This window comes from Numida meleagris, chromosome 22 (genome assembly GCF_002078875.1).
Source record: "Numida meleagris isolate 19003 breed g44 Domestic line chromosome 22, NumMel1.0, whole genome shotgun sequence".
Lineage (NCBI taxonomy): Eukaryota > Metazoa > Chordata > Aves > Galliformes > Numididae > Numida > Numida meleagris.
This window is the reverse complement of record NC_034430.1, coordinates 1,704,797-1,774,086: the sequence shown is the minus strand read 5'-3', so window position 1 is coordinate 1,774,086 and position 69,290 is coordinate 1,704,797. Positions and strand designations below refer to the sequence as shown.

The window sequence follows — 69,290 nt, the reverse complement described above, 5'->3', positions numbered from 1 at the left end:
GACATGACATGAGAGAACAGCATGGAGCTGTGACAGGGGAGGGTCTAGTTGGATTCTTCAGTATGAGATGTTTGGGCACTGGAACAGGCTCCCAGGACAGCGGGCACAGCCTCAAGCTGCTGGAGCTCAAGGAGTGTTGGGACACCGCTCTCAAATGTATGAACTGATTTTTGGGTTGTCTTGTCTGGAGCCAGGGCTGGGACTCAATGATCCTTTGGGTCCCTTCCAACTAGGGATATTCTATGATTCTGTGCTCTGACCTCTAAACTAGGTAGTGCGACTCCTCCACAGAATGCACTAAATGTGAGATGGATCCCCTCACTTAAAAAGTGGAAGAGAAAAATAACTTAAAATATTGTAGGCTATGCTGATGGACTCGGGCATGTAACACTCAGAAGTCTGAATGCATTCTGAGTCTATTGGATGCTGTTGTTACAAAGATCTTTCAGAAAACAGCTCTGGAATGTGTGTACTTCTCAAAAGAAAATAACGCTTGTGGCTGTCTGATTTTTTTTTATTTTTTTTTTCAACAGGCAGAAGAAGCAGGACTTGCTGTATCTGTTCTTTTGTGTGTGAGAGCCCTTCAGATCAGATCGAATGGCAGCGATGAAATGAAGACATCGGTGTGTAAAACAATAGCATGCCTTTTACCGGAAGACCTTGAAGTTCGAAGAGCTTGTCAGCTCACTGAATTCTTACTGGAGCCAACTTTGAGTGGATTTAATATGTTGGAGGAGCTCTATATGCAACCAGATCAAAAATTTGATGAAGAAAATGCACTGGTTCCAAACTCGCTCCGTTGTGAGCTGCTGTTAGCTTTAAAAGCATATTGGCCATTTGATCCTGAATTTTGGGACTGGAAGACTTTAAAGCGACATTGCCTTAAACTTTTAGGGAAAGCAGGTTCTGATTCTGAGGACGATGCAAGTTGTAATATGTCAATCAACGAAACCGACATGTTAGAAACTTTCTTCAGTGACTACGATGAGGCGAAAGACCACAAATATTACGACGGAAAAGACCCAATAAACTACCACAAAGAAAAAGCAAGAGTGAAAAAACCAATTGGTTCTTCAGAACGATACCAGAGATGGCTTCAGTACAAATTTTTTTGTGTGCTTTGCAAAAGGGAGTGTATAGAGGCTAGAATACTGCATCATTCTAAGATGCATATGGAAGATGGCGTTTACACGTGCCCAGTCTGTACAAAGAAGTTCAAGAGAAAGGAATTTTTCGTACCACATGTAATGGAACACGTGAAGATGCCACCTAGTAGAACACACAGACCTAAAAAGAAAATAATACTGAAAAAGGAGAGATCACCACAGAAGACAACAGCTTCCAGCAGCCCCACTCCAACACTTCAGGAGAAGTCACATCAGCCAGAGCTCTCCGAAACCTTTGGAAATGACGCACACGAGTACGTCACATTCAGCCAACTGGAGAATTGCCAGCTGCAGGACAGAGACGTCTACCCGTGTCCTGGAACAGATTGTTCTAGAGTATTTAAACAGTTCAAATATTTGAGTGTGCATCTGAAAGCTGAACATCAAAACAACGATGAGAACGCAAAACACTACTTGGATATGAAAAACAGGAGAGAAAAGTGCGCTTTCTGTCGCCGACACTTCATGACATCCTTTCATCTGCGGGAGCACGAGCGCGTGCACTGTGGACCTCAACCGTATATGTGTGTGTCGATGGACTGCTATGCCAGATTTGGGTCAGTTAATGAGCTTCTTAATCACAAACAAACTCACGATGACCTTCGTTATAAGTGCGAGCTAAACGGCTGTAACATTGTTTTCAGTGACCTAGGGCAACTTTACCACCACGAGGCACAGCACTTCAGAGATGCATCATATACCTGCAACTTCTATGGTTGCAAAAAGTTTTATTATTCAAAAACTGAATTTCAGAATCACGTTGCGGTGCATAATATTGCGGTGTCCAATGGGGAAGTGAAGCAAACAGTAAAACTTGAAGAGTCTCAATTGCTTGAACAATCTGAAAATTCCCATCAGAATGACAACTTGGATCCCACGGGATCACAGGAAATCCCCCAGATTAAAGAAGAAGCTCTCTCTGATAGTGAAGATCTAGACAGCGAAAGTAATTGCAGTCTTCATTGTGGAAACCACAGCGGGACTGCTACAGTGAGCGAAGGCCAGGTCCCTCCTTTACTGATGGAGACGCTGGCTCACGGTCAGACAGTTCCCAGCTTTCTCATGTCACAGGAAGGAGTCTTCCATTCAGCAGATGTGAAACAACAGTGTTCCAATGCAGCAGTTTGCTTTGATGAAAAGAAATTCTCCTGTGGTTTCGAAGGCTGCTGTTCTGCGCACAAGAACTCCAGAAGTATGCACAAACACCTCCGCAGGGCTCATCCGTATAACTTCAAAGGTAAAAAAGGTATGGAAGTGAAAACTAAAGACTTTCTTGATCTGCTGAGTGACGCTCCAGAAAGTCAATCCCCCACAGACATTAGTACGGAGTTAGGTCATAACTCAGACAGAAATGCTGACTCTCCAGAAAGCTCGTACTGCAATATAAATGCTAAAGGAAAGAACAGCTTCAAGGAAGAAACATATCCTTCTTCTCCAGAAACATCTTTTTATGACAGTTCTAAAGAATCAAATATTGAAGATAACATGTTGGAACTCATGTTAGGCTTAAAACATCTAAGTTTAAAAAACTCAAACATTCAGAGTTCGTCGAGAAGTAAGCGTATTTTGGGCTCTTTACAGTCCTGTTCATCTAGAGACACCAAGTGCCCCGAGTCAGGAGTCGATGCAACTACCTCAAAGTTTCAGTTCCAAGAGCAGCAAGATAACTTGCCCAGCCAGTACCTTACTCAGCTGGCAGCTAAACCGTTCTTCTGCGAATGTCAGGGATGTACGTGTGAATTTGTGACGAGAGAAGCTCTCTTAATGCATTATGTTAAAAAGCATAACTATTCCAAGGAGATGGTTCTTCAACTAAATATGTTCCAGCATCGGTACTCGCCTTTTAAGTGTCATATTTGCCAAAGATCATTTACAAGAAAAACACACCTTAGGATTCACTATAGGAACAAGCATCAGATTGGCTGCGAGCGGGTGGCTCACAATGTGTGTTCTAATGAAAAATTTGATCACGTTGGCTTATGTACAGATGACGTGCATAAAAACAGTGCTGTTCCAACACCTGTCTGTCCAACCAAGGTTGAGTTCATTGACCGTTCCGAACAGCGGTGTCATCCTAAAAAGGAGGAATGTAGTTCTGAGACAGATTTGGAGTCCAGTGAAGAGACAGACAGTAACATAACAAGAAAATCATCTAAAATAGCAGCTCTGGACAGCCATAGGGAAGAACTGGAAGCTAGAGAAGGGAGAGGAAGCAAAAGAACAGTCGCTAAAGGAAACTTATGTTATATACTGCATAAGTACCACAAACCATTTCATTGCATACATAAAAGTTGCAACTCCGCGTTTACCAACCAGAAAGGTTTGATTCGCCATTATAGGACTGTCCACCAGTATAACAAGGAACAGCTTTGCTTAGAAAAGGACAAAGCAAGAACAAAAAGGGAACTTGTCAAATGTAAAAAAATATTTGCATGCAAACATAAAGAGTGCGGTAAGCGTTTTTTCTGTTCTAAAGATCTCGCTAAGCATTGTAGTGACTTCCACAATGAACACTTGGACGACCAAAAGCTGCTTGCTGGGACTGAATCTGCAAGGTTTGCTTGCAATCAAGCCCAGTGCCCTGCTGTGTTTTGTACCTTCACTAAGCTGAAGCAGCACCTCATAGAAGAACATGCCAGCGGAGAGAAAATCAACAAAGATTTTGAAATTCATTGCGACCTTAACGGCTGTAATCGGATTTTCACAAACTACAGTCACTATTCTCAGCACGTGTATTTCCGGCATAGTGAATATTATGACGATCTCTTTGGGAATCAGAAAGAGGAGCAGGATAATAATGACAAAAATAAAAGCGGACCGGGCTGCGTGAAAGGCGGTTTTGGCCTAAGCAAGCAGAACGGAAAGCAGCTCAAAGACAAACCGAAAAGAACTAGCAGAAGTAAAGAAAAGCATTTGATTACTTTCAAAACAAAAGAGGAAGCCCTGCAGATGTGTCAGGAGAAGTCTAACCAGACCCAGTACCCGTGCATGGTCGTGGGATGTCTGTCTGTTGTAAAGTTGGAAAGCAGTATATTGAGGCACTATAAACGCACACATCAGATGACCAACATGTACATAGAGCAGAGGATTCAGAAACTTGTTCTTTGCGTTAAATGCGGCACAATGACTGAAAAGCAGTCCTCCTCTGAACCCGCTTCAGACTTGGATAAAAAAGAGGTAGAAGTGAAGGAGGAGAAATCAGCTGAGCCTGAATGTGCGCAGGAAACGGAGAAGCCTCTCGTTTCAAACGCGGACTGTGAGCATCAGGATGTCGGCAATGAGGAGCAAAAGAGATCTCCGTCGAGTAGCGCGAGCTTCGACACGAGTGCCTTTATGTATTCGGGCACTTTAAAGTACAGCCACGGTTCCAAAAGCAGCTGTTCGGAAGAGCATAACGTCAGGGAGTCAGTCATGGGTAACACTGAAGAATTTTCTGAAAATAGTGAAAGAGAAAATAGCTCTTATTTCTCCAGTTTACAATTAGAACTGCCAAGGGAGAAAGACACGGAAGGATGCGAACATAGCACGGTTAATCAAAATGCAAAAAGGAACGCTCTTTTTGCTACAAAAGACAAATTTCAGAAGCCTCCAGTCTCCAGACCATTTGATTTAAAGACATATAAACCAATGGGGTTTGAGTCTTCATTTTTAAAATTCATTCAGGAAAGTGAGGGAAAAGATGACGATGACGACGATGATTTCGATGAGGTGGTGGAATGGGAGTCCCCCAAGCAGCTGCCGGTAGACGGAGCATTGCAGAAAGAGGGAGAGGATCAGAAAGAATCCCCACTGAATAGCTGTGCAAGTGACAAAAGTGTCGTCGTACCCCAGAGCGATCCCGGGCAGCTCGCAGAAATGCAGCCCTTGTTGGCAGAGCCCTCGTCTGCCCCTTCGTTAGAAAATCTGAGGGCCATCTTGGACAAGGCGCTGACGGGCTGCGGAGACCTTGCCTTAAAGCAGCTCCATTACTTAAGGCCTGTAGTCGTTCTTGAAAGATCCAAATTTTCCACAGCCCTTATAGATTTATTTCCGGCAAAAAAGGCAGACGAGCTCTGCGTAGGAAGCATGTGAGCAGTTCTGCTTGGAGCAGCTTGCCTACACTGCTGCTAATGGGGAGAATTCACGTCAGAGCAGTAGCTGTCACAGTTCACACTGTTTAGGTTAGTTTAGACTGTTTAATTACATGAATGTATAATATCTGTCAAAAGCATTGGCCAAGTTAATTTAGCTCCCTCCCCCTCCCCTTTTTTTTTTTTTTTTTTTTTCAATGGACTGCTGATTTTGGTGCTATTTAACACATCAGAGTACTGGAGGCTTCCTCCTGCAGCATACATGTGCATGACTGTGTATGGAACAGTGCTGGGGTACCAGGGTTTGGGGCAACGGAGTTGACTTGAATGTGCACCCGAGGGTGCTTTGTGTAACATATTGTACACTACAGCATCTTATATTTTTTGAGTTATGAGTTTCAATAAATTACAATTTTTCACCCATTTGTTTACTGTACAGTAAATCTTTAGTGTGGCCTTCTTGTTTCTTAACCTCCCGTGTCTCCTTTCTCACCTTGGAGAGATGGAGTTCGGTTCCTTGATCAGTGTTTTCCCCCCAGCCTCCAGGAGAATGGCAGTGAGCAAACAGCAGTGCCATCCCTCAGCGACCAAGGACTTGGAACAGCAATTTGGGCATCTTCAAAGGCTGCACTGGAATCAGAATCCTTTGAGTTGGAGGAGACCTTGAAGGGCCATCTAGGCCAACTCCCTGCAGCGCACAGCGGAGTTGCGCTCCAAGCAGTAGCGCCCTTTATTGCATCTTTCCCATCACCTCATTTTGTTGAAACTTTGTGTGAGAGGATACAGTGCGTGGATCATCTTGTTAGGTTTTAAAAGATGAAAGGTGAGGTCAAAATGTTAAATCTTGCACTGAGGTCGGGCGTCTGAAGTAAATAAAGCGTCCTCCAAAACGGCTGTTGGTGGGATGGCAGCAGGGGCGGAACCTCCCCACCAACATCCCGTGACATTCTGTTGCTGTGTGACAGATGGCAGCGAGGGGCAGTGGCACAGGACGGCGTCTTGACCTGTACTTGTGTTGGATTGTACTGAAACTTGATTCCAGTTGTTCCTTTCCTCTTGTGTTGCTGCTTTCTGGTCCGTGGGAAGCTGTGTTCACAGATGAACAGGAAACATCCTCGTGGAGTTAGTGAATTAGGTTTTTTTGTAATGAAGGTGATTATTTGTCCACAGAGTTGTCCAGCAGTAAGAGCGGTGAGAGAAACACAACACAAGAGTTTGCCTGAGACTATGGGAAAAATTCCTGCAGAAAGGCTTCTTGCGAACACCCATCTCCTCCAGCAGAACTCGGGGTGCATCGATGTCCCTCTCCTGAAATGGATGTGGAAATGTCTGCAGTTGGCGTTCACGGACAGAAGCAGCAATGCACAAAATTCTGGCTTGTGGAGGGCACTGTGGTCATTGCGGTGTGATTAATGAGCAAAAGAAAATGAAGTGTGCATTGCTGCAGCCTGACCTCTCCCTCCATCCTTACATCAAACTCCCAAATTGTTTATCATTTTAAAACCATGACTTTGAATGAGTTTGCATTTCTTATGTGGTTTATGTAAGCTCCATTGCAAATTCTTGCCACGGAAGAACTCTGTCTCTACACAAACTGCTGCTGGTGCACCCAGATCCCACATCTATGTCATTGATAAAGGTGTTGAGTACAGGTCCCAGGCGCACCCCTGGGGAATGCCACTCATCACTGCCTCCACCTGCACATAGGGCCAAATGTTAAGAAATAGGCACAGAAGCTCTGTTGTACTTTGCATCGACTTAATAGATATTTGTTTCCTGGTGGGGCTCCCAAATTTTACTCGCTTTCTATTTCCCCAAACACATTCTGTTTATTCTGCTGTAGAAAGGAGTGAACCTGCTTGACTTCACAATGAACTGGCAAGGAATGGCTTAAAATGTTTTAAAATTGTTGAGTTATTTGGTTTTTACTACAAAACCATGTAAACGTGTGAGCACAGGGGGTGGGAGTGGGAGAGAAGAAGGGTTGTTATCCCTAACAGGGTTATTGCCCAGTGTGCATGGCCACTGCCATAGTGGTGCCTGCTCCAGCCCTGCAATCTGCTGCTATGGGGCAGCTCTCCTCCCCAATCTCTCAAATCCCCTATTCTTGTCCTCTTAAGTACACTTCCCTGCCTCTGATCTTTGCTCTCTTATTTTCTTCCTGTGGTGCCATCCACGTCACCTCTCTTTACATGAGGAGGTGTAGGTTTTGAATTCAGCTGTGTAGAAGATCTCACCTTCTGGGAGTCCCTGCAGCAGTACCTCTGTGTGCAGGGGTCAGTCCCAGCACAAGAAGCCAAAGAAATGCATGGGACGTGTCGTGCTGGGCGGCCTTATTTCAAAAAGGATTTAACAGAGCTTACTCCAGTAGAATTGAAGGCGATAATACTGCACTGCAAGGAGGAAAAAAATAACAAGGAAAGGAAAAACAGGAGCTGGAGGGAGATGGCCAGGAGACATCCCTCAATAGCATCGGGGAAGAAAGCAAAGCAACAGGAACACTGCTGGAAATTGGGAAAAGAGTAACATTGCAAATGGTTATGTCCTGGAAGGTCTTTTTTTTTTAGCAGCAGTTTGGGAAGGAGACTTCTGTGGGCTCATAGGACTGAATGGACAGGACAGCTTCAGTACCAAAAATTGCATCCATCCAATAGGATGGGAATTCCCTTCAAGCTCTGCTAAAGTCACAGTAAGGAGCTGTGTGGGAGTTGAGTTTCTGCTCCTTCGCATTTTAGGTTGCTAAGAAACTCCTTGCTCCTTCAGTCTCACTGAAATTCTTGGCTTTACAGCAAGCTGGGGGGCAGGAGGGAAATGAACAAAGCAGCAACGTGGTGTTGGGAAGGTAGTCCACCTTCAATGTGAAGTTCATCTTGGGAAGAATTGCAGACGTGAATGGGAGCAGCTGGATTTCTGAGCAGAAGCGATAGAAACCAGCAGGAACGGATGGCAAAGATGGCAGAAAAATTCATCACGTTAGGACGGAGCCAACTGAAAATCCAGAGGGGCTAAGCTGGAGGTGGGGCGGGAGGTCAGAGCTGCACGGTGTAATAATACAATGTGGGGAGGGATCTTCAGGCTGCGAGTGTGCTCCCACTCCATCACCGAGCATTGGCTCCCTGAGGGCAGCCAGCCCTGAGCCGCTCGTGCTCCGTCTGCCAAATCCACGTCTCTCCGATCTGAATACGAAGATGTCGTGTGGGACAGCGTCAAACGTTTTGCACGAGTTGAAGCAGAGCTTTGGTTATTATCCTGGTGAATACCTGCGTCCTGACACCAGGCCCAAGAAGCGCGGTTCCACCACACTTGTTTTCTGTGCCTGGGTGCGTGGAAAGCAAACGTCCATCCAACGCTACGTCGGTGGCTTTGGAGCAGATGCAAAAGGGACTGAGGGCTTCGGGCAACGCTTTCTGTCTGACTTCATTTGCTGGACCGCTGAGAACAGGCTGCCCATGGTCCCACGTTCGTTTTGGTTAGAAGAGACCTCCTGAGAGCGCCTGGTGCACCCCGCCAGCCCCAGCTGGTGCTCAGCCAGCGCCGGGTGCTCAGGGCTCTGTCCGGTTGGGTTTGGAGAACACACAACTCACAGCCTCCCTGAGCATCCCGCCCCTGCGTCCGATGTCCTACACAGTGAAAAAAAGTTTCCTTCTGTTCGGATGGGACTTGCTGTGAGCTCCCACTGGGTACCACGGAGGAGAGCCTGGCTCTCTCCCTCCGTCAGAGGGCCCGGACTCAGCACGCTGGGGCCGCACCCCGCCGCCAGCACTCGGGTTTCTTTTCCTCCCGTTCGCTGCCCTTGCCGCAGAGCCGGGCTCACCCCCCGTCGCTCCTCCGCTCCGGCAGGGGGCGCTGCAGCGCGGGAGGCGGAACTAGGAAGCGGGAGCGCGGCGTGGGGCAATGGCGCTGCCCGGCGAGCTGTGGGCAGAGCTGCCCGTTGAGAAGCGCATCTTCTCCTCCGTCCTGCTCTTCTCCTGGGCCGTGTACCTGTGGGAGGCCTTCCTGGCGCACCGGCAGGTCGGCGGGGCTCCGGCGGGCCTGGGCCTGAGCTGAGCCCGGCCTCGGGCCGGGGGCGGCGGGCGGGAGCGGGAAGGGCCCGACCCGACGGGCGGAGCTCGTTTCCCTTCACGCGGCTTCTTTCCCAGCGCACGGCGGGGTTGGGCCGGGTCGCGGGGCTCGCGGAGCCGCTCGGTGCCGGTGTCTGCCCATCCGTGCCCTGCTCGCTCCGTTCGGCTGCGGACCGGCCCGTGGGGTGAAGGGGCTGTGCCCTGCTGAGGCCTCCACGTCGCGGCCCAACCTCCCGCCTTCCCCCCCCGTGTCGGTTCTTATTGCTCAGCGCGATGCCCTGCGGTACGGGATGTCACCCACAGGGACCCGGACAGGCCGAGCGGTGGGCCCAGGGGAACCTCGTGGGTTCAATGAATCCAAGTGCAAGGTCTGCTCCTGGGTCGCAGCAACCCCCGTTATCAGTAAAAACTGGGGGATGTAAGGATGGAGCACAGCCCTGCCAAAAAGGACCTGGGGGCACTGGTGGATGGCAGCTGGGCATGAGCCAGCACTGTGCCCTCGCAGCCCAGACAGCCAACCATAACCTGGGTGCATCCAGAGCAGCGCGGCCAGCAGGGCAGGGAGGGGATCTGCCCCTCTGCTCTGCACTGAGACCTCACCTGGAGCACTGCACCCAATGGGGAGTCCTCAGCACAGGAGAGACGTGGACATGTTGGAGCGCGTCCAGAGGAGGGCCACAGAAATGCTCCCAGGGATGGAACACCTCCCTGCGAGGCCAGGCTGAGAGCTGGGGTGCGCAGCTGGAGAAGGGAAAGCTGCAGGGAGACCTATAGCGGCCTGTCAGTGTCTGAAGGGGCTGTAAGAAAGGGAACACTCTTTAGCAGGGTGATAGGACAGGGGGAAATGGTTTCAAACTGAAAGAGGGGAGATTTAGATTGGACATAAGGAAGAAGTTCTTTACACTAAGAGCTGTGAGGCACTGGCACAGGTTGCCCAGAGAGGCGGTGGGTGCCCCGTCCCTGCAGACACCCAAGGTGAGGCTGGAAGGGCTCTGAGCACTGATGGAGCTGTGGGTGCCCTGCTCATGGCTGGGAGTTGGCCCAGATGACCTCTAAAGGGCCTTTCCAACTCAAACGATGCTATGAATATCCTTTTGCCCCGGCTGTGTTCTCTCCTGCCTTGCTGCCCATCCCCATTCTCCACTCCTGTAGGCAGAGGGAGGGGCACAGTGCACCTCGATGCCGTGTTGGCACATCCCAGCAGCACAGCACAGCACTGCAGTACAGGGTTGCCATGAAGACAGCGAACTGCTTCTCAGAGGGGAGGGAGCAGCGATGGCAGCTGCTGTGAGGCACTGGGTCAGTGCTGCAGCCTGATCCTCTGCTCAAAGGAAGGAGATAAGTGACAGAGGCGAGGAGAAGGAGTAAAAACTATTGAAACGAGACAAGGCGGTGGGTGGAAGAACGGCCTGGAGACTTCTGAAATTTAGAAGTGAAAAGTTTTCTGCTGAAAATGAAATGGCTCCCAGCGTATGCAGCCCACCCATGGGGATGCTTTCACAGAGGAAGTGGTGTTCAGTTTGAAACTCTGCTTAGTCGTAATCGTGGCACCGTAAGCCTGTGGAAAGAACTTTCTGTGATCTTTATATAGCAGCTTTTTATGTTAGAAAGAAATGAGTAAGCAACCAACTCAGTTTCTGGAGCTGGCAGTTGTGCTTTGGTGTTAGATTTGGAACTTCACAGAAAACAAGAACTTTGGAATCTTTGTAGGAATCTTTTCCCTGTAGGTTTTTTCAGGTTTTTTTTTTTTTTTTTTTACTTTCTGTGGTGGCCGGTGGGCATTTGCCGTGTGTTACTTCTCAGTCTTCTTTCTCTCCTTCAAAATATTGGACATCGGTTTGAAGTTTCCTTCTCAATGTTTCAGAGACGGGTGTACAGAACGACGACGCATGTGCCATGGGAATTGGGACAGATCATGGATTCAGAAACATTCGAAAAATCTCGGCTGTATCAGTTGGACAAGAGTACTTTCAGCTTCTGGTCAGGGCTGTACTCAGAGCTTGAGGGCACTGTAAGTACCAGAGCTGCTCCAGCGTCCAGGTGGAGATTTTCAGTGTGAATGAATTGTGAAATACTTGGATTTCGAGTGATCCTGTGCTGCTGCCACTGTGGCATCTCACATCAGACTGAAATCTGAATGGTTCAGGCTCTGTGTTCCTTGTTTGTGGCTGTATTGCCTTGCAAAAAGAAGAGGTTGTTTAGATAACATGTAACTTCTCTGTGCAGTGCTGAATAATGCTGTGCAGCTACCACCTGTATCGTTATGCACCAGGGCACAGCTGACTCGTTATGCTTTCCAAGTAACTAAGAAGCATTAGAGTAAATTTCAATTGTTACAAATACAACCTCTTTCTGTGTTTGGAGGGCTACAGCTATTTTCATTTGTAGGTTCAAATTAAGCAGGAGGTAGAAAGACAAACCTGTGAGAACAGGAGGAATACCAGTAGGTCCTTCTGGAATGTAAGAGAGTTACACTGGGCAACGAATGCTCACGTACATGGAAGAGATAGAGCTAAGGTTGGGGGAGGAGCAGAGCAAAAAAACAAATCACAAGGGAATCAAATCATTTCTGATTCGTCCTTAGAAGTCAGTTCTCATGCTGAAATCGTAGTAGGACGAGGTGTCAGCCTGCTTCACGTGGTCTCTGTGGTTTATGTCTTTGCTTTCCAGATGATTCTCATCTGCGGAGGAATTCCTTTTCTCTGGAATCTGTCCGGTCAGATTTCGGGCCGTGCTGGGTTTGGACCAGAATATGAGGTAAGCAATCTTGAAGTGCTAGAGAAAGCGTTAAACACGGAGGGACCTGCATCTCAACGCTATTTCAGCCAACTGAGGTGGCAGATAGGGCTTTAGGGCTTTTTTTTTTTTAAATTTAAGTATTGTAGATGTGATCTTCTTTATTCACATTTTGATCAGAGCTTCGTTTGGACCTTCATGCAGTCCGGAAAAAGCTTCTGCTCACTTTGGACAATGCTGTTCTGTGTCGGGGACGTTTATTAAGAAGATGGCAGCACAGTGGGGTGTAGGTTTAGAGGGTTTTTTCCCCCCTCTCAGGACCACTTTCTGGTAGATGAAAGCTGCTGCCTGTCACAGCGTGGGATGTCAAATATAGGAGAGTGTGTCATACAGTGAGACTTCTCTGATGTTGTACCACAGCAGTGGCTGTTACTGCCAGCTCTCCCATGACGTGTGCTGTAAGCAGCACTGTCCGGGGAGGTGTAACCTGTGGGGTTATTTTCAGTGGCTGAGTCTTAAAGACAACGTGTGATGGCATCATCCAACTGGCTTCATCCAGTTTTGCATGAAATGTCCTTTCTTGCCCGTTTTCTTGAGGAATTAGTGTCTCTCCTCCAAATGAGAAAGAAGGAAGGCTGAAGAGTTCTGTTCCAGACACTTTCCTATTCCAGAGATTTGATGTGTCAAGAAAACTCCTGGATCTGATGGTGTCTGTGATGTGTCGTACTTATTCCTGCTTGAATCACTTAAGCCCTAGGTAGCTTATTGAAATAACCCCCACAAGTAATGTGCCTTCTTTTTTTTCATCTTAGAGGGGGAAAAATAAATAATCTGTGCAAAGGGAATGTCCATTGTACTGTCTGCTCCCATAGCTGGGTTATTATGAGGCATCCTCGGTTTAGGGTAAGGAAGGCTTAGTGTCCTCTACTTCACTCTTAGGTTCCATCAGTCCTAATGGATTTCTCCTCTGTCTGCTGCCTGAGTGAGCAAAGTAGAAGTACATCACTTAAAAATCTCCTTCTACCAGCATGAAAACCACTTGAAAGCCGTATGATCACAGGGAGGGGTGGTGCCAGTTTTGTCTCAGATGTTGGTTTTTTTTTTTTTTTTAAATTACATGGTGAGATTTCCCCCAGAAGAAATAGTGTAGTCGTTATGGATTCATTTTTCCTCCACTCCAAAAGTTCTGCAGAAGGTGCAATAAATAACTTGTAAGACTTAAAGCTATTGATTTTCAGACAGTCATCCTCTGTTCTATTCAGAAGTCAATGGTATATTAAAGAGATTCCTTTCTAAGCAGACCTGAGTAGTGGCCTCTCTCATCTCCAGCTGCTTTGTGAGACATCTGAGATATGCAATGGTGTCCTGGTTGGTATTCTGAAGAAGTTCTGAGCAATACCTACACACCACAGCGATAGCGTGAATGTAGGGGAACATCCATCTCTGTGTGTGCTATAAGCTCACGTCAGGAGGGACTATTTTCACAATTCAGCTGGATCTACTCCTTAACACAGTTTCAAAGTTATCAAGCACCAGCTCCTTTATGAAAACAGTTTGCTTTGGTGTAAGGGAGGCTGCTCCAGCAGTCAGTAATCTAATACTCAAAAATGCTCTTTCTGTGAATGTATCTAGCTTAAGCTTCTAACCAGCTTTAGTTACTCCACTGAGATGGAATCCATTTTGACAGCAGGAACATGAACATCAGTATAGGTCAGTAAACATCAGATTGTTTTGTTTTGTTTTCAGATTGTTCAGTCGTTGGTATTCCTGCTGCTCGCAACGCTGTTCAGCGCCCTGACTGGTCTTCCATGGAGTCTGTATAACACTTTTGTCATAGAAGAGAAGCACGGCTTCAATCAGCAGGTATTGTATAGAGGGCAACTTGCATACTGACCTAACATCTTCGATAGGTTTGGTAGGCTGAGTGAACTGATGTGTTTTCCGGAATGGAGATCTGCTCTGCACAGTGTCCACAGGCTTCAGGGGGACAGCCTGCTCCTCCATGAGCCTCTGCTGGGCTGCAGGGGGACAGCCTGCTCCTCCATGAGCTCCTCCTGTGCTGCAGAGAACTGCTGCCCTGTGCCTGGAGCACCTCCTGCCCTCCTTCTCTGGCTGTAGCGTCCGCTGGATCAGTTCTCTCAGTTTCTCTCTTCTCTCTCCCAGCTGCTGTTGCTCTCCCAGAGCACCCCAGCATCACTCTCAGCTCAGCTCTGGCAGCAGCCAAGCCCTGCTGGAGCAGCTGGAGCTGCCTCTGAGCTGACATGGGGCAGTGCTGGGCTCTGCTCGCATCAGGCACACCCCCAACCCCACTGCTCCCAGAACTTTGTCACATAAACCCGATGTGGTGGCACACGCTGTGTTGTCTTTGTCCGCCTCAATTCTGTAGTGGTTTACTGTTTTCTTTCCAGGGAAGCTCAACTTTGAAAATTGTCACTACAATTTTTCCTTGTCAAACTTCAGTGTGTGTTTTCTGAAACTGTGCCAGTGGCAGCTGCTGCTCCAGTCTGTAGGAAGCAAGATTGTTCTGGTTGGTCACAACACTTGAGCTTGTGACCAGCTCAGGACTCTTTTATACTCCATTTAGCTCTTGTTCTGTGGGAAAACCTGTCTTTCTAAAAATGTTGCTCTAACAAAGCTGGAAAATGTGTGCAAATTCTAAAAATATTTTTCTTCTCTTTTTCATACTAATAAGGAAGTCCTCATTCTCAGAGTGTTGATGTACGTGGTCATTTGTATCTGAGTGAATCTGAATTACAGAATTAGAGGTTCCCTTCCCTTCTGCAGACTTAACAGGGAGCTCCTGTCGAGCAGGGATGAATGTCCCTGTGTTCCCAGAGCACGAGTCTAGCATTATTCTTCTGGCAAATGCCAAACTGGAATATCTATTCAATGCACTTGATGTGTTCCCTCTCTGTCCCTTCTGTTCTGCAGTCCTCAGGGACTGTAGAGGCTGGCCAGGTCTCAATTCTTGTGGTATGTTTATGGCCTGGCCTCTCCTTAGACATCCCTTTGATATTCAAAGTCCTTGAATGTCCATCAGCAGGCATCTCTGATTGTCCCTCATGTCAGTCCTTCGTGGTTGCATCAGACCTGTGCTTGGATTGTCTCTTACCTCAGTGGGGAATGAGTTCCATCCTGGATCTGCAAGCTCATTGCTTCAGGAACACAAAAGCTCTAAGACTGTCAAAACTAGGACCTGTGATGCACTAGAGGTAGAGCAAACTGGCAGACCGGCTGATGGATGGACAGCTTCACTTAAATACTGATTAACCCCGCAGGGTGCATAGTAAACTCACAGCACTGATCAGACCCTTTGTGTGGAAGCAGAGGGCCAAATACTGACCTTAGCAGCTCAGGCTTCTTTAAAACTGCCTTGAGACAGCTCACAGAGGCTGTGTCGTTTCTGTGTATGCTTTAGTGAGGGTGAGGAGGACTGAGCTGCCTTTCCTTCCATCTTTTTTCTCCATGACGGTCCTCATGCCAAGAACTGAATGCTGAATCTGGCTCCAGTCCAGTCTGCTATAACAGCTCTCTCACAAACAATGCTGATTCTCTGCCATTCATTTCAGACCACTGGGTTGGCTCCTTTAGTGAATGAGCCAGATTCACACCCGGTACTTGGAATTCATTAAAATGATTTTCAGTTAATCTTCGGACAGACTCTTCTTCATGAGAATGACTTGGTGGAAGTGAGGGTTTCTCTTGAGTTCACGCCTGCCTTAGAAAGCTTGGAGAAGATGGAGCAAAGACAAAAGACACCATAAAAATGTATAGCTCTGTTCCTCCTAGATCGTGGTGCTGGCATTAAAGAAAGAGCTGAAATCTCTCCAAGCTCTAGCCCCAAGCTGTTCCACCAGTATTTCTTTTTTCTTTCCAGACGAGTTCCATATCTTTAACACAGTATGGGTTTTTTAATGCCTTGTTGGGAAGGATCTGTACATAATAAACCCTTCACTTCTGTGCCTTGCAGATAGCTGTAAGTACTGAAGTAACAGTTCCTGACAGAGCTGGCTGGGAGTCTAACCACACTGCAGAATCTCTTGTGAAGTTTGACTCAAGTTGAGGTCTTTGAAGCATCCATTAAACATCTACGAAACGTCCATCCTGCTAAAGTTATTCTAATTTTGATACCAGAGACAGGGGTAAAAGGCCCAGTTGATACCTACAAGTCTTCAGGAAGACTTCTGTCCCCTTTCCAGGCCAGACAGGCAGCTTGGTGACTGCGCTGAGATAAGCTGAGGCAACTGCTCAAAGAGAGAATATCCTACAGTAACTTTGTTTCTTTCCATTTCCCATTTCTCTAAAACTCCCATGATACCTGGAATACTGATTGGAAAATGAATTAAGGGACAGATAAACTTACATTTTCCTTTTCTGCTGTAGCAAAGGATGTATGTACAAGAAAATTCGGGTTCGGGTCAGGTCATGCAAACAAAGTGTGTGCCACTACGAGCGGAGCTGAAGAGGTTCTTCCAGCCTTTATAACTGGCTGCTCTCCTTAGCACGCATTGCTATTGCCACTTGGTTATTTCATGATTTGTCTTATTTTGTTTCTGCTCCTCCAGTGTAAGGATCCTTTCATTGACTGCTGTGACCCGTTGGTGTTTACATTGTAAATGTGGCTGCTGTCCTTCCTTTACAGACACTGGGATTTTTTTTTAAGGATGCCATCAAGAAGTTTATCGTGACACAGTGCATTCTGTTGCCAGTGACATCCCTTCTGCTTTATATTATTAAAATAGGGGGAGACTACTTCTTCATATATGCCTGGCTCTTCACGTTAGTTGTGTCCTTGGTGAGTATGAGTTTGGGTTCCTTCCAAATGCGTGGCTTGGTGTGCTGGGCTGTATGTAATACATAACTGAAAAGAACATTGGAGAAGAATCTACATCTCCTGGGAGCTTCAGTGTCTGCAGTGTTTAATAGTTTGCTGTGTTCTCACTGCACCTGTTCAGGAGTAATAGCTCATATTAATTGCCCACATTAATTTGGTATCTTAGGTTTTATTTGTTTAGCACTGGGCTCAGCTGAAAAATAAACACTCAAAAAACTTTAGAACAGATACTGGAATAAAAATACTACATAATGATAGGTTTTCCTTGTTCTTACCTATAGAAAGGGAACCCAGACAATGACCACCAGTTTAACAAGACAAGGCAAAATGTGCTTTGGTCTCTAATGTTCCCACAAGGCTTCTCTTCCACATAACCAAACACCAATTCTCAGTTGCATTGCTTTGCACTGAGACAGTTAACAGGTTTCCATTTGTTGCCCTGCTGATATATCTGCTTTTATACACTGAATTGGTGATTGAAGGATCCTGAGGGTTAAGTCCATGCCCGCACCACTGGCCCTCTCCAGTTGTTTTGCAGTGCCACTGCAGCTTTACCATGGGGTTGATTCTGCTTTGATGCCTTGGTGTGTGAGTTTGAACAGTCTGGCATGCAAAACAACATTAAGAGGCATTGGGTTACTCTTTAGAGTTACTCTTTAGAGTTCTCTTTAGGGGAAGAAGTTGTAAGTGCATTCTGTAATGTTGTAACGATGGTGGGAGTTGCATCCTTCTGTTAATCCTGCTGATACCAAGGGATTACTCAAAGATAATAGTGGATAAGTGGATGGAGGGCAAAAAAAACACACAACTGTCGATCTCCATTTGCTTCTCATGAAAAAAAAAAAAAAAAGAAATTAAAAAAAAAAAGAGCTTTGTTGTAGGTCCAGAGAGTGAGGGAAGGAAGTTCAGCTTTCCTTTCTGCCAGAGCATTGCTCTAGCCCTGGCTTTCTTGCTCAGCCTGCAGCTGGTACCAGTGGGAAGAGATACAGGTACCTCACAGCAAGGTTTTGGGATAAAGACCATCAGTTCCTTAGCCTGTAGTTAATGCTAAACACAATTTCATCTATTTCTTTTCAGGTGCTCGTTACAATCTATGCAGACTACATTGCTCCTTTGTTTGATAAATTCATTCCGCTTCCCGAGGGAGAGCTCAAGCAGCAAATTGAAACAATGGCAAAGAGCATTGACTTCCCACTGACGAAGGTGTACGTTGTGGAAGGTGAGAGTTTTGAATACACAGGCTTTGTAACTTGAAACCTGTGGATCTTTAGTTTTCTTTCCCTGGCATCTTTAAGCGTGCTGAGCCAGCAGCTTCCCCTGCTGATCTGGGGACCGGTATGAGGATGTCTTCTTGCCAGTGTTTCACTGCGCTGCATCTTGGCTCTTTCAACTCCATAACCAACTGACTGGTGATGTGCAGCAAAGTCTGTTAATTTCAGGGTTCGTTCAGTAGCAGGTTACAAAGGTTCCTTCCCTACAAATGCTTTCATAGAGGCTGGCACATTCTACTATAGGCAGAAAAGACATCGCTGCCATGTAGCTGGTCATGGGATTTCCTTACAGCGAAGGGACTGGATGCTGAGGCCTCGTGCTCTGAGCAGCCTTTCTCTGCCCACCCGGCGTGGTTGAGTGCCAAAGTTACCAGGCATGTCCCATTGCACACCAACCCACGGTACAATGGATATCTTATGCCCTGAGGAGTTGATGCAGCTAGTGAACATACAGTGGGAGCTTCCCTTCAGCTTGGAGTACCTTATCTTTTGCTGGAATAAACGGAGCCAGGTTCCTCCTTTTCTCCCACGGAGATTTTGTTCACTCTGGATGTTGCAGTGGCTCCTGTCTATAGGCAAAAAATAGACAAATTGAACAGTTCATTTGACCTAGGCAACTTTTTGGAATCAACTGAAGTGATCAGTTCTGTGGAAAGAGATGATTTTCTTGGCCTAAATTCTGTCAGTAGTAGAAAGAGCCTGTAAGTCCACCATTCTGGTGACCTAGATGAAAATCACTAAACATCTGCCTATTTCAAACAATTTTAAGGGACTGCCTGACCTCTGTATTTCATCTCTTCATCTTTTCTCTTCTTCTCTGCCCCTACACCTTCAGAATTGTGAGTGATCCTTTCTGGCACTTTCAGGCAATTCTGCATAAATCCCTAACGGATCCTTTGCTGGGAGAGCAGCACAAGTTCTTTGCAGAATTCTTCTCCCACTCTAAACCTGAAATGACAACAGAGATTGTTTTCTTTTCTTTTTTTTTTTTTTTTGGATAGCAGATCTTCATTTGGCTGTTTTTTTTTTTTTTTTTAGCAATGAAAAATATTATTTCTCTATTGCAGTCAGTAAATGAAATAAACTCTACTTAAAATACACTTCAGCCTCTGAACTCATTTGCTTGAGTGTGTCTGTGATGTATCAAGACTTCGGCAATTCCTTTGAAAGCATCTGTTCTGTGTAAGATTTCATGTGTAAGCTTTAGTGCACGGGGTTATCTGAGTTGTGGTCTCTAATGTTCGCTTTTCCCTATCAGGTTCTAAGCGTTCCTCTCATAGCAATGCTTACTTCTATGGATTCTTCAAGAATAAGCGGATAGTGCTGTTTGACACGCTCCTAGAAGACTATTCTGCATTGAACAAAGAGCCAGCAGAAGGAGAAGAGGGCGAGAACGAAGAGGCAAAGTCTAAAACAAAAGTGAGTTATGCTCCCCTACCCTCCCTTTGCTTTTCATTCTGTTATTTGTGTGAACTTACTGCTGACATTATCCCTTGTGTTCTAAGGGTCCTGAATGGGATGCTGAAATCCCAAATTCCATCACCAAAGCATCCCTGAACCACTGTTAAGTGCAGTTTCTGGGGCTGGCAGTGTGTGGGTGCCAATAACACCAAAGAGACCTCAGGAGTCCACAGAGGCTTTAGCAAACCATTGTTTTCCTGCACGTAACAAATAAGTCTTCCCTGTGACTGATGGAATGAGGGACCTGTCTGGGTTTTTAGCTTCTGTCTCTACTCTTGGGACTGCTGTAGCTAAGCTTCCCTTTGAAGGGAGTGCTTTTGCTTATCAGTGCATCATAGGAGTGCCTCTTACTGCAGGCAAGAGCTTTGGTGCCAGGTATGCATGTACATACGTTTGTACACAGGTGGCATTTACTCACCCTTCTCCACTCTGTTCAGAAGTCAGCTGTGAGAGCTTTTCTGGTTTCAATGCAGTGTAGTGTCATATGTACTAATCCCTATTGCTGAACAAACCAACCTGTATCAATAGGGATGGCTGGAACAGGCAGGGTATTTCCAAAGAGCCTGAAAGAGTAATTCTGAGAAGAGTGATCTGCCTTGTGCAGCCCAGGGCTGGGTCAGCGTGTAGGTTGTTTGCTCCAGCTTCTGTTATGAGCACATTGCTGGTGGAGTTCCCTTCATCCGTGGTTTATTATCGGACATTTGCAGGAGTGATTTTGAGCTCACCTGCCCTTCTTTCCTAATGATATCTGTAAAGCATGTCATAGCTTTTGTTGCAGAGGACAGGGGTGTTGTCATTCAGCCTTGGAAGGGAGGCTACGTTTCGTATATTGAAGGAAGTAGAGAAAAGACTTCACTCTGCTCTCAATTATACATTGAAAGGAACAAGATGATATGGAGGGACAGCAGGAGAGAGTTTGGAAGATAAATCTTCCAGCACTGTCCCAGGTCTGCCAAGGAATGTCTGCACAGATAGAAGTAAGACATCATCACCTCATGGTAGAAAGGCTGTTGAACTCACAACTTCGTATTTTCTGAATATCATCTTGAAAAAGTCTCACTGAGAAATCGTATCTGTTGGTAGAATGGAAGAGCATGGCAAGGCTGGTCTTGGGAAACTTAAGTGACTTAAGAAAACAAGAAGCGAAAAATGGATTCAGTCGTGCTCAGTTTGACTTTCTTCCTTCCTCAGAATAAAAAGCAAGGATGTAAAAATGAAGAAGTTCTGGCTGTCCTTGGTCACGAATTGGGTCACTGGAAACTAGGTCACACTGTCAAAAACATCATCATCAGCCAGGTAAGTTGTGACAAACCGGTGGTGGTGATTGTTTCAAGCACTTGCTTTCCAGAATTGTAAGTGTACATTCACAAAGTGTATTTGTGCTCCAAGACAGAAAGTTGGTTTGTTGTTTTTCTTTTTTTTTTTTTCCCCCTTTTATTTTCATTTTTGTATCCTTACTGAGTGTGCAGTACCCTCCTGTCCCTTCCTTGCCCCATTTGCTTGGTGGGAAGCATGAACCAGAGAATCAGTCTTGCTCCTTGCAGGAGAATGAAGGAACATGATTGCCAGTTATGAAATCTGACTCAGAGGGTATTTCTGTTTTATTATTTATCTTGTTTTGTCCTGCTTTGTGCATTGGTTGTTGGTAAATAATGTTACTGCACCGTTCTTGTTGTGTGCCCAAATGGGGATTAGTATCAAAGCAGTCTCTGGAGGTTGGCCAACTTCACGTTGGAAGGAAAGGAGCCCGATGATCTATTTATTTATTCATGCACGTGCCTCTGATTGCAGCACAGTGTAAGGGAATTCCTTCCCCAAATATCCTACTTCCTAACTTCAGATGCTTTGATTTCCAGTGCACAGCTATCTACTCTACTTTAGTTATTATCAAGTCAATCATATGCTGTGGTGTAATCTGTCTTGTTCTTATTAACATGCACCCGTCTTTTCTTCAAATTCCCAACTTTTTTTCTCTTCTTTTCTGCTGTTCATGTGTGCAGGGATGTTATTCTGCTGTTTTTTTTCCCTAAGGTTATTCATGTTTTTTTTTTCAGGCTACAACATCACTACTTAGGACAATCTCTCTCTCTCTGATTCCACACTACATTCTTCTTACTCACGACACCAAACACTCCAGTGACATCCTTTCTGCTTTGATTAACACAATTATATTCCAACTTTTGATGTTGGTGTTGATCCCTACTAATTAAAAAGCAATGGCTGTGATGTTTTTACCATTATTTAGATATTATGTTTTAACAAGGAAACTTTACCTTCACTTCCCAAAACTTTCACCAATTTTTCTGCAGTGTCTTTTATTTCTTGATTCTTTTTTTGTTGCCACCATCTTTCTTCTGCTGTATGCGTTAGAATAATGAGCATTATTCTGCCACATTCCACATTACTCTAAAAACAGCTACTTGCAGGAATGGCAAAGGCACTAATCTGATTCTCTGCACACCGTGGTCAGGCATGGGGCTGCCTCTGGATGACCAGCCAAGCAACAGGCACGTGCTGCAGTTCATGGATTAGATGGAAACATGGATTGTTGCTAGGAATAGACGTATGATGCAACAAACAGGAGATAGTGCTTTGAGGGATGTGCACACACATGGCATTTTGGAACCCATCCCTAATTCCAAGGAAACGGATTGTCTTCTGTATTCCCTCCTTGCTTGCCTTGTTGTGTTGCCTTTTTGTCTTCCTTCGCTACTTGAGACTTTTTTTTAGGTTGCTGACAGAAGATAACACAAAGTCACAGAGCGGCTGAGGCTGGACAGGACCTCCACAAGCCATTGAACCCAACACCCTGCTCTAGGGGGGACACGTGGAACAGGTTGCCCTGGACCAAAAGCAATAATGATTTTTTAATTGCACGCACCTCCAGAAAGCTGATGAAAGCCAACTGCTTGCTCCTCTGCATATATGAGTTCTAAAGCAATCTGTCTGGATTTCTTTTTATCTTTCCTGTGGAGCTTACATGCAAACCAGTGATATTTTAGAGTGTATGTTACACTTGGATGAAAAACTCATCTTAATCAAGAATGCTGTTGCGTTTCTCTAGATGAATTCCTTCCTCTGCTTCTTCCTGTTTGCTGTTCTGATTGGTCGAAAAGAACTCTTTGCTGCATTTGGCTTCTACGAGACTCAGCCAACCCTGATAGGCTTGATGATTATTTTCCAGTTCATTTTTTCACCTTACAATGAGGTACATTTTTGAACTTGTCTTTCAGATGTGGGTGCTAAAGTACTGTCCTATTTAAATAACGATTTTATGTTGACTGTATCGTTACTTTGGAGAAGAGTTGGAAGTTTCTAGGAGCTCTATCTGCTCTTCCTGTTTCATAAGGAGTGTTACTGCTCCACGTAGGACTCCCAGTTGTGGGTATGACCTGGACAAATCTCAGTGAGCTCAATCCACAGCCACAGTGACGTGTGGGATGGGGGAAGGAAGGTACAGCAGTGGCTATTTACTGATAGTGTAAAGAAACTGCAGATGGTTGAATTTTTAGATAATTTTAATGTATTTCTCTCCACAGATTCTCTCCTTCTGCTTGACTGTTCTAAGCCGACGATTTGAGTTTCAAGCAGACGCGTTTGCCAAGGAACTTGGAAAGGCTAAAGACCTGTATTCTGCTTTGATCAAACTAAACAAAGATAACTTAGGATTCCCTGTTTCTGACTGGATCTTTTCCATGTGGCATTATTCCCATCCACCCCTTTTAGAAAGACTTCAAGCCTTGAAAGATTCAAAGCAAGAGTGACAGGAGCCTGTGGGGCAGAGACAGCGCTTCCATCTCAGAGGCAAAGTTAGGAGTGTCTCTTAAAAACGGGTGTGATGTGAACAGCACGACAAATCTGAGAATCCTCAAACAGTATTAAATTATAAATGACTTTTTTTTTAAACAAAAATGAAATGGTGGAACGTAGTTTAGAATAAAGTACTGGGTGAAGGCCAAGCTCCCTGTGCTCTGGCTTTTATCTCCGTATAGATTTGTAAGGGGAGAAAAATACAATATTTTGAAGCACCCGTTTCTTAAATTTTACATTGGTTTTGATCCTTTTCCTCTTCTCGGTGTTCTGTGAACTTTCTCTGTCTCTACCTTCACTCACAATGAAGAGGTGTTGAATGACGTGGTTTCTTACATCATAGCTGTACTAGCTGGTCACTGTGTTTAAAAAGAGTTTAATGCAAGTATGAGCCTTTCTGCTGGAGTTAAATCCATGTCTGTCCTAAGGGAAAATGCTGCTCCTCTTAAGTGTGGGAATACGGATGAGTCAGAGCCGAGGAAATAAACCATCACCGCCTTGAAAATGAGGATTAGTCCATATTCAGTATCAATACAGAAGGATTGGGCTGTCCTCTTCTCCATTCTGCTTTTGGGGCACAGAAGAATGTTATGGAGAAGTGAAGGCAGGACCCACGCATTAAAGAAAGTTGCTAGTTTTTGGTCTTCCCCCTCTTGCTTGTAAGCATAATGGTTAACAGCTTTTCCACACCTCGGTTCCTCCATTTCTGTCAACCTTTGCCTAATTTAGTTGTGTATATGGAAGTGGTCCGATGCTCAGACAGCGCATTCGTGTTGAACTTGAATTCCAAGGTCTGCAGAGTTCATTAGTATGGACCCAACTGAAATAGTGTGGGAACACAGACAATATGGCTCATGATCATTCTAATACAAGTACTCCAAGATATGATTTGTTCATAGGTTAGAGAAGGGTAAAGGGGTAACTGGGGAAGTGGCGTCTGCATCTGGCATCGCAGATGAGATGTGGAATTGAATTTACTTTTGTTAAATAAAGATAGAAGTTAAATGTGGGTTTGTATGTGCCATTAGAGCGGACTGAATGCAAATACTTCATATAAAAATCTGATTTCCTATATGTTGTTATGTTGAAAAGCTGTGCTCAGTTCTGTGCAAAGAGAACAAACCAAAGCAAGATCTGATCCTTTTGAGTGCCTGAACATTCTCTGAGACTTTACTATTAGCTTAAATGTGCTTTTCAGATCACAGGGAGAAATGCCTTCTGAGGTGGTGGGCATGATGATGCCTCAGGAGCAATAAGATGATGATGTATGCTTTATTTGTATTTATAAACTAAAGAACGTGAAGCAAAACTACAGCCAGGGACTTAGGACACAGTTTTACAGATATGAGGAACCTCTAATCTTTTTGGCAATAAAGGGGTTAACTTGAATCATAGAATGGCTTGGGTTGAAGGGACCTTAACGATCATCCAGACCCAGCCACTCACCATGGGCCGGGTGCCCCCCACCAGGTCAGGCTGCCCAGGGCCCATCCATGGCCTCAGGCACCTCCAGGTATGGGGCACCCCACAGCACTGGGCAGCAGTGCCAGCGCCTCACTGCCCACGGAGTAAAGAATTGGTTCCTTACATCTCACTTAAATCTCCCTTTTTTGTTTAAAATCATTCCCGCTTGTCCTGTTGCCATCAGACCGTGTAAAATGTCGCTCTCCTCCTGTTTATAAGCTTCCTTCAAGTACTGGAGGGCTGTAAGGAGGTTGCACAGAGCCTTCTCCAGACTGAAAACCCGCAGCTCCCTCAGCCTTTCTCAGTCCTTCTCTGCAGGGCTGCTTCTCCCAGTCCATACGCACACATGGAATTGCCCAGGCTGAGGTGCAGCACCTTGCATTTGGCCTTATTGAGCCTCATGACATTCACAGGGGTCCAGCTCTCAGTCCTGTCCAGGTCTCTCTGGCTGGCATCCCTTCCCTCTGTCATATCACCGCTCAGCTCGGTGCCATCACAAAGTGCTGAGGGTGCACTGCATCCCATCATCGATGTCAGTGGTAAAGATGCTGAAGAGCACCGGTCCCAGGACGGAGCCCTGGGGGACACCACTCCTCACCACCCCACCTGCACACGGAGCTGTTGACCACAGCGCTCTGGCTGCGACCATCCAACCCGTTCCTTATCCACCGAACAGTCTGCCCTTCAAATCCGTATCTCTCCAACTCAGAGATGAGGATGTGGTGCGGGACCACGTCAAAGGCCTTGCACGAGTCCAGGCAGATGACATCAGTTGCCTTCCCTTTGTCCACCGCTGCCACCAGGTGGGTCAGGCACGCTCTGCCCTCGGTGAAGTCGTGCCTGCTGTCTCAGATCCCGTCCCTGTCCCTCGTGCCGTGCCGTGCCTTCCAGGATGCTCTGTTCCACGACACTCCACGCACGAACCAATCCCCACCTCCCCCTGAGGGGCGCTCGGCGCCGGCCGCCGGGACACCGATGCGCATGCGCGATCTGCGTCCGGCACTCGCGCCCCGGAAGTGACGTCAGGAGGCGGCGTGCGCGCTCGCGGCTCTTTGTGCGGTGCGGCCGCGGCGATGCTGGCCGGGGGGAAGAAGGCCGCGGAGGCGGCGGGCGGTGAGGGCGGGCCTGAGGCCCCGGTGCCTCCGTCCGCTGCCGTGGGAGCGCTGGGTTCCTCCGCCGAGGGCGGCGGAGCCGCGGAGCGCACTCCTCGCAAGAAGGAGCCGCCCCGGGCTTCGCCCCCGGGAGGTGCGTCCGAGCCGCCCGCCGCTCCCGCGCCCGGCGCCGAAACCACCGGCATCGCCGAGACCCCCGAGGGCCGCCGGACCAGCCGCCGCAAGCGGGCCAAGGTAGGGGCGGGCTGGGGGCGGAGCGGGCTTCGGGCCCGGCCCCCTGAGCGACAGGGGGTGCTGCCGAGCGGGGCCGTGCTGCGCCCGTCGGGCAGTGGGACCCCCGGGGCATCCCTGGGTGGGAGGGGGCGGCCTCTGGGGGTTCGTCTAGAGTGGGGAGCGGGGGCCGTTCTGCATGGGCCCTGTTCTGCAGCGCGGTGTTAATGTGGGAGAGTAACCAGCGCTGTGGGGGTGCTGGTGACGCTCAGCTTGGTGTGAGGCAGCGGGGTGCCCAGGTGGCCGAGGAGCCCCACAGCATCCTGGTTGTGTCAGCAGCAGTGTGGGCAGCAGGAGCAGGACGTGACCGTCCCTCTGTGCTGGCACTGGTGGGGTTCCACCTCGGTGCTGGGCCCCTCACTGCAAGAAAGACATGGAGGGTCTGGAGCGTGTGCAGAGAAGGGAATGGAGCTGTGAGGGGTCTGGAGCACAGCACTGTGGGGAGCGGGTGAGGGAATGGGATGGGTCCGTCTGGGGAAGAGGAGCTCAGGGAAGACCTCATTGCTCTCTACAGCTGCCTGAAAGGAGGTTGTGACGAGGTGGGGTCGACCTCTGCTTTCAGTAACAGTGATAGGATGAGAAGTGATCGCCTCAAGTTGCACCGTGGGGCGGTCAGGTTGGGTATTAGGAAAGATTTCTTCTTTGAAACTGTAGTGATGCACTGGCACAGGCTGCCCATGGGTGTGGTGGGGTCATGGTGACCCTGGAGGTGTTCCAGACCTGTGGGGATGTGCCACTGAGGGATGTGGTCAGTGGGCATGGTGGGGTGGGGTTGGACTGGATGATCCTGGAGGTCCTTTCCAGCCCTAATGATCTGAAGACTTAGCTGTGGATTGTAAAAGTCTCCATTGGCTGCCAATAATTGCAGCCTGCACTAGGTAATTCTCTTTTTCTTTTGAAGGTAAACATATTGTTTATAAGTCAGTTGTACTTGGAAACCTTGTTGGGGCAGGCTGTGGAGATCTCAGGTGTGCCTTGTTCTGGGGGATATGAGATGGAAGCTGGCATGGCTCTGGGAACCCTAGCGGTGTTGTGTCCTGTGTGGCCTTGCCCAGGAAGGAGCACTGACCCTTTGCACATGAGAACTGTCAGATAGGGTCACTCTGGTGTTGCTGCAGAGAGGGTTTTACTCGCTTTGTAATGCTTTGTAGACAGGTAGGAATTACAGCTCTGTTTTGGTATATTTTGATGATGCTTCTCTGTGTTGGTGGTATCCTTTCCCTGAGGACGTAGCATGGTGTTCTCAGAATTGCTTCCAGGTGGCCCTGCCTTGAGTCACTGTGTTCCTGCTGTGAAATCGATGGAGCTTATCCAGGCTGATAATTAATACACCTGGGGAGAAGCATGTTTTCTATAGTTGTTCTCTGAAGGCTGTGGGAACTGAAGGAGGAGGAGATGCCGGAGGGCTTGGGCCAAACTGGTTTCTGTTGGTATCAAACACCTGCCATGCTGTGGGATCGCTGTAAGTTCCTTTAGGGTGGGAGCCCACAACAGGTCCTGGCAGTGCCGCGTTTGCTCGGCTGTGTAAAAACTGACAGTGCTGCACGGGGTTGGGTGTGAAGAGCTGAAAGTTAGCAGATAACTTTCCTGTACGCAGGACTCCCAGTGCTGCTTTGAACTGTGGCCATTCACGCCTTTCCTTAATGGCTGTGCTTTGATGGTAAAAGTGAAACGCGTCGCATTCTGTGGTCAGAAATGTCCTGCAGGGTGCTGGGGGGACACCAGCTGCTTTCTTCTTCATTTTCCTTTGACTGCATATTTTGAGAAGGACTTGTTTTTATTTCAGTAGAAGTTGAATAGCAGTAGGCAGGGAAACCTAATAGCAGGATACAAGACTTTCCTACTTAGGAGAAATTAAAAGCATTTTTCCAAGGGTCCCTGTGTTCCTTTCAGTTGGGCCACGCTTTCTTTGAAGCTGGTATTGCTATTTCTTAGTGCTGGAGGACAGCCAAAGAGGTGTGGGGTTGTGTCTGCCCTGTCCCTTGTGCTGGGAGCGGGGCTGGGTGGGCCTGGAACCACGTTTAATAACTGGTTCAGAATTTTGTCTGAATTATTATGGGTTACCTTGTTTTGCATTATATTTTATCCTTGCCACTGCTTCTAGCTCTGTAAGTTATCTCTAGGGAACCTGCAGGTGTGAATGGTGCCATGTTCACCTCTGTAACCCTTCTGACTGCACTGTGGAGTCCAAGTGGGGAGGCAGCTGAATGCAGCAGGGAGTGCAGGAGAGCGCAGAACTGGGCAGATGAATCCGGGTTATGGATCGGGGTCATGCAGTTTGTCATCCCCGAGTCTGACAGGGAGCTGAAGGCAGGGCAGAAAGCTACGGAGCTTAAATGATGATGCTGGCTTAACGGATACGCAGAAGTTGGGCTAAATATTAGGAGAAAGCTCCTGCTGTTGGACGATCGAGTGTCGAAGGCGGGTTGTGTTGTGGAGGTGAAAACATGGAACTTGTGGAGCTGTTAAGACCTGTGTGATGTGGTGCCTGAGGTATAACTCTGGCCGAGGTAGCTCAGGCCTCTTCTGTGAGCCTGGAAGCGGTTTTGTTTTAGTGCTGGGACTTTAACAGCTTCGGTGTGTTGATAGTGTGGTGTGCTTTCTGCAGGTAGAGTATAGAGAGATGGATGAGAGCCTCGCGAATCTCTCAGAAGATGAGTATTACTCCGAAGAAGAGAGAAACGCTAAAGCTGAGAAAGAGAAGAAGCTGCCACCTCCACCTCCACCTGCTCCGGCAGAGGAAGAGAACGAAAGTGAGCCCGAGGAGCCATCTGGTGAGTGAGGAGAGCTGCTCTCCTGTAGCACTGTTCAAGTCTTTTGTTGCCAGAAATAAGCGGTGCCCAGGTGCAGCATCACCAAAGCAGTGTCTGGTTTTGAGTCATCGTTCTGCACTCGTTTGTTTGCTGGAAAGGAGGGTGAGAGCATGCAGGGGTGGCCTGATGGAGATGTGCATCGATTGCATTCCAGACTAGGCTAAACCTCTCATCCCAGAACCTTGTAGTCCTTACTGACTCGTCTTTGGAAGTGTATGGACCAGAGTAGCAGCTCTCTCCCTCTAGCTGCCATTCCTGTTTGTGTACCACCATTCTTATTTGAGAGAGAAGAGGTGAGATGTTCTGGGGGGTTGCTGTGCAGGAGAGCCCGCTTAATTCACTGAGATTCTTGTGGCTTTCAGAGATGAATCTGATCTTAACTTCTGGTCGGATGCTGGTTGTTGGAACTTCAGTGCCCTCCTTGTTACCTTTGTCAGGTGCAGAATGTTGCCTTGCGTTGGGAAGGTCATTCTGCATGGAGCAGCTACTGAGAATCATGGGGTTAGCAGTTCCCAATCCATTCTTTACTTAAGCTGAATTTACAGCTGCCACTGCTTCATCTCATGTTGGTCTATCACTGTAGTATCCACAGAATCATGTTTTGGAGAAGTCCAGCTGTGGGAGAGTTCACAGTGCTGCGCGCTCGGTGATTTTAGACAATAACTGAAATCTCAGAGCATCAGTCACCGACATGAATAACTGCTTGTCTTCTTCTCTACTGCTCTTCATGTACTTCTTTCTGGCAGACAGATCTGAACACGAAGACAAGGTGATGTCAGTTTCAGGATACTCACCACTGGTGTCAGGAAATGCATTAAAGGCCAGCATTGCATTTTAGCTGTTAGAAATTGCCCCTGCGATCTCTCTTCAGTCGCTGCTGACCTGATACAGGAATGCTGCAGCTCACGTCCATGACTGAAATATTTGCAAAGATAAAAAAGCTCCCCACGCTCGTTGTAGCTGATGTATCCAAAAAAATGGAGTTACAGTAGGTGCAACTGAGCAGATACCTGAGGTTTACTATTTAATTTAGCCGAGACTTTGGGTTTAACTCTTGAGATACTATTTTAAAACACTTTCCATGTACTTCTCATGTGCCATTTTCTACCTAGGAGAGTGACTGTTGAGTTTGGTTGAAGGCAGAATCAGTGTGCAGGAGGAAACAGAGAAGGAGAGGCAGCGGCAGGCTGGTGGCTCTGGGCACGCAGCAGTCCTCCTGCATGTGCTGTGTTTAGCCACTCAGGTAGAAGCAGTTTTCAGACAGGCTGTGTCTAGCTGTCTAGAAATAACAGGAGCTCTGGTTGTGATATTCTTCTCAGAAATCCTGCTGGTGTGCGTGACGGCGTGCTGTAGGGTCAGCAGGTGGAAGGAGACAGAGGTTTTCAGCTGTCACTCCCTAGTTGGGCTTGCTGTGTCTCTAGAGGGTCTGAAAGTATGCATGTTGCTGGCTCTTTCTGTCCTTGTCTTTATTTTCTAAAGCACAGGCACCAGAGCATCGACTTGTCTATGCTGGCTGTTGAAATTTGCTGAAACTTGTTATTCAAACAATGCTGGTAGGAAAAGGAGCGGAGTCCATCGTATGTCCTCATGTAGGAGCAGTGCTGGTGGCTGAGCTTTTCTCTCTGTCTCCTTTTTGCAGCAAAAATACAATATTTCGATCAGAAATACAATGTAGGACATCAGTGCTAGCACAGGATTACATACTATAAATTAGGGAAGATACAGAAGCTAGCTTTCATGTTACTGTCCGTTTGTTGGCAGCGCAGACCTCGGTTTCCTTCACGTGTGCTCTGTTTGAGGTGGTTGCCTTTTGTGTGGGAAAGCCTAAATTGTACAATCTTACAGAAGTGTAAAAGTAACAGCAGGTGTTTCATTGCTCTGAAATGATAGGAAGGTGATGTTAAAAGGAAATGAAACACGGCACCTTAGGTCATAATGAAATGCTGCTCTAATTTGGGGTGGGTTCCAGTGTGTTCAGCTGCGGGGAACTTGAGATGTTGTGGGTGTACAGATTTGCAGAAGTTGCTGCATGTTTCAGCAGCATTTCATCATTAGCATAAGTTAATTTCCTTAAAATGTCTGCTTCTCTTTATTTGAGAAATAGTTTGATAGTACAAAAGTCGTTCAACACTGAAAGTAAACTGGGGACTTTTGAGTTCCAGTTTGCCATTTCCCCTCTGGGCATTCAAGAGCTGCCTGCTTTTGTTTTTCTCCTGTGAGGACCCTTTTTGTTGGCCTTCACCAAGTCAGGCTTTCATCTTTACACTTTCCTGGCTCTCCTTTATGCACTCCTGCCTTGTGAGCTCTGCTAGCATTCTCACTTGGCAGTGGTCTCGTGCCTAGCTGCTACTTTCCAAAAATGGTACAGTTCAGTACAGTCCTGATTTTTGTGAAATGAATAGTTGGACTCAGTGGTGCTCTCTCTGCCTTTTCATCCGAATTGTCTGTTTTCCTCATTCAACTCAATACTCATTTTTGGCCAATCTTTGCTGCTAGTCATAATTTTAGTGCATTGGGTCATTTTTTGAAGTAGACTTCTTTGCAGACCTTCTTCCTGTTCACTCCTGCTCCGTTCTGCTGTTGCCTTGCTCAGGTCAGGAATCTGCTCCTGCACAGTTCAGTGCTGGGTGGATCAGCAGTTTGCTTGCTGCTTTGTTCCTTAGCAGCTGGGATATGATTTTTCTCACTGGGAAGGAGGGAGAATCTGAGCCCTAGTATGCCTTGTTTCACATTCCTCTATGTAGACTCTGCATAGTGCTTAGGGTTGTATCAAAGCAAGCAATGAGTTTATTGACCTAACATTAACGATGATGTAGCTGCTATTAACCTGAAGAAAATACTGTCTTTTTTTGTAATGAAACCAGGAGCAGTTTCATCCCCTCTATCCACTGTCCATGCTAACTCAGGGATAGTGGGTGCTGCAGGCTGATGGCAGCATCTTTCTAATTTCTTCACTTACCCAAAGCACAAGTGTAGCTTTTAGTGCAAGTTTATGGCTTCTGATACATGGCAAATACTGATGTTTGACTTGTTATTCTCATCCTAGCATGGAAGCAGGTCCTGTAATGTTGGAATGTGTTCCCTGCAAAATAAAGTACTGACGATGCAAGTGAAGTTAGGAATTCTCTCCTGTTACTGCAGGTGCATTAGTCCAGGGAGTCCCAACTTTGGGACTTCATTCAGAACGCAAATGTTTGTCTCAGTCTCTCTTGTTGGTCTCTGAACTTTCCTGTTAGTGGACTGATTGTATAAAAGTACTTTTTCTCCTCTACTGTAACTGTGTGAAAATGTCTTCTTGTGTCAGAGCCACGTTGAGCAATATGACAGGCAATCCTCTTAAAGCTAATTAAGATTTGAGGAGTCCAGTATTGAAATTTTATTGCCTTGAGACGCTCAGTGTACTCAGTAAGTGAGGAATTTTAGAGTTATGTTGAGACTCGTAATTTTTTTTTATTATTTTAGTTTTCTTTGTAGGTGTCTAATGCTATAGCGTTGTCGGTATTCATCTAGATTATCCAGATATGAAGACATCTGGTTCATTAATTCAAATGAAATTCTTCAACCATAGGAAGTGACCGTTCCATTGGAGTCAGTGGAGGTTTGGTTGGGCTCCAGAGAACACCTGCTTTGCTGACTGCAGCACTTGGCTTGAAGCAGCCTTTGTGCAGGTGTTCATAGCCCAGCAGTGCTCAGCAGTCGTGCTGTGTTTTCCTGTTCGCCAGAGGTAATGATTTTAGACCAATATTTGAAGATCACTTGTGAGCTGGACTTGGAGCTAGGTTCTCCTGGGAAGGTTAGCAGCTTGTAGGGAGGAGACCGATGTCGGCTTTGTTCCTGTAGGCACTGCAGCTGTACTCATCTCTGTTTTAGAAATACTCTGTTCCCATTTGGGTTGCAGTCCTCTTCAGACTAATGTAATTCTGAGACTTCTTCCAATCTTTCAGATGAGTGCTTCTGCTTTCCTCATGTTTCCAGCTCTGGATACATTGGTGGGCCTCTATCTTTCAGTGCTGGGTATTGGTTACTTTGGCGATCTGTGGTTCGGCAGTACTGGCACGTGCTTGGCTTCAAAGGTTGGTTAGTTTGTTAGAGCACTGTTGGTGTATCAAGGGCTCTGAAGTCAAGATAATTGTTCTGAATTGTCCTTTCATGTAAAGTTCCTTGCATCAACGTTCGAGGGAAGGCTTATAGTGCAAAAAGAAAGAGGCTCTCTCTAAAGTAAGAGGTTCAAGTTAGAGGTTTGAACTAGAGGTTCGAACTAAGAGGTTCAAGGATGGTTCAAACTATCTCCTTGTGTATGAGGAGACTCAGGAGTCTCAAGGGCGAGATTATCAAATTCTTAAGGTTCTGATGCTATCCATCTACCAGATCTTGGCAGTAAGAAGTGTAATCTTTTTATTCAAATCCCAGCCATTAATGAAATTGATCATAAGTATTTAGCTCCTAGGAATGCTACATACTGTGTGCTTCTTTATTTCCCAAACAAGTCTGATGTGAAGGATCCAGTAACACAGATAACATCTTAGAAGACCACAGAGTTTGGTGCCCCTGGACCTAGGTTCCGGGAGATGGGATTCTCAGAAAATGGGTTTAGTTAGTTGGTGACATTTAAGACCTAAAACGCCAACTGCCGGGCCTTTATGTCCAGTATGGTTTAACTTATGGAGTAAGGTCCCTGAGTTCTCCTCTTTCCTTCCACAGGGCAAGCAGGAGGACTTCAAGACGACAATTCTGGAGGGTATGGAGACGGCCAAGCATCAGGTGAGGGTGGCGTTTGATGCTTGCCACTTAGGAGCAAGAGCCGCCAAGCTAGGGAGTGATGCTTGCAAGTGCGCATGGGTGTGGGTGTCCCAAACGTAGCGAGGTGCAGGAGTCGTGTACCCACCTGTTTTTAAAAAGGGGGAGAAAAAAAAACAAGTGAAGGGTATTTTCAAAAAGCAGTTGAGGTCTGTACCACCTCCAGAAAAGGACACAAACCCACGTTGAGATGCCTCAGGCCGATCTCTCATCCCTCCTTTCCTCTCCATGTTCAGAGGAGTCCAAACATGCAAAAAGAGGATTCTTACCTAGCCAGTTTTTCCCAGTTAAAATGGCATGGGAGGCCCTGGGCCTCAGCACGAGTAGTCCTTTTTTCTCATTTGCTGAAGAAGCATAGCGTGTAGTACATGCATTTTTTCGTCTCTTTTATTATTTTTAAGGGATTGAGTTTGAGATGTGTCCCAGTGGTTAGCCCAGGAGATCCATCCTGATGTTGTGGACATCAGGAGTCTGCTTTTCAGTGGACTTGGTGGCCAGTTGCATTCAACATCTGGTCCAAGTACTGATGCCAGCAGCACGCGCTTGCTGTTTAATTCAAAGAATTGATGTCTTCACTCTTAAGTACTTAGAATGCTACTGAAAATCTTCCTCTGACTCTGCAACTTTCACCCTCACGTGAGATGTGAGGATTAGGGTTGTAAGCCAAGGAGTCGAAGGCTCCAGAGCCTGTTCTGGACCTTCAGGTTGCTCTTTTTGAAGCAAATACAAATTCAAGATGTTCATCTGAGCGTGCATCCTTGCTGTTTCTGTATAAAGAAGCCTAGCTGTGTTTTGGTTTATACCACTCACGCAGAATTTCAGAATATTATAGACTGTGGACTTGAGGATGCATTGCTTTATTTCACTTGAGGTAGGCGTTGACTGTTGGGAAGTTCTGCATGATTTGCATTACGTACGTGCTCGAGGGTACGCTGTAGCAGTCGGCTGATCCGTTAACCAAGCGACTTCCCTTCGGAGTGTCGTTCATCAGCAGATGTTTCAGTAAGTCTTGAAATGAGCAGCAGCCCTCGGGATTCCTTCTGCGGGGATAAAGATAATTAAAACTTCGGCACGTTGGTTGCTGATATGGAATGTCAGGAAGTGGCGAGTGCGCGTGTGAATGTGTGCGAGGAGGAGATAGCAATCCAGTCCGGGAAGAGACGTTTCTGTATTCGGTGGGAAGTGGTGTGCCCCAAGGAGAGCAGTCTGCAGCTCTGAGCTTCTGTTCCCTTTACCATGCGAAAGAATAAGGCAGGGTGATTTACCTTGGAGCTGTGTCGCTGCAAGAGGAATCTCAAGGGTGTTTTGCTTAAGATCTGATGGTTGACTCAAAAAAAACCAAACCGAACGAATCTCTTCATTGATAGTACCTAGGCTGTTTCTAAATTCTGATGTCAAGTCTTGTTGTGTTTTTTTTTTAAGTGTAAAATACAGCAGTGCTCATCCGGAGTGATTTCTAAGATTGTAGTTTTAAAGTTTGGGTCGTAAGAGGTGTGGCCTTAAGCAAATCAGTAAATGCAAGCAGCAGCAGAACTGCTGTGGGGCTCCTCCTGAGGCTGTCTGGAACAGGAGTTTCTCTGGTGTTTCAGTTAAAAACACAAAGCTTTCCAAGAAACTGCCAAATTGCCTAAAATCCTGTGCCTCGGAGTTCACTGCTGGTGGGTCACTGCATGGCAGGCAGCACTTCTTCAAAAGGACCTCGGGAATGCCCACCTGCTTCAGCATAAGCTCATAGAGGGGTTGGGTAGTGAGTGGTTCTCTATCTCTGTCCCATCTCTGTCCATGGTGCTGCTGAGCCTTCTGCCAGCGCTCAGCCTGGAGCTGTGCCATCCTGCACAGCGCTGTCGGAGCGGTGGCTTGGGTTTGCCTGTTGTGTCGTGGTAGGGAGCGTGTGGTTCAGCACATGCGTTCCTTTGTAGGTGTCTGTGTTTGGTACAGGGTCAGAGTGGTGGGCAGCTGAAGGACCCAGAGCTGTTTGTTACTGGGGAAGATGAAGATGTCTCAGTGTTTCCGAGTATTAATTTCATTTTACTTCCTTGCAGAGCTCTATAGCCTCTGGTTTTGATTTCCTCTTGTCAATTCCTTGTAAGCAGTCAGAGAGAGTTTTCTTTACTGTTGGCCATCACGCAGTTAGATCTTCTAATCTTTGCTTGTGAATGGATTTATTTTTTTCCACCTCCATTCTCTTCCTTCGTTTTTTTTCTTGTAAGGAATGCTTGGGAGCTGTGCATGGTTGCACCAGAACGAAGAGAATTCCTGCTTTTCCCCAGTGCAGCAACATGTGCACGTGAACTTCAGACTTAAAAAGAAGTGTCTGTGTTAGTGGAACACACGCTGCAAGCTTATAACGAGTATCAAAATGTATAATTTTGGACAATTCCACTTTCAGCACATAGTCTTAACCTTGCTGCATCACTCGTGTCCTTTCCCCCATTGGGATGTATTGGTTTGTATCTTTTGAGACCTCACTTCTGTCTTGTTCCCAAGTCAGTTCTTAGGACATCTGAGGTTCATAGCGCTCGTATTTGACATCTCACTGTTCTGTTCTGCTTGTTGTGCCCGCAGGGTTCCCTCTCTGCACTCCCTTTTTGCTAAAGTACTTCCTGCAGCTGTGCCTTGGCTTGCTGCTTTATGTGATGTCCTAATGAGGCATGTGAGGTACACAGCTGCATGAGAAGTTCCCTGCCAGCGTGGTTGTGTGGATCGTTAGGTGTCTGGGTGCCTCTATGAACAAAGTCTTTCCAGTATCTGCTGTTTAACATTGCTCTCTTACACATGGAGCCTTTCTAAGGAAAACTCCCAAATCTGTTGTAGGTAGTACATGAGCTAGGGAGGGGGTGTAGGAGTAGCGTGAGTAGGATTGCATTTCATCGCAGTGCATGTTATGGGTGTGTAAAAATGAGAAAGAAGCAGCTAAGGTCGAGTCCTCTAGCTTGAGGAGGAGAAGCTCGGTGCAAATGTCACTCTTGGAAAGCAGGTGAGAGGGGCTGTTGTGCTTGTATGGTTTGCAATGGGCTCCAAAGTGTTTTTCATACTCTGGCAGAAAGTGGGAGCTGCTCAGATGAAGGACAGCATCTGAAGCAGTTACGATCTACAGACGTTCTGCTGGATTTGCATTCTGCTGCCCTCCTTATTGCTCAGATTGCTTTTGCCATAGTGCAGCTTCTTTGTTAACCCCAGATGATACCTGGAATTCAAAGAACCATAGACTTGGAAAGCTGCATGCCTTCCAGAAATAAATAAAAGGAGTAAGCAGAAGCATATCCTGAAGTTAGCTGCCATGCTGCCTCGTGGCTGCTCTAGGTGCATTCACTAGTGAGTGCAGGGCAAGAAACGCTCCTGTAGCAGTTCCTTTGCAGTGCTTGTAGACAACTTGTTTTTTTATTGTAGGTGTGGAGGGTGCAGCTTTCCAGAGTAGACTTCCACATGACCGTATGACATCTCAAGAAGCTGCCTGCTTCCCTGATATAATCAGTGGGCCACAGCAGACTCAGAAGGTGTTTCTGTACATCAGGAACCGCACCGTAAGTGTATTGTAACAGTACTGATCAAAAAGATGCAGGGCATTTTCGTACCAGAGTATCTTGCAACCAGTTTTTGGTGGTTACTATGTCATATTATTAGCAGTAGGTCTTTGCTTTTGTGACAGTAGTGTTTCATTTCTCGCATCCTGTCGTGCTCTAAGGAAGGAATTACCCAATTCTTGATTAAAGCTGTGCTCTGAAGCTCTGTGAATAATCTGTAGCATATTTGCAATATTCAAAAGTCGTAACAACCTCAAAACCATTTTGATTCTGCCAATACAACTTTTAAAAGGAAACAAGTAGAAAACTGGTACAAATGTTCTATTGTTGGGGCTCAGATTAAAAATATCTCAATAGAATACTTGAAAGCATGATATGTTATTGCATAGAATAAGGCAAAAACTCTCAGCTTATATTGTTTTTTTTTACTTAATATTCAGTTGCTGCATACAGACATCGAGTCAGTCATATGGTTTATTCTCAGAACAGTCACTTTTCTGCTTTGATTTCATAAGAGATTGCTCTATTGCTTCCAAAAATAGAAGTCTGCTTTGGAATGTTTGTAGCATCTCTGCCCAATTCAGAACTTCCATGCAACTTAAAACTGCAGAAGGGAGGGGTGGAATTTAAATAATTCATTGGGGAGTTCATTCCTTTAATAAAACTTGAATAGTAGTACTGTGGTTTTGAGGGCGATGCTCTTTTAACATGGGCAGGTAGTGATAGGACAAAGGAAGCAGGGGAGGTGCTCAGGGAAGTTCCTAGGCAGGAATTCCTTTCTGAAGAGGGTTTGAGTGGATCTTCCCCAGTTAGGATAGCAGGGGTTGTAGAACAACAGATGAAGTGGGTGACAGTAGAAACCCAGAGCAGTGCATCTTCCTGCTTAGAGCTGGCACTGCACCAAGGATGCTGAAAACATCGAAGAGTGCGTGAACACTCAGCCCCAGGAGTTAGATTAGTGAGACTGATATTCCCAATGAAATCAAGAATTGAATGAATGATCTGGAAAGTCAACACCTACTTTGAAAGGCTAACAGTAGCTTTTATAAGGGGAAGTCATCTTTAAGATCTGCCTGACTTCTCTGAAAGACTCCATTAGAAAGTGGCCAAAGGAGATCCAGTTCATGTGATATTGTGTGTTCCCCATACCTCATAAAGGTCCTAAAAACCAGAACTTTTAAGGAGATGGCCATTAGCACATGGTAGGTTATTTTGAGTAGTAAAATTAGGAACAGCTTCAAAAAGATGCTGAAGGCTCTTAGTAGTAACTGGATGATAACACAGTTGAAATTGATTTAAAGTAAGAGTAAACTAATGTGACTAAGGAAAGTAATCAAATGTATATGTATGTAGAGGTTGACATGTAAAAACAGATGATTGGCTTTGAATTCTTCCAATTGAGAATGAAATCTTTGAATTGAATGGTATAGAAATGGTATGTAGTAGTATGAAATGGTTTGTTCTGTGATGAGAAAGAATGTTAAAAATTACTTGGAAATGAGTAGAGTATGCTAAAGGAAAATTTGCCTCAGTTGGCCTCCCAAATTATATGGAAATACTTTCCTCTTTGTCATGCTTGTGCATTGTACGTTATCATCAGTGAGGAGCTGAGACATTCAGCTGTGTAATTGTAGAGAAAAACCCAAAGAAATATACAAAGAAATAAGTAATTTTGGAGTGTAAAATGGTGTGGATACACTATGCGTGAGCTACACATCAAACAGCAAAATGTTATATATTAACTCAACTTTATTTCTGAAGTGTAACGGTCTCCTAAATTTGGATAATGCCTTTGATAGTAGGCTTTAACTCTTGGTCAGCCCTGCAGTGGTCAGACAATTGGACTCAGTTATCTCTAGGTCCCTTCCACCCATTCTGTTCTACTCCCTGTGTGTGCATGGTCAATGTATTCCATGAGTATTGTCTTAGTAGAGATGGGTTAGATGATTAAATGACTTCATTAGATGGCAATTACTTCTGCAGCCTTCAGAAAGAGCATGTAAAATTTGATGCAGCAAGGTCAGATAGGGGCTGATATTGCATGCCTACTTAAAATATGGCACATCTATTTGCCATGCAAGCAGAAAGCGAGCTGTATGTATGAGCAGTCTTTCAATGTATGTTTTCTTTTATGTGTGACTAGGAGATCACTAACTTGATGCATTGACATGTACTTTAAATGGTATATGCAAGTGAAATGGATTGTATTGTTCATTAAAGAATTGTGGAAGGTGAAGTTTCTTGTAATGGATGCATTGCAGGGAGTTTGACTTGTTACAGCATTTCACCTCCTATCAGTATTTGGTTACAAGCACATGGAAAACACCTCTTCTGTATTGCTTAATAATGTGTCTTACTGTTTAACAGCTGCAGCTCTGGTTGGATAACCCAAAGATTCAGCTGACGTTTGAGGCAACTATCCAACAATTAGAAGCGCCTTACAATAGTAAGTCAAGTCTTTTCCTGCCAAAACCATACTGTATGTACTATTGCTGTTTTTCAGTTTGGGGAAAAAGCTCTTCCAAATCAAGGGAGGACTTAAGATAAGTCCTTCTGTTTGTGTGAAGTGGATGCTCGATGAACATTCGAGTGCAAAGCAGGATATTGCAGTATGCTTGTGTTACGAGTTGCTGTGAGTTCGTTCCCTTAGTGTCTATCCATAGCAGATTTCACATAAGCTGGTAAGTAGATGGGTTGGTACAGAAGCTTCTTGCAAGTGCATTCACATGCAGCTTTTAAGGTTTGCTACAACTTTATGGGGGTTTGAAGGTCTGCGAGTTTCTCACTCATAAGCTTTAAGAAGTTGCATCAGTCAGTGGCCATAACAAAGGAAACCAATACAAGAGGAGGGAGTTACTGCTTGCTAACACAGGACCTTCCATTCTTCTCAAAAATGTCTTGATAGACTGGAAAACAATGTAATGGAACCATAAGGAAGAGTAATTAGAAAAAGAATAATGCTGGAAATGAAAGCACATACGCTGTAAGTGACTGCAAAATAGCAAATTATTGGTGTTACTGAAAATGAGAATCCAGTTCTGGGTCAGCGTTGTGTTCTGGGGTTGCATCCATTGATTTCTGCAGTCAGATTTCAATTGAGGCGTTCTTCTGTGCTAGATAAGTAGAAGAGATAAATAGAAGCATTTTATGTTCTGTACTACATCTCGGGCAACATCTGTAACTGCAGTACAGCATGGAGAACAGTTGGTGGTTTCCAGAGAGATGGTAACCACTGTGTCCTTCAGGAAGGTGGATTTCTCAGTAGAGCAGCCGCAGGTACCAGGAAGGGATGTTCTTTGTGTTGCTGCTCTGACGTATTCATTTGTGAATGCTGTTAGTAGTTCTGTGCTGCTGAACATGCAGAATAACTTAAAAACCATGACAATTTTGCAGGTGATACGGTGCTCGTTCACAGAGTGCACAGCTATCTGGAGCGGCACGGGCTGATCAACTTCGGGATCTACAAAAGAGTGAAGCCTCTTCCAAGTAAGGCACTTGAAAGCTGTTTCCAGTTGCAGGGTTTCTTTTTGTTTTCTTTCTGTTTGTTGTTATTATTATTATTATTATTCTGCAATTTATTAGGGCAAATCTTGGAGCACCTTTATCTTTTTTAGGATTCTGCTGACTTGACAGTAATAAAGGCTGGAAAGACATTGATGCATTAAGTTAAACACTCTTAAGAGTGCAAAATCTCTGTAAATGCAGAATAAAGCTTGCTGAAAGCTTAATGGCAGTTGACAGGTTCCCAATTAATGACTGATGGGAGAGGATCACAAAGGAAATCTATCTTCATTAAAAGGGATTTGATATTAACTGTGCCTAACACCTGACATTACCGAGATTAACAGTAGTTATATGAAGTTCTATTTATCCAGGGATAACTAACTTTAAGTGATCAGAAAGTTCTCAAGACTTAACCATGGTTAAGTGTTCCTGTATTAGAAGATGCTGGTAAGTACTGATCCAGCTCCAAAGCTTTACAGCTTTTGGGTCAGGAGGAAATAAGGCTGTGATATGCTGTCTCGCAGTAACTAATAAAATTCAGATTCTTCAAACAGTTTCCCTCTAGAGGAATTCTTTCTTTCCTTCATAGACAAATTATTGGCCAATTTCTCATTCCCATTTAGAACATATTTAATTTGTTTTGCTGTTACCATATTACATACTTCAGTTTTCTCTCCGTGGCTAATTGTAAGAAGTTTGTGCTGTCTGAACTGGTGATGAATAGGAAGCTGTTCTCATTCTTGTTATCTTAGACACGACTGCTCACGTTGTAGGGGTTCACTTCCAAGTCCTATAACTTATTTTTTCCCTTTGTTTAGCCAAGAAGACTGGAAAGGTGATCATCATTGGTTCTGGCGTGTCTGGGTTGGCAGCAGCTCGCCAGCTGCAGAGTTTTGGGATGGATGTCACGGTTCTGGAAGCCAGGGTATGAATTTCTGTGCTGTTTTATTTTGATATTGAAACATAAGCAGTAAGGCATTGGTGCACTTGACACAGTGACTGGAAGCATCTCCGCAGCGTGCCCAGAGGTGGGTGCACTTGGCAGCTTGGTGCTGGAGTCCTGATCTTGTCTCACTGAGAAACAAGTGTGTCCATTTCCATTGGGAATGGACAAATGCTTTGTTAGGGAGGAGTGCACAGTGAGGTGCTCACCACTGGTAATGCCTGGAATCTTCTTCCTTTGGTGATTAAGAACTGATATTTAGTGACTGAGAACTGATATGCTGGGAAGTAGAATGCAAGTCTGCATCTCAAGAGCTCGCCCATAGGTTGGAATCATTGTCTGGAACTGCAGTGTATAGTCAGGCAAAATTTTGTCATGCTCTTTTTGTTCTGCATTAATCTTTCCATGTTTATTACCATGTGCTTAACACACGTCACATGTTGTAAAGTTACACAGAGCTCGATTTTTCCTGGTGCATGAACGAGCTGAATGTTCCTTCAGTAACAAATACATTTCTTTTTCAAGCACTTGTAACTAGAACCTCCTTGATTTGAAATTGAAAATCATTTTTCCATCTAACCTAAACACTTGGAAACAGCTTGATGCTCATCTTAAAGGAAACAAATTAAACTGGCGTTTACCTGGCTTTACTTGGTTTGTTTTCTGTTTTGTTTTGTTTTTTTTCCCCTTTCCTATGTTTAATATGGCAGGAAGAGAAGTGTCACTTAACATATCAAGAATCAAAACCTTTTTTCCCATTTCCAATGTGGGCTGCTGATTTGTGGTTGTCCTCTGGGCTTATAGCTGTCTCTGCTGTGGAGAATAAATGAAAAATTGTCTGATGGCCTTTCCTAACACAAAAATTATTTCTCATAAGCACACATGAATCATTTCCAGTATTGGAATTGCAGTAGGAAGTAGGAGGAGAAAATATAGTACATAATGTAATCTGCCTGTGGGCAGTGAAGGATTTTTCTTACAGTCACAGTAAGTCCTACTGCAGGTGCAGCTAAATCTGTCCAAGTTAATGTGGGCTTCTTTTTAATTTTTTAATGCAACTTCAATATTTTATCCTTTAATTTAGGCAAATCCTTTGCAGAGCTTCTTTACGAAAAGAAATCTACGCTCTGTTCATTGAACTTTTGCCTGTGAGAATGCTGAGCCCGTGTTCTGTCAAGTTTGTGATGACTTTTAAGTAAGATGTGTTGCTGAATGTTGCCAGAGCTGTAATCTCTTGTGCTTTTAAAAGGACCGAGTGGGAGGAAGAGTTGCTACCTTTCGCAAAGGGAACTACGTGGCTGATCTGGGAGCAATGGTGGTAACGGGACTTGGTGAGTTTTACAAAATCAAAAGGAATTGAGGGAGAGAAAGTTGCAGGTCAACATATTTAAAAAATGGGAAGCCCTGCAGCGTTCCCTTTCCTGGCCGGAGTAATTGTGTGTGTCTGATTATTAAGAACGAGATGTTCTGCTTTGGCCTCTTCAGTAGTTACCATTTTTTGTTATTGTGAATTTTCATCATCTTTGAAAGCTCCTGAAGTTAATGTGGAGCTGTGGAAGCTTTTTTTTTGTGTCTCTAAAATAGCTTTTAGTGTGAAATCTGTATTTAATTGCAGCTAGACTTTTCAGGTGTACTCTAACTCCAAAAAATGTCTTCCAGGAGGAAATCCCATGGCTGTGGTCAGCAAACAAGTGAACATGGAGTTGGCTAAGATCAAACAAAAGTGCCCGCTGTACGAAGCAAACGGACAAGCTGTAAGTCTGATGCTAGTTCCATAAATATTTTAAAAATAAACACCATCTCCAATGTGTTTTTATCAGTCTACTGATCTAGCATGAGGCAGCATCCAGGAAGAGGGGGAGGGAACAGCAAACGTGCATGTCCAACTTGAGGCTTTTCTGCAGCCATTCTTCTAAAACCTTTTTCTTCCACGCAAATTTTAATTGGAGATTCTGGAGGTTTTATGGAAGCTAAGCTCCTGTTTGTTCCTCCCAAACACCCTCCCTTCAGGTATTTGTTGGTATCGACAAAATCCTCCCCTAATCCTCCTCCAGGCTGAACAGTCCTGGCTTCCTCAGCCTTTTCTCACAGGAGAGATGCTCCAGTCTGTCAGTCATCTTTTTGGCCTTTCATTGCCCTCTCTTCAGTAGCTCTCTTGTGCTGGGAGATGCAGAGCTGGACACAGTATCTCCCAGTGAGACCTTACCAGTGCTAAGTAGAGGGAAGGATCACTTCCCTTGACCTTCCAGCAATGCTTTGCCAATGCATCCCAGGTTACATACTGTTAAATGTTCTGCATGGCATTGCTAACTCATGTTCACCTTGGTATCCCCCAGGACCCTAGGGTCCTTTTCTGCAAAGCTCCTTCCCACTGGTTGGCCCATAGCATGCCCTAATACCTGGAGTTGCTCCTCCCCAGGTGTAGGACTTTGCACTTCTCCTTGCTGAACTTCATGGGGTTCCTATTACCCTGTCAGGGTCCCACTGGACTGCAGCAGGACATCAGTAGTGTATCATCCACTCTTCTCAGCTTTGTATTATCTGCAAAATTGCTGAGGGTATGCTCTGCCCTGTCATCAATGAAGATGTTCAACAGGGTCGTGGTCATTACCAGCGGCTTCTTGGTATTTCAGTCTTCAGGAGAGTTTCCCAACAGCTCCTTGTTCAGAACAAGTGTTGTGGAATCAGACTGCTCAGTGGGGTCTTGCTCCCCGTGGCTCTGGGAAGTCTGCTGAGACTTAAAGGACTTGCTATTACTGAGCTGTATCCTATTTGCTTTTCACTGAGATGTGTTCTGAGGAAGCATGCCAAGTTCTGACTCGCGTTGACTGGAGGAATGGTAGCATTTGGAATGTTAGTTATGAGATGTTAGGAGTTTAGACTGCACTAGGAAAGGTATCTTTTTCTTTTAAAATCTTTTCTACCACTCCAGTGTTGTATCTCTGAGGCTTAGAGCTATGGTGACCTAGATTTTCTTCTATTTGTGATTAGGATATTAAGAACAAAGTTTGTTCTTTTGGCTCATAGGTTCCAAAAGAGAAAGATGAAATGGTGGAGCAAGAATTCAATCGTCTGTTGGAAGCCACCTCCTATCTCAGTCATCAGCTGGATTTTAATGTTCTCAATAATAAGCCTGTCTCCCTAGGTCAGGCTCTGGAGGTTGTCATACAGTAAGTGACTTCACTCTTCACCATAGAATTTTGTATTTTATGGAGGACTACAAAAAATACTGTGAGACAGTTGGGATGCTCCTAGGGTGAGCACTGCACACTCAATGGGAGGCTTGGTCTCTTCTAGCTTCTTGTTCGTGCAGGTATTTCCTATTTATTGTAGCAAAATATGCCAAAGACATCTAAGATAGCAAACATCTTTTCTTGAATGCTTCCCAAAGGTCACTACTACAGTAACTGATAGTGGATAATTGACTTAATGTGCAGGGGTGTACTTACTGTCCATTTATTCCATTGTAAATGTAATGGCTTTTCTAATAGACCTTTTAATAATTCTAGGTAACATCAGACTTGTATTTTAACTAGTCATGTTCTTCATTTACAGAAACTTGTATGAATTTTCTTGTTGCTGTACTAGTGTTTTCTTAAAAGATCCCGTGTGCTTTTATGCATTACATCTAGATTACAATAATGAGCTTTCTTGGTACTGCTTGGATTTCATACTGAGCTGACTCTTTCTTTTTGCCTCTTCCAGATTGCAGGAGAAACACGTGAAGGATGAGCAGATTGAACACTGGAAAAAAATAGTGAAAACACAGGAGGAGTTGAAAGATCTTCTTAACAAGGTCAGATTTTGTCCAGTGATGACATTAGAACAGGAAGGTACCACCGTGTTTCTCCAACAATGGCAAAATGTTCCAAAGAAAACCCAAACACCACCACAAAACAGTTGCTATTAATACTGTTCTTAAAAAAATAAAAATAAAAAATAAAATCTGTTTTAAGGGTTGCCAGGAATCACTGCTATGACAGAGGAGGCCTAAAGATTCATGCTGCTTTTCTAACCTTCCAAAACTTTTTACTTCGCCTTCAGAAATAATTAGGGAAAGGACCTAATATTTTATATCAAAAGACAGTAAGCAGTAGTGGAATAGAAGATTCTTTAAAGGAATTTAAAAGCTACCATACAAGCTTTGAGTAGTTTTTTCCCCCCTTCTTTAAGAGAACTTTGTCCCCATGCGTGAAGAGGAGTGCAGGGGGTTAGGTCAAAGAGGTAAAACATCAGTCTAGGAAAAGAAAGGGAGAAGACACATGATCAACCAGTGTTATGTCATAGCTTTTGTTGGAGTTGTTAGAGGGGGAATACCAATGGCAATCACTGTGAAAACCCTTTGAAAGTTGTGTTTGGAGGAAAGGATGATCACATCTACAATTTGTAGTGTAGGAACAGTGTTCCAGGCTGTCTCTGGAGTCCCACTTGGTTCTGGTAGGTGGGATCTCTATTTCCACAGTTTCCCAAATGAAGAAATGTCTGAGGACAGCTAATTTTGTTTTTCCATTAACAAGGTCGGAAAACTTCGATGTTGGGCTTAAGCCATGTTCTTCTGTAGCTGGTGGTATTTATTGTGATTTTGTGGATGTAGAATTGCATATAAGTAACATCTGGGAATCTCTTTGGTGCAGTGGTATAGTTTGAGGTGAATATCCATTTTACACAGTAACTCACATGAAATCTATCTACCCCCATATTTTCCTTACTTTTTCCTGCTTTTTAAAAAGATGGTGAATTTAAAAGAGAAGATTAAAGAACTCCACCAGCAGTATAAGGAAGCATCAGAAGTGAAGCCACCTCGGGATATCACAGCAGAGTTCCTTGTGAAGAGTAAACACAGAGATCTGACTGCACTTTGCAAGGTAAAGGATGACATACATGCGACACTCAATTGAATGATCTCTTAAGACTTCCCCAGCCAAGTAAAATAATCTTATCTAAATGTTTCCACAACTCTCACTCAGTCCTAACACCCTCATGGAATGTGATGGGTTGTAACTCTGGGTTGGTAAGCTGATGGTAAAGCTGTATTTAATACCTCAGTTACAATGGAGCATGTTAACATGCTGAAGGCTTGGATTTAGCTACCTGTGTTAGATCACGTCAGGGAGCATTTAGTGTGGTGAGGGCTGAATTTTAGGTCAGATTTGATCTCCAGCACTACTTGGTCCCACAAAAGCCTGAAATAAAAACCTGTCTCTGTAGAGAGATGCTCCTTCTTTAAGATGAGAAAGATGCTTTCCTGATAAAAGGCCTCCTCTCTATCCAAAGGCTTTACGCAGCTTTATCTTGACAAGCAAAGTCTCCCTTTGTGTATATGTTGGTGTGAGAGTATGCATTGAAAGAAAACCCTAGGAACCATTCTTTTGATGGTTGTGAAAGACACCCTGCTAGCCCAGGTCAGATGGAACCAAGGGTCATTTTTCAGCTGCTGCTTCATCAGAAAATGTGAACTTCTACTTGAAAGGCCAATGTGTTTGGGCTGCTTGGTAGTGTTGTGGATATTTCCAGTCCTTTTCTTGTCAGCTAGAAAGGACAGCAGATCCTTGTGCACTGATAATATCATCTGGAGCACTAATTGATGTCACAGGATGCACTGAAAAGTCAAAATGGTTTCCTTGGATAAAGAAAATGACTGAGGTTTTTGGCGAATGCCACCCTCCTCCTGTCCCTCCCCTGCCCATGCCAAGAATCAGAAGTACTGCTGAGTTGCACTGTACAAATTGTAATTTTGTGCTGCTTTTGTCTTCCCTCTGGGCTAGGTACTGAGTTAGTGGGGATCCAGCTTTTTAGACTAATGCAGACATTTTAAAGTGGGGTTCATCTCTCCTGTGTATGCGAATGAAAAATTCTAGGCTTGAGCTAAAGGTGTTCATCTTGCTTCTGGTGTATTTACTCTGCTTCCCTCTTCGTGGCTTTTCCAGTAAAGATAACAAGATTGAGCTGAGGAATTCAGTTTTTATAATTGAATACGTTGAGTTTGTACAACGTAACAATAAATAGGTGAGATCCACTCCAAGAAACTGGAAGTAAAGGTTTTCTATGCAGCTTCTTTTGCCCTTTTTCTAGAAAAAGATTTCTCTTTAGCTCTGGGATGCACAAAATGACCCTGGCAAAAGGGAGAGTCGATGTGTGCTCACAACAGGGAGCAACAACAAAGTCCTTATTGCAGTGAAATCATTTCCTTTGTTTTCTCTTTATTAAGAAAAGCCAAATCCAACTCGTAGAACCCTAATACAGAAAAAATATGTGGCCTTTAATTATTGTAGCATTAATTATTGTTGTATGTATTTTGATGAAATCTGTTGTGGGGGGAAAAGTCTTTTTATCCATGTAGCAGGTAAAACTTCTCATGTGTTTGGCTGCTGAATATTCAATACATATTCAAAAATGGTAATCTGCTAATTATGGCTGCGTTTACATGCCTCTATTAATAACCTGATCACGTGAAATCTTTGCACTTAATAGATGTAGTGCATAGGGGAGAGTAGTAAGTCTTCTATTTTGTCACCAGTTGACAGCTTTGCACTCTTGTCACTGTTATTGGACACTCCAAATTATTCCACCTGGAAAATGTGATGTGTGAACCGTATGTGGCCCCACTGGCACTCCTCATCCTTAGCAGGAATGGGGGGGAAAAAAGGAGAAGAAAGAGCTCAGGGGCTGAGGTAAGGCCAGGCAGATCGTGTTCAGTGACTGGGGCAGGTAGAACAGAGTCAACTTGGGGAAGATGAATGTAATTTATTAATTTATTATGGTGTTTTTCGTTTGTTCTTTTTGGGAAAAAAAGAAACCCACTCTAAAGGAAAAATGCATTAGATCGTGTCTTTGCCTTTTGCAGGGCCTTGGAAAACTCTGTTTAACATTAACTATTATTTTTCAATAGAGAAGTAAGAATAGAAATAGAAACCCTTAAAATTCTGGAACCCTAATGGATCTTCGTGTTCCTCAGATCTGAGTGTTCAAATTCCTGGTATCTTGGCACAGCTCTTTCCTGCAGTGTGGCCTAGGCTTCTGTGTAAGGGAGCAGCAGAAGAGTACAGTATGCTGGATTAAATGTTGGAAAAACTAAGAGGTTTCACTGAAACCCATGAGTCTGGTGGTTATTTCTCTTGGAGCCAGAGCAGCAGGATGCCGTGCAGAATCTCTCGGTCCTTTTGAACGTCAGCTGAGTTTAACGTGAGCTTTTCATCGTGTTTAGGAGTACGATGAATTGGCAGAAACGCAAGGAAAGCTGGAAGAGAAGCTGCAGGAACTTGAAGCCAATCCACCAAGGTAAGGATAGGGATGATAAAGATGAGTAATCAGGAAAGCAGGGCATTAATTATGTAGCACTCTTTATTTCTGAAGGGAAGGTTCTAGTTTCCCTTGTTGTTGTACATGTTCCCTTCATGTCACACGTGAACTCCTCGTGGCAGATGTGACTTGGCTGGGTTTGGTTTTGGTGTTTGCTTTGTGTTGGTTCTTTTTCCTCCCACTAAGGAGGAACTGACAGCATACATTTTCCAAAGCAGCACCTTTACAACGTCCTGCTCCAACAAGCTAAATCCCTTTTGTATTCTGTTCTTTTCCAGTGATGTTTATCTGTCTTCAAGGGATAGGCAAATCCTTGACTGGCATTTTGCAAACTTGGAATTTGCTAATGCTACACCTCTCTCTACGCTTTCTCTGAAGCACTGGGACCAGGTAGCTAATTAATTAATATATTTATTCTGCGATATACTACGAAATCTGTTTCATTCCCTTGGGAGCTTCTCTGGGTTAACGATCTCAAAACTGGAGGGGTATCTGCCTTGATGCAAATGCTGACCTCTTGGATGTTGTCATTCCCCAGTGAAATTCCAGGAAGCTTTCTCTGAGTGTTGAAACAACCTGTAATAATACTGTCTCCTAAAACTTATTACTATCATAGGTTTTAAAACTTATTAGGCTCATTCTTTGAAAACGTTTATTGGAAACATCGCACCACTCTACAGAGTTGCTGATTATTTTCTACGGAGTGACGCGACTTCGTTATAAACGTGGACTTTCCTGTGTCTTCATTTTAGGACGATGACTTTGAATTCACAGGCAGCCACCTGACTGTGAGGAATGGGTATTCCTGCGTGCCCGTGGCCTTGGCAGAGGGGTTGGACATTAAGTTAAACACAGCAGTTCGGCAGGTTCGCTATACAGCTTCAGGTACGTGAAGCCACCTCGTGATAACAACTGCCTTGAGGGAAAATGATGAAATAAATTAGAGCTCAGTGCTTCTGGAAGCGGATGGATCTCATGGAATGCTCCTGTCTTATGTTTTAGGTTAGAAAAAGCCACGTTTCTTATTGTGTTGGGTTATGTAGGAAGCTTTAACAGATTAATAAATCTTTAGCGGGTTTTGCTTCTTTCTGTGGCTGGCTTGACTCCACTGTTTTCAGCTGTAATTACCAATTAAGAGTTTCATGTTCATTCTCCCATCTCTTCGCTCTGTTGTAACCAAAGTTTTTGGAGGAAGAGGACTTTGACTGCTGAAGATAGCACAGGCTCTGCTTTGGGAAGTATAAGTGAGTGTGAGATCCTAATGGAAGGAATACAGCTGTTCCTCAATACGTTGATCTTGGGGTAACTCAGGGAGAGGCACACCCTGTGGACTGTGTAGTTATACATGTATTTAAACAGCTCTTACTGGCCTAGGTGAACCTTTAGGCTTATCCCAGTGTGGTCCTTCACGGATGCTCTGTCAGTTCCATGTTTTGGGATTTCCACTGTGTGGCTGGTAATGTTTGCTTGCCTAGAGGTTAAGTTAAGCTTGGTAAAGTTTTCTCTATAACCTAAACGGTTTCTGCTGTGGCTATGTTTTTATGATTAGTCTTCTAAATTTTTGTTAATCCAACGCTGAGGCCTTCACGAGGCCTCTTACCTCTCCTATTAAATGATGGTTTTTCTCTTTTTTTTTTACCAGGCTGTGAAGTGATCGCAGTAAACACTCGATCTACTAGCCAGACGTTCATTTATAAATGTGATGCTGTGCTCTGTACCCTTCCCTTGGGAGTCCTGAAGCAGCAGCCTCCAGCAGTACAGTTTGTGCCTCCTCTCCCTGAGTGGAAAACTTCAGCAGTGCAGCGTATGGGATTCGGCAACCTTAACAAGGTCAGCCCTCATGGAGGGAACTGCAGCGGGGCAGGGGTTGGGAAGGGTGGAATCTGCAGTGGTGGTGGTGGATGAAAGGAGGATGTTTCTTCTGCTCCTCCTTTGCTCGGCTTTGGTGTTTGAAAATCATCTGAAGAACTGTAAAGGACTTCTCTGTATCCTGTATCATTTTTAACAAGGATCTGTGGTAGATTAACGTGGCACGTTTACCATAGCTTGGTAAGCAGGAAACTTATAATGTAAAAGGATGGGTATTAACCTATGGAACATAGTCAAGGTATACCCTTGCATGTGTGAAGTATATATCTCCAGATTTCCCTTCCTGGACCTCTTCAGTGATGAAAATCAGTTAATGTAATTGTCTTTGTTTTGACTTTTTTCCCCGAGCTCTTCCTAATTTTATTGATTCTTTGCTTCTAGGTTGTGTTGTGTTTTGATCGTGTCTTCTGGGATCCAAGTGTCAATTTGTTTGGTCACGTTGGCAGCACTACTGCAAGCAGAGGGGAACTCTTCTTGTTTTGGAACCTGTACAAAGGTATTTGTGCTGCATGTCTACATCTGCCAGTTTCTTGTTTTTTATAGATTCAGGTCCAGAAAAGAGCACTTCTTAAGGTGCTGTTATTTTTCACATATGAATGTGACAAGAAAGTAGTATTTGTAGGAAGGCAAATAGAAGCAGAGACCTGTGGTAAATTAGGACAGAACATGGAAGAGTATGGGTTCACCTGTGCTGAGTTTGAGGCTATATCTATTAAATTACGTTGCTTCCTATTGGGTCAGATGGCTGAAATGGGAAAAGTTGATTACACTTTCTTATGGATAGGTAGGTGACAATTAATGTGATAGCAGGATGGTGGAATAAAGTAGAACTGACCAACTTTGTGATGCTGCAGTCACTTATTTATGAGTTGTATTTCTGTAGCCATAGCATTTTAAGACTGCTACAGCTTAGAGAACAAATGAGAGAAAAAATTATCAGTCCAGAAACAAAGAAAAAACCTGGCAGCATCACAGCACATGTGTTGTTGTCTGAACCCTTCTCAGAATTGCTCTTTTTCTGGATGTTCTACTGCTTCTCCTTTTGGCTCAGTTTGAGACTTGTTTCATCTGAGCGTGCATTGGTAATGAAGAAATCAAGGTAATTTGTACAAGTGAGCTATTTATGCAGGCTGTGCTGATCTTGGTGAAGTTTTATCATAGATTTTCTTCTTTCTATCAGATCGTTTGGGAGATATTGAGTTACCTGGAACATGTAGCACAGATGACTGGTAAATCCTAGTGTAAAAGTCAGTGTCTTCTCCCAGATAAATCCTTTCCCCTCTTATACATGCTCTCCTTCCTGAGAAGTGTGTTGGTTTTCAATACGTCAGTTTTCTTGATAATTCCAAGTATTACCATAGTGTCTATTCATCTGTTTTCATCTTGGTAATTCCAGGTGATAGGGGATGATTGAGAAATAGTATTACCTGTTGAACTTGTTGGTTTTTTGGCCTTGTGATTTAGCTGCAGATAATGGTCAGACTTGTCTGGTTGAAATGTTACGATTTCAATAATTCTCTTCTTTTTCTCCCTCCCTGGTTAGCACCCATCTTGTTGGCCTTGGTAGCAGGAGAAGCAGCAGGAATCATGGAAAATATCAGTGATGATGTCATTGTTGGACGATGTCTGGCCATCCTCAAAGGCATATTTGGCAGCAGTGCTGTGCCACAGGTTAGTTTGAATAGGTCCTCCACTGAGATGTCTGTATATTACAGTAGTATAAGAGTGTATGGTAACTTTAATGTGCCAGTTGACAGAGCAAACACTGGAAGGCATGAGCAGTATTTCACATAAGGAGTAGGTTCCATTCATCTTCCTTATTGTGGGGTAATTGTAGAGCTGTTACTGAAAGTGGCTTTGTCTTCCTCAGCCTTCTGCTGTTCTCTGTGTGGTGGTCAGCCATCCAAAGGAAGAAGCAGTTCTCAGTTGTGCTGAGTTCTCTTAAGTGCACATTTATTTTAACGTGTTTGTAGTTTGGCTGCTTACATGCTGTAAGCACTTGATAGTGGAGAAACTTGCTGGATGCCATTCAGCAGTCTGGATACACCACGCTCTCATTTGTGCTATCCGATGAACTGAATGCAGAACTTGCTGTGCAAGTACATCTGTCAAAGTGGGGAAGTAAAGTTAAACCAAAGCAACAACACTTCATTGGAATGTAATCCATTCTTCTTCTTGCTGTGCTTTTTTTTCTTGTTACTGTCGTCTTTTCTCTTTCTGGCTGGGTTTTCATTTCCTTGATACAGGTGTAACCTGACCCAGCTTTCCTGTAGGTCCCCCTTGGGTATTGAGGCCCACTGTGAGGTCTCCCCAGAGCCTTCAGCCTCCAGGCTGAACAACCCCCATCTCCCTCCCTTTTGTCCTTCAGTTTGTATCTTTTGTATTTGGTACTAACTATAGAACACAAACTGTGTCAGCAACTGAAGTTTCTCTTGTCTCAGCCCAAAGAGACTGTGGTGTCCCGTTGGCGTGCTGATCCGTGGGCCCGGGGCTCGTACTCCTATGTAGCAGCTGGATCTTCTGGAAATGACTATGACTTGATGGCTCAACCAATTACTCCAGGGCCAGCCATTCCAGGTGCTCCACAGGTGAGATATTTCTCGGTTCTTTGTAGAGATATGTCAAAATATGATGGGGAGGAGAGGGAGAGGAAGCAACAATTCTCTCCCAGACTGGGAGCCAGCACAGTGAGGACCTAAGACATCTCCAGTTCTTTGGGAAGATGAAGTCTTGAAAGCAAAAGCAGAAGGGGCTGTAGGGCTTCAGCTTTATTGAAGTGGTTCTTATAGTGGTACAAGTCTCTAATAAGCATAGCCATTAATAACATGATTCTCTATGGAGTAAATAAGACAAAATTGTTTTCCTCCTCCTTCGTATGAGATCAAACTGCTCTAACCGAAGTGAATTGCTGAAGCTTTCTTTAGCAGGTATTGTACTAGACTTCATTTTCTAGCATCAGACATGGTCATTCGTTTTTAACATAGATATAAATTTGGTCATAGAATTGTAGATAGAACATTGGAGTTCTTTTTCAGTATACAGCCTAGGAGGCGAATCTCTTGATCTGCTTCTCAAGCATTGCTTTTGAAGTAGAGTTCTGTTATCATTGTATCAAAGCAAATATATTGGCAAGTAACAGGAAAGTATTTCCTCACCTTATTTATTACAAACACGAAATACTCCTGTGAATTGAAAGAGATAAAGATTTTCATGGTATTTTGTAGGATAGCTTAAAATCGTCCTAATAAAGTCAACTTTGTGCACTGTTCTAATGGTATGAGGACTGCGGTGTGTGATTAGAGAACACGGAAATTCTTCAAGCTTGCTGTAGAACCTGAAAGACTTGGAACTGAAGCTGTGCAGAAGTCCTAACAGTGTTCTCTGTTCCTCTTTGCAGCCTATTCCTCGCCTGTTTTTTGCAGGAGAGCACACAATTCGTAACTACCCTGCCACTGTACATGGTGCTTTACTGAGTGGACTGAGAGAAGCAGGTCGCATCGCAGACCAATTTCTTGGGGCCATGTACACTTTGCCCCGCCAGCCTACGCCTGGGGTCCCCACACAACAAGCTCCCAGCATCTAAGGGAATGAGGAGGGATCAGAAGAGGAGTAACAAAGCCACGGAGCTGCTGCTGGGTGAACTGCTGGGGGTGAAGGCATTCATGTAGTCTGTTCAGAGCATCTGCTGAAGGGACTCGGCCATGAGTTACTGCGTTAGAATGGCTTTACAAAAGCCAGTTGGCTTGGCAACCCTTGACAAAAACCTCGAAAAGCTATTTCAAGTGTCAGCATATACAGAATTCTTTACTACCAGCTTGGTCAGGGAGGTTTATTTTGACTCTGTGGATGCTTTTTGGAAGTCAGGCTCATAGTTGGAATTTTAGAGGGTTTTATTCTACCTGTTCATGTACTTACAATCCAGTAATTGCAGAAAAGGCCCTTTAGAAGTTGGCTTCTACAAACAGTAGCTTAGTGTAGAATTTATGGAAACACTTTTGCTTAATTTTGTTCTGAAAAATGTTTTCGACCAATGTTGTTACTTCCCAGCATGGAAGGATTTGGTGCAGCCATTTCCCTACCTGTAACAGCACATCACACCCCTCCAAAGTGTGCTGAGCATGCTGCTGTGTTAAACATTTTCAACAACAGGAATGACCCCAATTGGATATTCCGAAGTTAAAAGCCAGGAAAAATGACTCGTATTTGGTTCTGTAGAAGCAGAGTTGCCCGGGCAGTAAGCTTGTGAAGGGCTTCATCTCATGGTCAGTGCGTGCTGCAGATGGGCTGTGCATGGTGGGTTTTCACCCCTTTCTTTCAAAGCCCAAAGGAAATTCTTTTCTTTCTGCTGGGTTGAGGAGGCGATATTGCAGCTGCCAGGTTATCCTGGAAGTGACTTGGACTTGTTTTCCTTCTCTCACTCAGTGCACAGAACATTCTTCTCATTGCATAGAGAGCTCTTATTGAATCATGTAGGGCCTTCTCTCTCCTTTCTCTAGTTAGCACTGTGTTTTTTCTTCTTCAAACTTTTCTCATCTGTCTTCCTAGAGTTGACTTACATCTCTCAAACCGTGGTCTCCTTTCTCACTTTTCTACTTCCCCTTTTTTAAATAATTCTTTGTTCTCTCTGCTCTGTGTGTACGTGTGTGATCTGTCCCACCTTCTGTTCCACTGGTGGACTGGTACTCCCCCACTGCCTGCTCTTCCCTCTGCAGTTACACTGCTCACCTTGTCCTGAAGAAGATGCACAGACAAAGATGACTGCAGCCCCTATTTATTTATAGCTGTGTTGGTTCTGTCTGCAGGCTTTCAGTCTTGGTATCGTTGCTTCTACTGTTTTCTTGTGCCTCATTCCTAGAGCTGGAGATTGTTCTTCCTTCTGACTGTGTCTGTTATCTTTATAGGCAGAGCTTCTGATGGGCACTGAGAACAGGGGCTCTCTGTTATGGTGGGGGCAATGGGATAAATCAGAGCTGGTTGTCCTTGCTTTCCCCTCCAGGAGGTGAGAGGGACTTGGTGGTGCTTGGTTAGGAACTGGAAGTCCAGCAGGGCACAGAGGAGCGGTGTCCAAGGGAAGATTCAGAGGGCTTAGGCTTATTTGAGACTTAAAGATCCCCCCTTCTGCTTAGGTAAAAGCCTACCTGGAATAGAACCACAGAATGGTTTGGGTTGGAAGGGACCTTTAACATCATTTAGTTCCAACCCCCTGCTATAGGCAGGGACACCTCCTTCTAGAGCAGGTTGCTCACAGCCCCATCCATCCTGGCCTTGAATGTTTCCAGTGATGGGGGCATTCACAACCTCACTGCAACCGGTTCCAGCATCTCACTGCCCTCACAGTGGTGAATACTACTGAGAGAAATGGTGTTCCGTGATGACAGCGTCACAAGCCTCTAAAATCCATCAGCAGCTGATCTGGTTTCTTGGCTGTTGTGATGGAAGATGGGAAGTGGATCTGAGGATCGGGTGCTGCACTCCGTAACGTGGCTTTCAGCCTCTGTAGGTCTCTGTATTCATAGGATTGTTAATGCTGCTGTCTATGGCCATGAGGACTGTCCTCCTCCTTTAGCAGTGTCAAACACTCAGACAAGCTCCTCTGGTCACTGGAAACTAAAATAGTCCTTAGCAAAGAAAGCCAAACTATATTTTCCAAAGCCACATCAGATAACCAGTGTTCTTTTCAGAGTCAATGTTCTCCTGCTTTATGTTCATTCTGACAGAGACTTAGCGGGTTATTCTGTGGACCAAATCCCTTTAAACGTGCAGTAATTTGTCTGAGACATTCACACGGAAACAAATTTCCTTCCACGTGTTGCCATTGCTTTCCAAGTGAACAGCTCAACGTACTCTGGGCTTTTAGGAGCTCTTGAGGATCAGGACACAGATGTGCTCCCTGCATGGCCCAGGTTCTCATGGTCAGTAGCACTGCTTGCACCCAAAGGAGACAGGAGCAGTGGTTGGGTGAAGGTCCCAGCCTGCTCCCTTTGTTTTTTGGTTGTGTCCTGGGGGGTTGCTGGGGTGGAGAAGCACCATTACCCCACAGCCAGCTGAAGATCTGCAGACTGGGGACAGCTGGCCCAGTGTGGGTTGACCTCAAGCTGAGGTTCAGCTCTGTCAGGCCATGGGATGAAGCTTCCTTCGCTCGTCCAGGAGCAGGAGTTCTCTGCTCCTTGCAGCACTCGTGTTCCTGAGCGTGTCTCCCAGCACTTAGCAGCCATTTACCTGCAGCTTCTGTCCTCTAGGGGCTGACTTCCACCTGCCTCTGCTGGTGGCTCCTGCTCCAGGCTGGCATTGAGGAGCGTGTTGCCCTGCTCTTTTTGCCAGGCTCTGTTTGGTGGACCTTTGGTACCACCTGCAATGGCTGTTCCCATCGAAGTGCTGCCTCTGCCATTTTCCCATCACCTGTGACCTGCTGAGGAGCAGGAAGAATGGCAATGGAATGGATCACCAGATCTCCCTCTCAGCATCCTTCCTCACAGCGTGGTCTCCTTCCAGCTGCTGCTGTGTGCTTGCCCTGATGTCCCCATGCAGCAGCTGATCTGTTGGGACAGGTTGGGATTGAAGGCAGCCGGGCTCCGTCCCAAATGTGTGCGACGGACGCTGGCTGCACCCTCTGCTTGCATTGCTCCCCCTCTGTGCTCAGGGACTCGCCACTTCTCGCTCTATGGGTACGTGAACTGTATTTCTGAGAATAAAACTGATTGGTGCTGTGTCTTTTTGGGTTTGTTTTTTTTGGGGGGGGAGAGGGGAGAGGGGAGTCTTTCTAGTTGAACCTTCTGTGCTGAAGACGTACTGCTGGAGTTCACTAAGTGTTTGGATGGTGCCTTTAGGTGTATGGCTCAGCTCTGAGGCTGCCCTGTGCAGGGCCAGGGGTTGGACTCAGTGATCCCTTCCAGCTCGGGGTGTTCTGTGTCTGTGTAAGGTGGAGGACCACAGAAACCCACAGCTCTGGGTCCTGAGTGAACGCATGCACTCACTTGTCAGGGTTGTGCTTTGTGGATGGGCAGATGAGCAGGAAGACACGTGCTCCTGGGTCCTCTGGAAATCTGAGTTTTTGTCAGGTGCTAGCATCTATTTTGCAATAAACGACTGTTAGCTCAGGGTCTTTGTGTTCACTCTTTGTATGGAACTGAGGATGCTTGCTATGGTCCTGGCTGTAGTGCAAAGCATTTGCCAAGCATGGTTTCTCTGTTTCGTTGCCTTTAGCGATTGTCTGGATCATAAACATAGAAAAATAACAACAACCTTCTGGGGTGTTCTGGTTTCTTCTTTCACTGCAAACCTTCCCAGCTGACCAGGTCTCGTGCTGTGTCTGAAGGGCTCAGCAGAGCGCGCTGCAGTGAGCGAGGTGCTCGCTTCCTCTTGTGGCTTGAAATCACAGAGTGGCCCCATAAAGGGGGGGGGTGACAACCCCAATTAGATTAGAACTTTGCAGGTTCTTTTTAAAGGTGATGTGAAGTCCAGTTCCCATCAATGGTTATTACCAAAAGAGAATGAGAAGCCCCGGGGTGCCCGTGCATTTGCTGCTTTTGTCAGTGATGATTTCCAGTTCCAGCGGATCTGATTTCTGAAGGTGCAGTTCTCATTTGGAAGGGACATTGCCTTGCAGGAAACGTTTGCATGGATGTTCTTACCCCAGAGCACATGGATGGGTGCTACAGAATTCCTGGTGTGCTTCTGGACTTCCTTCTCTGTGCGTGAGCAGACCCAGCAGGACGGATGGGAGAAAACCCACAAGAAGTCAGTGCGAGTGTGAGCACCCCTTTAACCACCCTTATCCCAGAATGGCTTATCCAAGGAACAAAGATGTCTGAAAATCAAGTTTATTTTTTTCTCAGCTTCCGCCAGTTGGTTTGCTAAAAGCTGCTGCTTCCCTGCAGAGTCTGTCAGTTTATGTTAGGAAAGCTGCAGAGCTTTCTCGAGTCTGGCGGTTAGTTGGGATCTCTGGATTTTTGTGGGCCAAAAAGTTTTGTATTAAACTGTTGGGCCCCGTGGGTGTTGTTTTAATTGCATCTCTCCGTGAAGGGGCTTCTCCCTGCTGCTCCATTCTCTCTCCCACAGAAGGGCAGGCTCGTTCTGTAGCTGTTGGTGATGGAGGATGCAGTGTAGAACTCAAAGCGTTACTGATTCCATTTACTCTGTGCTTTGCCTTGATTAATTCATGTGCCCCCACCTGACCTTGTGTGTGTGCTCTCAGCCCAGAGGTCCTGAAAATCTCAGCACCCCCTCAGTACTATGCAGGTTGCTCCGGAAGTAACGCCTCCTATTTATTTCCATGGCGCAGACACGCAGATGCCGCTTTTCTTCGGTGGTGCTTGAACACAAGTAGCAGTGGCTGCTGTGCTGGGCCTGGTCCCATCCTTGGGACTGAAGGGTTCAGGTGTCCCTCAGCTTTGTTCCCATCACCTGATGACAGCTCTGCAGAACAGCTGGAACCGCTTCAAGTTGAACACAGAGAGCTTGAAAGCTGGGACACCTGCATTGTGCACTGCGCATGTACTGAAAGGTGAGGAGGTCGTACCGGGATCCAGATGCCCTGGAGTAAAAAGCACCTCGGTACTGGTAATGACAAGAAGGGAGACACTGAGAAATGGTCAGGAGCAGGACTCTCGGGGCACGTAACAGCACATGCCCTGTGCCAGGGAGAAGTGAGCCCAGCACTCATGGCATGGTTCTGGGGGGGGGGAGAAGCCTGGCCTGGGTGAGTGCAGGGGCTTGGGATGGGCAGGAATGGGAGCGATGTGCCAGCAGATCTGTGGGCAAGGACAAAAACACGGGGACCTGCCAGCTTCCTCTGCACCTCGGGACGGTGCCGCCTTGGATGCGGTGCCAGGAGTCAGCGCTCACAGCTGTGAGAACGGCTCCTCTGGGACCCTGGGAGGAGAACAGTGCCTCTCCTCAGTGTGTGGGATATGGCTCCCAGAGCTGGGTTAAATGCACAACCTCAACACGTCAGCTAAGGCAAAGGTGTGCAGCTGGGATAATGAGAGGGTTAGAACTGCACTGCATTGCATTAGGGTTAGGGCTGCAATGCAGTGCGTGTTGCATCCCATCGCCTGTTTGCAGGCAGGAGGAAGACAACAGAAAGCCACCAAAGCGAGCAGATGCCACTGACCAAAAAGGATGGAGCAGTGGAGCTCCATGGCTGAGCACAGCGGTACAGCAGGTGCCCCCTACTCCACACTGTGCGTCCTCACATCTTACAGCACGTGCTGTGCCCGTGCCTGACAAATCCCCCACCTCTCTGTGGCCGAGGTGGCTGCCCCTGGGTGGGCAGTGCTGGTGACGGGTGCTGCACTGGTAACCAACGCTGGGAAGGATCTGGTTCAGCTGCAGCTGGAACTGCGGAAAGAGGCGGCCCTCAGCCAGGTGGGGCTGTACGTACCACACCACAGACACGTAAAAAGAGAAGAGTTTTATTGGTTATATACTGTAGAGCTGACAGTGTTCGAGTCAGGAGAGACATGCAGAGAAGTGTGGTTACATGTGGCATGCAGACTGCGAGCACTGGGACGGGGAGAGGTGAGCGGGGGGAGAGCTGCTCCCCTGGGTCTGTGGTTATGAAAACATTCCTCGCGTTATTGCCCTCTAACTAAGCTGCCCCAGCCCAAATCTATGTCCGCAAATACAAAAAAATAGATTATTATTATTATTTTTTCTCTTTAAAAATACATTCCATGCAGCCCGGAGCGCCGTTTTCCCCCGCTGCCTCTTTTCCATCCGCTGCATCCGCGGGGAACGGCTGCACCGTGAGCTGGGAGCCCTGTGCTGTGCAAGGGGACAGAGCTGGGGGCTGCACCCCAGGTAAGGGCTGTGGGGCTGCTCCAGCCACAGCACCAGAGCCCATGGGAGCAGCCCTGCCCCCCACCCCCTCTGTTCTCTTCTTGCAGAGCTGCTGCCTGGGGGGGTCTCCCCCATCAGAGTGCAGTGGGGACACGGCAGCGTCTCTGTCTCCTCCCAGGAAGGAGCGCTGACACAGCAAATACATTTACACCTTTGGAATGACCCCCCCGTGGCGTCGGGTCCTCTAAAAGCCCGTTATATTTATATGCTAAAATTACAAATATTTCTTCAGTGGTGGCAATATTTACACATACACTATTTTACAGCCGTTCCAAAAGGAAGAAGAAAAAAAAAAAAAAAGTGTGCAATTTGAGTCAAAACACATCGTGTTTCCTGAAGTCATCGCTAGGGTAATACCATCAGCTCCTATTGCACTCGCCATGGCGGGGCAGAGCCCCTCTCTCAAACTGAAGGTTTTCCTTCTCGGACCGAACCGCAGCAGAACAAGGTTGGGTGCCAGCCCTGCGTACGGAGCTGAGAGCTGGAGCTCTGTGCTGCCCAGCGTGGGGGTGGCAATGCGGGAACAGCCGCACAGCAGCTGCTCAGAGCCCTCCTCCCCTTCAGGCCCCTGCTTTGCTTCAATGTGGCACCAACCTCCCCCAGCACCCGCAGCGTTCTCAGGCTGGGGAACGTGCACGGATGTTCAGCGTTTCGGGACCAGCGTTGGGGGGGGGGGAGGGGAAAGGCAGCGATTCGGTGTCGAATGGCAGAATTTCCATTTCTTTCAGTTTGGTTGTTGGCTTTGGGGGCTGCTCTGTTTGCTCCTGTTGTGCTCAGTCCTCCACTCCCACCCCACGCAGCGGTAGGAGAGAGCATGTGATATAATTTAATATAATTTAGGGTGATTAGAGCTGCCGCAGGACTCGTTTTAAAAGCGTTGCCCTTCTGTCTCACGAGGCAACTCGATGCATGTACACATCTCGAAATAGAATAAACCGAAATGCTAAAAAAGGCAGCTTTGAGAAAACATTTAAAATTGCTGAGACGGAACTGGAAACTTTTTTTTCCAAAAATAATCTTCTTCCCCTTCCAGTTGATCTTTATTTAAAAAAAATTATAATTAAAAAAAAAATAATGATGTTATTGAAGCACCTCCTTGGCGGGGTCAGTGGTTGCGCAGCGCAGTGCAGGCACAGCCCAGGGGGGGAGGGGAGGGGGCACAGAGCTGCAGTGCTGTGACACAGAGCCCGCATACGTTGGGTGCCTGGAGCTGTGGGGGTGACCCCAGCGCTGCTGCCCCTGCCCATACCCAGGGCCCAGGTGGGGCTCCTGAGGAGGGGGGCAGGTAGGGGCTGCCCTGTGGCTGTCCTGGAGCTCAGTCTGGGTTCCCATCCCGCTGTTTCCCCCCTTTTTGGAAGGAACAAGGACATCCCCGCTTCTCCAACCAGAAGAACATGGCTCCTTTCTGCATCTCTTGGATCTCAGCGGCTGAGGGCGAGCAGCAGTGGAGCTGTTTGCTGTGCAGCACGATGGCCATAAAGCTGGGGGTGGAAAGCCCCCCCGGGCTGAACCAGGAGCGTGTCTGCTGCTGTGGGGTTGGTGCGGTGACCGCCGAGTGCTGCAGCTCAGCTCTGTCAGCAGGTCGTGCACAGCTTGTCGCAGGGATGGCAACGGGGGAGGAAGCTGTTCCTAACCCTGTTCTGCTCTCCTGCCCTGTCAGTGTGTGAACCAACCAGCAGATGCTCTTCTCCCACCTTCAGACAGGAGCGCAGGGAGCTGTGCTGTGTAGCAGGGAACGTGGGCTCCTGGAGGGGCTGAGCTCTCAGTCACGGAGCTGTGCAGGACGGCCGACCCGGGCTGCGGTCGGGGGACACCTCCTGCATCTCAGCTACATGCAGGCCATCGATGAGAAGTTCTCTCTGGTCCGAGCAGTACCTTCGTTCTGTTTGAAAGCATGGCTGTTGGCAAGTCAGTGCTTCCGTACGGAGACAGAGCTGTGTCCTGTGGAGAAGGTGAGGATTGCAGGTACAGAGGTGAGAAGTGGGAGTCCCCTGAGCAAAGTCTCTGCAGCTGCCTCTTCAGCAACGAAGGAAAAAATTCACCGGTAAAGCTCTTGTACCTCGCAGACGGCGTCAGAAAACTGTTTTCTGGCTGGCTGAAGCTTCTGGAGAGGTTACAAACAGAAGTGACAGCCGTGAGCTCGGTACAATCCTGCCTCTTGCTCTGCTACGCAGTGCTGGTTTGGTGGAAGGGAACACGGCTCATCTCCGGGACGTCGGCCGGCCGGCACGGGAAGCGCCCTGCAAGAGAACCCGCAGCGTCACAGCCTGCCAGGACCTGGGGGCTCTGGGGACAGGGGCTGGGATCGTCCTCAGCCTGCTGTCCCACTCCATGGGGAGCGTGGCCCCGTGGTGGGGCTGTCAAGGGGAGGACAGTGGCTTGAGCAGTTCAGAAGGCACTGGCTCTCTCCGGGTTTACAACGGAATAAGCCCAAGGCAGAATGACCCATCCCTGCCCCACGCAGGCTTTCACCATCACCTTTTTTTATATGAGCACACTCAGCACCCGTTGCTGCGCTGGGGATGGAGATGTGGGAATTGCAATGAACAACGCCCGGCAGCACAGCTGAGACGGAGCCATCTGCAGCAGCTCCAGCTGACATGCCGGTACGTCACGCCGACCTGACCTCACCCAAGCTTTTATTTGCTGTCACTTCAAGCTGTGCAGTGAAAGGGAGTCCCCTGGTTGTCTGACACAACAACCCCTCGTTGCCCAATGCAAACCACGCCGCTGGGGATCACTAGGGGCAGAGGCTTGTATTCCCAGGAGGATGTCCTTAGCCAGAAAGCTAGCTGAAATGAATGTAGAGTAGAAAAATACGATTATGACCTCACGTACCTGTTCTTCTGCCTGGAGCCCTGGTGGGGTGGGGGGCCCGGGCACGGGGTCCTGCAGCTCCAGGGTGGGGACCGCCCTTCTCGCCGCCGTGTCAGCCTGCGAGAGGTACTCAGAAGAGCCGTACTGTTTCCTTCTGGAACTGGAGACAAAATCTTTGCTTTCATCCTGGGGAAAGAAAAGCAGGAGAACTGGAACTCGACATCTACGGCCCCAGGTTCCCCGTCCCCAGCTTGCAGTATGAGGTTGTGTTTCAATTCCCTTTGGCAGCTGGGCACTGAGGCCGCCAGCCCAGCTCGAGGATGTCTTCACTTAGACGCTACCTCGCAGAGGCTTGTTAAATCCATCCCATAATTTATAGCCTGAAGTTCTGGGTGCCAAACCCTCTGTTTGGCCGGGAGCACGTGCAAGGCTGTGTTCAGCCTCTGGGCCCATAGCACTGGAGGCCCACGAGACCCAGGAGGGACATGGGCAGCAGGAACTCCTGGTTTAGTGACTGAAGCAATCTCTTACAAACATTAACTGTGAGTCTGAGCTCACGGGTGAGGGGTGGCTGGTAACCTGAACCTCTATTTTCTTGGCAACGAGGATGTAATGTGGGAGCGTCCTGCGCTCTCTTCCTGGTATACAAAGCATATATAAATACCCATCTTACATGTTTTCAACTCGCTAATGTTTTCTTGACTGCCTGCCAAGACCCCTGTGGGAGCCAGCTGCCCACAGTTTCTGCCTGGGGGCGATTTGGGGCAGCTGGGCCTTTCACTGCGCGCTGCAGAATGCGGAGTCCCCGTGAGCTCCCTGGGAACAGCAGATGTCAGCGCCTCTGTTATCGCCGTCATGGGCTGGGAAACCTCGTCTGGTGGCTCTGTCACACGCAAGTTCCAGCACGTTGTAAGGCATTTCACGTCAGCATCAGACACTGCACAGCTCCTTGTAACGCCGAACTCACCTTTCACTCAGGGAAATGCAGCTGCACTCACGGGACAAACAGGATGGAGGACAAAGCTCAGCCCCTGCTCCTGTGTGCACGGAACAGCAAGGAAGGGACACATCCTTTACTGTAACCGTGTCACCTTGCTGAGCCTGGATGGCTTCCCAGCGGGTGGGCACCTCCTGTCTGACACAGCAGCTGCCTTTGGAGGGGTCAGCACAGAGGAGCTCCATCCCCTGGAGCAGCCAACAGCATCAGTCCCATGGGGCTGTTCAGCTGGACACGCTGCCCCCAAAGGCTTTCACAGGTGAGGAGCTCATGGTGACGGGCAGGCAGATGGATGCCTCTCCCAGCTGCCCACCGTGGGTTGGGGTAAAGCTCAGCACAAGGGGCTGTCACATCACTGACAGATCAGCTCGCCCCGCTGAGAGCTGGGCAGTGCTCTGTGCAGGTGGGGCTGGCAGCGCCCTGCAGCCCAGGGCTGGCACTCAGCATGCTGATTTCTAGGACCCAAAACCCAGGCTGACACTCAGCATGCTGATTTCTAGGACCCAAGACCCAGGCTGGCACTCAGCACACTGATTTCCTTGTGTTACCGAGTTCCAACAACACAACAAAGCAGTAATGGGGCACAGCTGACTGCTGAAGTCAGAATCCTATATGGATTCATCAGGGATAAAGCTGGTGCACTGCTTGAGCAGAGCAGAGAGCACAACCCTGGGTACTTTCAGGGAGGCTCTTCCATGAGACCCTCACCCTCATCAGAAGGCACATGTGAAGAAGAGCCCTCTCGCTGGACTTCTAACCTCAGTTCTGTGGCACATCGCTCCAAGGCAGCCACAAGAGAAAACAAAACCACTCACCCCGCACTGCTGCTTGCTTGTCTGGTCTGTGCCTGCTCTTAGTGTTCGCACTAACGCAGTCACTGCAGATTTTCAGCAAAGATCAGGCCGGCGAAATACTCTGACTTCATTCTCTGAAATACGGGGCCTGACAGTAACAGCAGGAGGTGCTGCATCTCCCCAGCTCTCTCCCGGAGCCCTGGCTGCAGGCACCAGAGGGAGCTGCTCCTCCAGCTGCACCTCCGCGCCCCAGCACCGATCCTGCAGCACTTGCCCCAAGCAGAGACCCAAAGAGTTGCAGCTTCTGTCCTGCAGCGTTGCTCAGAGCTGCTGCTGCCTTACACAGCTTCCTTGTTCGCTTACTTACATCAGCAATAAAAAAAAAATGAAGGCTGAGATTTAGTGAGCCCAAGCAGCAGGATCGCTGCAAGGGAGGACCTCTACACCTGCAAGGCAAGTTTGTGGTTTGCTTCTGGCTAACGGGAGGTCTAGGGCTGGCTCTCTGCGTTCCCAAGTACATGAGCTGTCATTATGCTAAAGGAGACTCAGCCCTGCCTGGATTCATGGAAAAGAAGTGCAGTGTGCCTGTGGCACATGAGGAATTACGGCCAAGGAGAAGATCATCATTTGGAATCTCCCTCCTCCAGGTGGGACAGAAATGGGGCTGCACACACCCGTCTCCATCAGCTGCCTCAAGCACAGGGGTGATGCCATTCCCCAGTGCCCCCTTCAGTACAGCCAATTTGGGTTGGTCACTGAGGCTGATGAATGCCAGCCACCACATCTTTGCTCCCTGATGTATTCTTAGTGGCCGAAGGTATCTGGGAGGCCAACCTGCACACCTCAATGCCAGGCAACAGACTCTCTGCAAAGCAAATAGTACACATGCTTCTGTGCTTGTCAATGCCAAAGAAGTGGAACGATTTCACACACTGCCACCGCCTCATCTTCCTCAGTGCTGCAGTCACCTGGTTGTGAATTTGTCCCCTGTCACCAGCCCTATCAGCTGGCTCCTCCTTGTAACCGGGAGCAGCAGCAGCTGCTTAGATCAGCTTCAAGGAAAGAGCAGAGGCAGGAGGTGCAGTGGGATTTAATGGACTGGAAGGGCAATGTGAGTATGTTTAAAATATGCCGGAGTCTGCAACTCTGGCAGTAAGTGCATCTCACCAGACAGATCGACTGGGAGAGTCAGCGCTGCTCTGAGGAATCCCTCTCATCACTGACACCCGAAGGAACAGGAAAAGAAGAAATCTGCTCCCATGGCTCTCGCTTTTCAGTATCGATACAGACCAAGCAGGGAGCAACCCTGTGCAACCAGCCAGCCCGGATCTGCTCACAAAATGTCCAGGTGGCACTTCCAGACCAGAGCTCGGTTCTGGCTCTGGTTTTGCATGAGCAGCCCTTCCCAAATGGAGCTACCAAGGGACACCCCTACTCATGTCTCATTTCCTCACTTGCAGTGCCACTCCAGGCTGACTGTGCCACGCAAAGCCACGCTGAAAAGCACAGCAGATCCTACACCAGCTGGACCTATCTCCCCTGGCCTTGGCAAGACCAAATAGGTGATGGTACGCAACTATTCATACGGTATTAAAAGACCAGGGCAGGTGGATCTAATTTCAAGAAACCTCAGATTTTTCCACACCATCAGATACTCTGCAGGAGCCGACAGGAGCTGGAAGGAGGCAGCGCTTCAGGAAATAAAGCAGGAGAAACTTCCAGCCAAGAGGCAGCTCCACCACCTGCTGAAAGGCAACGAGTGCGAAACGGAGACACTTACAGGTAGCGCGGCGCGGTGCCAGGGGGAAGCTGCAGTGGGGTCACTGGCGTAGTTCCTGCGTGTCAGCAGTTCGGATGCACTTAAGTTACTTTTGGTCCTTCGGGAGCTCAGCTCGGGGGCGTTCCAGGAATTGGCGGTGGCACCGCTCCTCGCTGAGGTTTGCTCCAAGGAGTTTGTTCGTGCGCTGCTCGCTTCCACCTCGGAGAGGTCCACTGAAGACCTGCATGCGTTTGGAGGACTGGAAGCCGCGTTCTTCTCCACTTTGGTTTGAGAGTCCTCCAGGGAATGTAAGCCTTGCCTTGTTCTCCAGGAACTTCTCAGGGTGACGTGTTTGGTTTCGGATGAAATGGAATCTGAGGAGCCGTGGCTCCTCGAGCTGGTTGTCTCCAATAGGAGCTCACTGCTCTTCTCGGGGGGCTCAGAAGTCTTGATCACAATGCTGCTCCTGGAGACCACCGTTTCTGTCCTACTTCTCAGCACCGCATCTCCCGTTCTGTCGGTCTCGGATAATTTCAGGGCGCTTCTATTAACCGAGACCTCAAAAGGTTGGGGGTGGCTGTTGGTTATCGGGGAGGGTTCATTGGGAGCAACCCTGATGTTGCTGGTGGCAACGTGCCTTTCCTTTCCTGCTGCGTCCGCGCTGGGCCTTGGAACCATTGGCTCAGAAGGAAAGATTGTGATACTGCTCGTCATTTTGTTTGGGACCGCTTTGAAAACAGACTTCTGCTTTTCTGACTCTGTCTCAGTCACAGCCCCTCCCATGACGGCCTTCATGTCCTTCTCGACAATGGCAGGTTTAATGATGGCTTTGGATCTCAGAGCTTCCCTTGGGCTGAATGACCTTCTGGATTTCAGTCCTCCGGTGTCGGCGTCTGACGGTTTCACACACTTAGAGGGGTCCTCGTCGTGCACAGAACTTTTGTCGTTTTCAAAGAGAGACGCTCTAAAAACTCCCCTGGAATTAGAGAACTGCTTGGAATGGGCTTTCTTTCTTGTCTCAAAATCCGACGGAGTGTTCGTTTTTTTACTTCTCCCTGCTTCTTCATCCGAATTCAGCTTTTCATGACTACTCCGGACGGTTTTGGAGCCTGCTTTCAAGCCAGCATTTTCCAGGCCTGCTGCTGCAGACTGCTCCGCGTCTTCTTTAAGGATCTGCAGAATGTCTTCCTGACTCCTCGAGCGATGCGAACGCTTTGTCAGCGGCGACGCTTTCACGCTTTCAAGCGACGCATCTGTGAACTCCTTGTCCTGGGGGACGACGGCTCTCTTAGCCCTCCCCTCCAGGGGCTGCCGGTGCGACGCCGCCGAGGCATTCGCTGCTTCAGCCTTAGAGCCATCCGAGTCCGACTCCGCCGAGACGTGGCACCTGTACGCGGTGGCCACGCCATTGGAAGAGGCGCAGTGACCCCTGGGGAGCTGCGCGTCCCCCACGGCGTCGCCGACCTCTCCCTGATTTGCGTTCAGCTTCTCAGCGAACGAAGCCACCGATTCCCCCCTGCTCGGCTTTTCATCCCGTGCGTCCGCGCCGGTTTGGCAGCCGCCGCGGGTTGCGTGGGACGGCTTTTCAGCCTTGGATCTCAGGTCGCTGACGGGTTTGGAAGCTGTTTTCCAAGATTTCTGCTCGTGCGCAGCAGGGGGGTAGCGACTGAGGACAGAGGGCTGCTCCTTCGATCTCTTCCCCTCGTTCTGCGTGACGGAGGCTTCCTTCTGACCAGACGAGAAAGTGGAAACCGAACATTTCTCTTCCGGTCTTTTTGTCTCTGTTGCGGCAGCATCTGCGAGGGCGGCTGCGCCCGACGCTTTTCCTGCTCTCCTGCTCATTAAGCTGGGGCTGGGTGCCTGCTTACCACCATGGCTGGAGCTGTCGTTACTGAAGGAGAAATCTCTGTTTCTCACCCTCTCCCGCCGCTGCTGGGGCGAAACCTCCCTTGGTTTGTGCTTGGCAGCTGTGAAATCTGCTGCGACAACTCTGTACTTAGGTCTGTCATGCTTCCCCCTGCTAGAGAAGCTCGCATCTTCATTTTCGACCTCTCCGTTTTCCAAATCTTTCTGTTTCTT

The 69,290-nt window shown here is 46.7% G+C and overlaps 4 protein-coding genes across 12 annotated transcripts in view; 3 read left to right on the top strand and 1 right to left on the bottom strand.

Moving 5' to 3' along the window:
- The window catches only part of RLF (rearranged L-myc fusion), a 31,043-nt gene extending 25,384 nt beyond the window's left edge, over positions 1-5,659 (top strand). For all 4 annotated transcript variants that reach the window (XM_021375413.1, XM_021375414.1, XM_021375416.1 and 1 more), the window contains one exon: positions 534-5,659. In XM_021375413.1, coding sequence (XP_021231088.1) covers positions 534-5,237 — 4,704 coding nt within the window. In that variant the 3' untranslated portion in view covers positions 5,238-5,659. The remainder of the gene's footprint in view (positions 1-533) is intronic.
- On the top strand, positions 9,084-24,483 carry ZMPSTE24 (zinc metallopeptidase STE24). Its single transcript, XM_021375426.1, has 10 exons — positions 9,084-9,247; positions 11,162-11,308; positions 11,968-12,054; positions 13,780-13,896; positions 16,676-16,828; positions 17,945-18,086; positions 19,397-19,557; positions 20,791-20,895; positions 22,664-22,807; positions 23,139-24,483. The coding sequence occupies exons 1-10, from the start codon at positions 9,131-9,133 to the stop codon at positions 23,361-23,363; spliced, it is 1,398 nt and encodes a 465-aa protein (XP_021231101.1). The 5' UTR covers positions 9,084-9,130; the 3' UTR covers positions 23,364-24,483.
- On the top strand, positions 25,891-57,715 carry KDM1A (lysine demethylase 1A). Of its 2 annotated transcripts, XM_021375422.1 has the most exons (20): positions 25,891-26,219; positions 28,864-29,029; positions 33,770-33,829; positions 37,256-37,389; positions 39,757-39,835; positions 40,783-40,875; positions 41,712-41,818; positions 43,086-43,167; positions 43,496-43,590; positions 44,864-45,006; positions 45,542-45,632; positions 46,567-46,701; positions 49,041-49,114; positions 49,414-49,525; positions 49,888-50,020; positions 50,778-50,965; positions 51,386-51,500; positions 52,548-52,675; positions 53,446-53,592; positions 54,402-57,715. In XM_021375422.1, exons 1-20 carry the CDS (start codon positions 25,947-25,949, stop codon positions 54,585-54,587), a joined length of 2,541 nt encoding a protein of 846 aa, XP_021231097.1. In that variant the 5' UTR covers positions 25,891-25,946; the 3' UTR covers positions 54,588-57,715. The 2 variants fall into 2 exon arrangements, with proteins under 2 accessions (XP_021231097.1, XP_021231098.1); XM_021375423.1 differs by lacking the exon at positions 33,770-33,829.
- The window catches only part of LUZP1 (leucine zipper protein 1), a 36,948-nt gene continuing 28,059 nt past the window's right edge, over positions 60,402-69,290 (bottom strand). For 4 of the 5 annotated variants that reach the window (XM_021375421.1, XM_021375420.1, XM_021375419.1 and 1 more), the window contains exons 2-4: positions 67,233-69,290; positions 63,683-63,847; positions 60,402-63,084 (exon numbers count right to left, since the gene is read on the bottom strand). The exon at positions 67,233-69,290 is cut by the window's right edge and continues 1,159 nt beyond it. In XM_021375421.1, the coding sequence (XP_021231096.1) occupies positions 63,046-63,084; positions 63,683-63,847; positions 67,233-69,290 (2,262 nt within the window). In that variant the 3' untranslated portion in view covers positions 60,402-63,045. Of the gene's footprint in view, positions 63,085-63,682; positions 63,848-64,002 lie in introns of those variants that run through there. The other variant, XR_002432473.1, reaches the window with a different exon arrangement.

Excerpts from the sequence above, each read along its gene's own strand:
- ZMPSTE24 (XM_021375426.1), top strand. The coding sequence starts at position 9,131 with ATGGCGCTGCCCGGCGAGCTGTGGGCAGAGCTGCCCGTTGAGAAGCGC. Across the intron at positions 12,055-13,779 it reads GGTTTGGACCAGAATATGAG|ATTGTTCAGTCGTTGGTATT; the intron begins GTAAGCAATCTT and ends TTTTGTTTTCAG. Across the intron at positions 18,087-19,396 it reads GAAGGTGTACGTTGTGGAAG|GTTCTAAGCGTTCCTCTCAT; the intron begins GTGAGAGTTTTG and ends TTTCCCTATCAG.
- KDM1A (XM_021375422.1), top strand. The coding sequence starts at position 25,947 with ATGCTGGCCGGGGGGAAGAAGGCCGCGGAGGCGGCGGGCGGTGAGGGC. Across the intron at positions 29,030-33,769 it reads TGAGCCCGAGGAGCCATCTG|GGCAAGCAGGAGGACTTCAA; the intron begins GTGAGTGAGGAG and ends TTCCTTCCACAG. Across the intron at positions 41,819-43,085 it reads TCACGGTTCTGGAAGCCAGG|GACCGAGTGGGAGGAAGAGT; the intron begins GTATGAATTTCT and ends TGCTTTTAAAAG.